Source organism: Blastomyces dermatitidis (assembly GCF_000003525.1).
Source record: "Blastomyces dermatitidis ER-3 genomic scaffold supercont1.3, whole genome shotgun sequence".
Lineage (NCBI taxonomy): Eukaryota > Fungi > Ascomycota > Eurotiomycetes > Onygenales > Ajellomycetaceae > Blastomyces > Blastomyces dermatitidis.
Window position 1 is genome coordinate 5234080 of NW_025544776.1, and position 70040 is coordinate 5304119.

General features: G+C 38.4%; 11 protein-coding genes and 1 non-coding gene across 16 annotated transcripts; 7 read left to right on the forward strand and 5 right to left on the reverse strand.

Moving 5' to 3' along the window:
* The first annotated feature begins 9419 nt into the window (after positions 1-9419).
* Positions 9420-12694, forward strand: BDCG_03318. Of its 2 annotated transcripts, XM_045418914.1 has the most exons (6): positions 9479-9793; positions 9864-10583; positions 10669-11306; positions 11396-11619; positions 11720-11882; positions 12147-12435. In XM_045418914.1, the coding sequence occupies exons 2-6, from the start codon at positions 9869-9871 to the stop codon at positions 12174-12176; spliced, it is 1770 nt and encodes a 589-aa protein (XP_045280386.1). In that variant the 5' UTR covers positions 9479-9793; positions 9864-9868; the 3' UTR covers positions 12177-12435. The 2 variants fall into 2 exon arrangements, with proteins under 2 accessions (XP_045275382.1, XP_045280386.1); XM_045418913.1 differs by having other exon boundaries at positions 9420-10583; positions 11720-12694.
* Positions 12695-13125: 431 nt separating this feature from the next.
* BDCG_03319 (uncharacterized protein) lies at positions 13126-14121 on the reverse strand (the record flags this gene model as incomplete). The annotated part of the gene is made up of 4 exons (XM_045418915.1): positions 13126-13248; positions 13318-13755; positions 13929-13970; positions 14068-14121. 4 exons carry the CDS (start codon positions 14119-14121, stop codon positions 13126-13128), a joined length of 657 nt encoding a protein of 218 aa, XP_045275383.1.
* A 934-nt stretch (positions 14122-15055) lies between these two features.
* Positions 15056-18218, forward strand: BDCG_03320 (uncharacterized protein). The gene is made up of 3 exons (XM_045418916.1): positions 15056-15908; positions 15995-16051; positions 16145-18218. The coding sequence occupies exons 1-3, from the start codon at positions 15870-15872 to the stop codon at positions 17558-17560; spliced, it is 1512 nt and encodes a 503-aa protein (XP_045275384.1). The 5' UTR covers positions 15056-15869; the 3' UTR covers positions 17561-18218.
* On the reverse strand, positions 17690-20495 carry BDCG_03321. 2 transcript variants are annotated; one of them, XM_045418918.1, is made up of 4 exons: positions 20112-20495; positions 19751-20022; positions 19497-19670; positions 17690-19389 (listed from the first exon to the last, which is right to left on the reverse strand). In XM_045418918.1, coding segments are annotated over exons 2-4 (1494 nt in total). In that variant the 5' UTR covers positions 19752-20022; positions 20112-20495; the 3' UTR covers positions 17690-18070. The 2 variants fall into 2 exon arrangements, with proteins under 2 accessions (XP_045280388.1, XP_045280387.1); XM_045418917.1 differs by having other exon boundaries at positions 19747-20022.
* On the forward strand, positions 19990-21843 carry BDCG_03322 (uncharacterized protein). The gene is made up of 4 exons (XM_045418919.1): positions 19990-20428; positions 20572-20631; positions 20747-20857; positions 20984-21843. Exons 1-4 carry the CDS (start codon positions 20395-20397, stop codon positions 21037-21039), a joined length of 261 nt encoding a protein of 86 aa, XP_045275385.1. The 5' UTR covers positions 19990-20394; the 3' UTR covers positions 21040-21843.
* Positions 21844-21904: 61 nt separating this feature from the next.
* BDCG_03323 (ubiquitin thiolesterase) lies at positions 21905-27097 on the reverse strand. The gene is made up of 4 exons (XM_045418920.1): positions 25196-27097; positions 24984-25124; positions 24883-24902; positions 21905-24821 (listed from the first exon to the last, which is right to left on the reverse strand). The coding sequence occupies exons 1-4, from the start codon at positions 25229-25231 to the stop codon at positions 22442-22444; spliced, it is 2577 nt and encodes an 858-aa protein (XP_045275386.1). The 5' UTR covers positions 25232-27097; the 3' UTR covers positions 21905-22441.
* BDCG_03324 lies at positions 25648-27562 on the forward strand. 3 transcript variants are annotated; one of them, XM_045418922.1, is made up of 3 exons: positions 25648-26102; positions 26302-26439; positions 26545-27562. In XM_045418922.1, the coding sequence occupies exons 1-2, from the start codon at positions 25733-25735 to the stop codon at positions 26310-26312; spliced, it is 381 nt and encodes a 126-aa protein (XP_045280390.1). In that variant the 5' UTR covers positions 25648-25732; the 3' UTR covers positions 26313-26439; positions 26545-27562. The 3 variants fall into 3 exon arrangements, with proteins under 3 accessions (XP_045280390.1, XP_045280389.1, XP_045280391.1); XM_045418921.1 differs by having other exon boundaries at positions 25648-26097; XM_045418923.1 differs by having other exon boundaries at positions 25648-26439; positions 26545-27518.
* Positions 27563-27671: 109 nt separating this feature from the next.
* On the forward strand, positions 27672-32294 carry BDCG_03325 (histidyl-tRNA synthetase). Its single transcript, XM_045418924.1, has 2 exons — positions 27672-31357; positions 31452-32294. Exons 1-2 carry the CDS (start codon positions 29882-29884, stop codon positions 31770-31772), a joined length of 1797 nt encoding a protein of 598 aa, XP_045275387.1. The 5' UTR covers positions 27672-29881; the 3' UTR covers positions 31773-32294.
* On the reverse strand, positions 29247-34046 carry BDCG_03326 (ubiquinone biosynthesis monooxygenase Coq6). Its single transcript, XM_045418925.1, has 3 exons — positions 33655-34046; positions 29431-33585; positions 29247-29349 (listed from the first exon to the last, which is right to left on the reverse strand). The coding sequence occupies exons 1-2, from the start codon at positions 33830-33832 to the stop codon at positions 32198-32200; spliced, it is 1566 nt and encodes a 521-aa protein (XP_045275388.1). The 5' UTR covers positions 33833-34046; the 3' UTR covers positions 29247-29349; positions 29431-32197.
* On the forward strand, positions 29516-29587 carry BDCG_16725. The gene has a single exon. It is a non-coding gene; the product is annotated as a tRNA-Glu (tRNA).
* Positions 34047-42369: 8323 nt separating the features above from the next.
* BDCG_16726 (uncharacterized protein) lies at positions 42370-43036 on the forward strand (the record flags this gene model as incomplete). The annotated part of the gene is made up of 3 exons (XM_045425920.1): positions 42370-42456; positions 42532-42848; positions 43000-43036. Coding segments are annotated over 3 exons (440 nt in total), but the record flags the coding sequence as incomplete, so codon positions are not given.
* Positions 43037-65003: 21967 nt separating this feature from the next.
* Positions 65004-66171, reverse strand: BDCG_16727 (uncharacterized protein; the record flags this gene model as incomplete). Its single annotated transcript, XM_045425921.1, has 3 exons — positions 65004-65132; positions 65323-65413; positions 65828-66171. Coding segments are annotated over 3 exons (563 nt in total), but the record flags the coding sequence as incomplete, so codon positions are not given.
* Between the last annotated feature and the right edge of the window lie 3869 nt (positions 66172-70040).

Sequence of the window (70040 nt, forward strand, 5' to 3'; positions counted from 1 at the left end):
AGACAATGAATGTTTTTATCTTTGTTATATAAGACCTATCAATATTATACTGATCTATTCAGTGTAGATCTCTTACATTATAAAAATACTCATTGTCTTCTTATTAGGAAACAATTATCCAGTATTATCTTCTCATTAGAAACAATTATTCATTGAGAGATATTCAAACATGTAATAATGTGTAAGAAAGAGAAACAGTCACACAGTTAAGTAAACACTGAGTTATCAGATAGAAGCTTACTCATCAGTCACTCTGATTCTGCAACAATATCTTATAAAGAGAATAAGATCTTACAAAGAGAATGTCAGTGAAAGATCTGAGAGTTCTGACACTCAGATATATGAGAATATAATTACACTTTCACAGATATTATATATTCAATAATTGATATAATCATATCTAATAATAATATGAAATCCTCAAATATGAGCATAGATGCAGTGTCACAGTGACTTCAAGTAATATTGAAACTATAATAACAATAAATAGCTGATATGCATGTAACTTAATAACATTAATATGAAGAGATTCAACAATTATTATAACAAGAAACTCATACAATTTCAACATTTATAGAATTGAATATAAAAGTGCTGAAAGAATGCTTAGATACTTCTATATATTTCAATACTTCTAATCTCACTCTCTACTTATCATGAAGAATGAAAATGCTCATGAAACTGAGTATAGATGAAGATTTCATCAGTTCATTAATTAATCAAGATTAATATAATAATGAAAGATTGAAGAATTGTGTGAAACAGAAGTTTCATTCATGAATAAAAGCATATAAATCAGTATTATAAACATCTGATAACATCATAAGATATCTTGATATTCTGTTTCAAGACACTGTCATGTAACAGAAAGTATTAAATTGATTACAGAGTGCTTAACAGAGAAATATTTCTCTTACAATATTTATTTCTGACTTTAATATCAAGATCTTAGAAGTAGATAATCAATCTTGAGAGAATTGAATAAAGATTAACATGCTTAAGAAGACATTAACTTTCAAACTCTTACAGACTCTTATAAGTATAAATAAATACTTAACTTATAAAGGTTTCTGCACACAGCTTCAGACATTGAATGATCATCTTATCAAGCTCAAGAGTATACAGAATAGTAATAGAAAATATTACATCTCAGTGATTTATACATTAGTACTGATAGATATCTTAGTCACTTATACATCTGTATCAAAGAACAACAATGATACAGATGCTATAAACTGAATAGATTCAAATATCTATATATAAGCAAGAGTTTTCACTGTTTAAACAGGCTTCTGAGTTTCTGAAATCACTTCTGAAGAAGTCACTGATCAATATTAAGATAAAGTATATGTGGCGGGCTGCGGCTGATCAATCATATAGACTATTCCATTACACTTCATAGATTCTTCCATTCCCGATCGCCGATCCGCGGCCGCTACGAACGCGCGTAGTGTACACTCCGATTCTCAGCCATTCCTGATCGCCGATCCTCGGCCGCTATGAACATGTGTAGCATACACTCTGATTCTCAGCCATTCTCAATCACCGATCCTTGGCTGCTATGAACACACATATATTCTTCTGCCCTGAAGCTCCACCGCGTACATCATCACATACGCGTATAAATATCCACCTCAATCACTGATTCTCACACTTTCTCTTTCTTTCCTTCTCTAATGTTTTTATCTTTGTTATATAAGACCTATCAATATTATACTGATCTATTCAGTGTAGGCCTCTTACACTATAAAAACATTCATTATCTTCTTATTAGGAATGATTATTCATCAAGAGATATTTTGTAAGAATAAGTGCTCGCAGGTGATTATTCAGGTGTTTGCAGCTTGGCGTGATATGTACTGTTAACTACTAGAAGTATTCGCGGTAGGAAGATAAAATGTAGGGGTCAAATGTATAATAGCATTCAAGCTGAGTTGTGAATAGTATTCGTGAACTCCAGTCTATATAGTTGTGTGTAGCCAAGGGCCGCTAGCCCTATTGGTTACGCGAGAGATAGGAATAGGGGTAAAGAATCCGCGAGGAGCGGGATTTCTTACATATTTGAATGCATAATGATGTGTAAGAAATAGAGAAACAGTCACACAGTTAAGTGAACATTAAGTTCTCAGATAGAAGCTTGCTCATCAGTCACTCTGACCCTGCAATAAGATCTTACAAAGAGAATAAGATCTTATAAAAGAGAATATCAGTAAAAGACCTGAGAGTTCTGATACTCAGACATATGAGAATACAATTACACTTCTTCAGATTTCACAGATATCATACATCTGATAATTGATATAATCATGTCTAACAATAATATGAAACCCTTGAACATGAGTATAGACACAGTGTCACAGTGACTTCAAGCAATGTTGAAACTATAATAATAATAAATAGCTGATATGCATGCAACTCAACAATGTTAATATGAAGAGATTTAATGATTATCACAATAAGAAACTCATACAATTTCAATATCTACAGAATTGAATACAAAAGCACTGAAAGAACACTTAGATGCTTCTATATATTTCAATACTTCTGATCTCACTCTCTACTCATCATGAAGAATGAAAATGCTTATAAAACTGAGTGTAGATGAAGATTTCATCAGTTCATTAATCAATCAAGATTGATATATCAATGAATAATTGAAGAATCATGTGAAACAGAAGTTTTATTCATGAATGAAAGCATGTGAATCAGTATTACAAATATCTGATAATATTATGAAATATCTTGATATTCTGTTCTGAGACACTGTTATGTAATAGAAAGTATTAGATTAGTTACAGAGTATCTGACAGAGAAACACTTCTCTTATAACATTTATCTCTGACTTCAACATCAAGATTCTAGAAGCAGGTGATCAGTCTTGAGAGAATTAAATGAAGATTAGCATGCTTAAGAAGACATTGACTTTCAAACTCTTACAGGCTCTTGTAAGTGTAGATGAAGACTTAACTTATGAAGACTTCTGCACACAGCTCTGAACAATGAATGACTGTCTTATCAAGCTCAAGAATATACAGAACAGTGACAGAAGACATTACATCTCAGTAACTCATACACCTGCATCAAGAAATAACAATAATGCAGATATCATGAATTGAGTAGACTTAAATATCTATACATAAGCAAGGATCTTCACTGTCTGAACAGGCTTCTGAGTCCCTGAAATCACTTCTGAAGAAGTCATCAATCAATATTAATGTAGAGTGTGTATCAACTGTAACTGATCAGAATACATTGCTTTCAACTGCTGATCAACCTATATATCTTCTTGTTCAAAGAATGGATCAGCGCCTGTTCACACCAATCACATTACATTAGAGAAAGATTTGAAGAATAACTATGAGAATGTCTCAGTGAAACAGAGAAAAGATTAGCTTCTGTTCAAATTTATAAACAGAAGCTTGAAGAGATCAGATAATAGCAATTTGAAGAGAAGATGACAATGAATGTGATTCTTGTATCTACTTTGATTGATAACATGTATAATATGAAAGTCATGGTAGACAGTGATCTATGTTACTATATAATGATAAAATCTTCAGTTGTAAGACATCATAATCTTCAGTGTATCTCTTTATCAAAACCCTGACTTCTTGCAGAATTTAATGATCTGAAAGATGTTTGTACTCATTACATGATGAAGCTGACCATAGATGTGAGAGAACATCAATGTGAGAATGTCTATGTATATGAAGTTAATAATCTTGATTACAATCTTATATTAGAACTTGTCTGACTATCTGAACAAGGCATTTTATTGAACACTCAAAACAGAAGCTTGATATTTTCTAACAATGATAGAGTTCATGAAGATGATATTCACAAAATCATGAACCTAACACAGATCTCTGTCAATGTGTATGAAATACTCTGAAAAAGAAGTCATTATCAAAATCACTGACAGAGTCACTGACAAGTTCACTGATAGCAGAATTATATATCAATCTATTTCATCAGTCTAGCTGATATTAAAAAGACTCTAGAAAAGTTATTCTGTGTTATAATAACAGATTCTTATACAAAACTCTCTCAATAATATCATGAATATCTAGATATTTTCTGATAAGACAATATTATAAATATATCTCTCTTACAAGATTCTGAAGTGAATCACAGTATCAAGTTAGAAAAAAAGAATGATAAGAACTCTGAATCATCATAGAGCTCTCTTTATAATATATTCTAAGATGAACTTCTTCTTCTTTGAAAGACACTCAATAATCTGTTAAATAAAGAATTCATATATATTAGCAACTCTTTCACTGCAGCCTCTATTCTCTTTGCAAAGAAACTAGATGAAGAACTCTGATTCTGTGTGAACTACTGAGATCTGAACAGACTGACAAAGAAAGATTGATATTTCTTATCTCTCATCAATGAGACTCTAGCACAGATCAGATGAGCTTAATAATTTATAAAACTAGATATTATCACTGCATTTCATAAGATTTATATCACTGAAGAAGATGAATGACTTACAGCATTCTGAACATATTATGATCTTTTTGAATGAATAGTCACACTCTTTGAACTGACTAATGTCTCTAGTACATTTCAGAAGTATATCAACTGAGTGCTCTGAAATTTCCTTGATGAGTTTGTATCTGCTTATCTAGATGACATTCTCATCTTCACTGATGAATTCAGAAAAGAATATCAAGAACATGTGTAAAAGATATTATAACAGCTACAAGAAGCAAAACTATCAATAGATATTGATAAGTGTGATTTTGAAGTCAAGAGTATCAAGTATCTGAGTTTTATTATAGAAGCTGGCAAGAGGATTTGAATGAACTCTGAGAAAGTCTCTGTCATTCTTGAATGAGAAGCTCTGTGTACTGTGAAAGATGTATAAAGCTTCATCAGATTTACTAACTTCTATCAGCAATTTATATGAAACTTCTCAGATATTATGAGATCACTTATAGATCTCACTAAGAAAGACTCAGTATTTCAATGATCAGTAGACACTGAAGCTGCATTTACACAGATGAAGAAGATATTCATTAATATCTCTCTGCTGATAATATTTAATTCTGATTATGAGACAGTTATTGAAGCTGACTTCTCTGACTATGTGATAGAAGAAGTGATATTATAATATAATGATGAAGATGTTCTACAATTATATGTCTTCATGTCTAAGAAACTGAGTTCTGCTGAATACAATTATAAGATCTATGACAAGAAACTTCTTACAATTGTACACTGTTTAGAAGAATGAGACTCTGAACTTCAAAGTATCTCTGAATTTGAGATAGTTACAGATTATAAGAATCTTAAATACTTCATAACTACCTGTAAACTTACTGAATGACAGATACAATAATCTGAGTTTCTAAGCTGCTTTCATTTTACAATACACTACTGTTCTGACAGCCAGAACTCAATGACAGATGCTCTCTTATAATGAGAGCAAGATATATCATCTGATATAACAGATACTCACTGAATGAACTGAGAGCACTAGCTCTTGAATCTGAAGATATTAATTGATCAAGATGAAACAGCTCACAGTATCATATATGCTTCTCTGATTAGAACTGACATTGATATCTTCACTTTCTCTACACTGAATGAACTGTGATATACAGCAGCTCAGACTGATAAACTTCTTCAGATTCTCACTGAAGCAGTATATCCACCATGCACTCTGATTCCCCTCAGAACTATGTATAAGAATCAATATCTCAGAATACTCAATCAATGATAATAACACTCTATGATTTCATGAATAACACTGAGTTTCTCACTCTGAATCCTTACACACTTGAATAATGCAAGAGATGTATGATTTGTATATAATTAGTTATCTGAGCTGTGAACAACTGTATAGAATGATCTTCTGAGAATTCTACTGATCTGAGATATTAAACAGCATTAGATGCTTCATCTGAAACTGCAATTACTATTCTTCTATTATCTCATAAAAGAACTGTAGAAAAGATCTACTGAAATCACTCAATGTCTCTGATAGAATCTGATGAGATGTAGTGATTAACTTCACTATTAATCTATCTGAGAGTAAGAACTGCAGAAACATTCTGATCATTATTAATTAACTAAGTAAGAATGTAATATTGAAATCTTATAACAAGATAAATGCTGAATAAGTCACTGAAGTCTTCTTATGAAGTTCATTCTATCAGATGTATGAATTGCTGAGAGTAATAGTATTGAATTAAGACTGCTAATTTGTGAGTGCTCTCTGAACAAGAATCTGTCAAGTTCTCAAGATTACACACTATCTGTCAACTATCTATCACTCTGAAACTGATAATACATCAGAATGAATAATTCAGACTGTAAAGAATTATCTTTATATAAGTTCTGCAACTACTCACAAGATGATTGATATGATCTTCTCCTACACACAGAGATTACTATTAATAATCAAGATGCTGTTTTAACAGAGATAAGCTCATTCTTTCTTACACACAGATATCACATGAAAGTATTGAATCTTCTAGAGATCACACAGTTCACACTGAACCTCTGCAGTTCAATTCAGATTGCTGATAATATAATAATAAAGCTCTGAGACATTCATAACTGAACAGAGGCCTTTATGACAATCATAAAATAAGATTAAGAAGATTAAATCAATATCTGACAAGATTCTGCAGAGCAGTATAAGATAGAAGACCTTGTGTGATTGAATCTCAAGAACATATGAATCACATATTCATCTTGTATGCTAGACTACCATCACATCAGATATAAAGTGATAGAAGTTCTAGATAGTCATAACTATCACCTTGACACATCATCAGAGATTTATAATGTATTTCACATAAGTTTGCTCTGCTGCACTATCACTGATTCATTCTCTTCTCAGCTGATGTCTGACTGACAGTCACCAGGCATCATAGAAGAAGATAATAAGCTTGAGTGAGAGATTGAAGATATTCTTAATAAGAGATCTCATGGCCATGACTGATAATATCTTGTGAAATGAGTCAGCTATGATCAACTGACCTGAACTCTGAGTTCTGTGTTATCTGAAACAGCAGTTCTTGACTGATGAGAACTGCTTCTGAAAAGAGGGAACTAATGTGACAGGCTGTGCTCAATTAATTATATAGACTATTTCATTACACTTCATAGATTCTTCCATTCTCAATCACTGATTCATGACTGCTATGAACACATGTAGTATATACTCTGATTCTCAGCCATTTCTGATCATCAATTCTCAGCTGCTATGAACATGTGTAGTGTACACTCTGATTCTCAGCCATTTCTGATCACTGATTCTCAGTCACTACAAACACACATATATTCTTCCACCCCGAAGCTCCACTGTGTACACCATCACATACATGTATAAATATTCATCTTGATCACTGATTCTTATACTTTCTCTTTCTTTCCTTCTCTAATGTTTTTATCTTTGTTATATAAGACCTATCAATATTATACCAATCTATTCGGCGTAGGCCTCTTACAGTATATATCAATTATAACTGATTAAGACACATCACTTTCAACTATCAATCAATCTATATGTCTTCACACTCAAGAGAAAGACTGACATTATCTCAATTAAGAGAAAGATCAGTGTCTTCTCATTTAAGAGAAAGATCAGTTTCTTCTTATTTAAAGAATAAATCAGCATCTGTTCATATCAATTACATAGCAGTGAAAGAAGATTTAGAAGATAACTATAAGAATATCTTAATAAAATAGAAAAAAGATTAGCTTCTATTCAAATTCATAAACAGAAGCTTGAAGAGATTAAATGATAATAATTTAAAGAGAAGTCACTATAAAATCTTCAGTTATAAGATATTATAATCTTCAGTGTATTCTCTTATTAAAAACTTTACACTGAACTACTATGCTATTATCAATTCATTCTCTTCTTAACTGACTCAGACTCTGAGTTCTGTGTTATCTGAAACAGTAGCTCTTTATCAATGAGAACTGCTTCTAGAAAGAAAGAACTAATATGATAAGCTATGTCTGATTAATTATATAAACTATTTTATTACACTTCACAGATTTTATATACACTTCAATTCTCAGTTATTCTAGATTGTCAATTCTCAGCTGTTATCTCAATCAATTATATAGACTATTCTATTACACTTCACAGATTCTATATACACTTCAATTCTCAGTCATTTTCAATCATCACTTCAATTCTCAGTCATTCTTGATTACTGACTCTCAGTCATTCTTGATAATTACTACAATTCTCAGCTATTCTCAATCACTGATTCTCAGCTACTATGAACATGTATATATTCTTTCACCTCAAAGCTTCACCATGTACATCATCACATACATGTATAAATATTCATCTTAATTGCTGATTCTCATACTTTCTCTTTCTTTTCTTCTCTAGCGTTTTTATCTTTGTTATATAAGATCTATCAATATTATACTGATCTAATTGGCGTAGGCCTCTTACACAAAGTATTAGAAGATATTAAAATACTGTAATTTATAAAGAGTTTTTATATTCTGAGCTGAAATTTTCTGATTTTATATATCTGAAATTAGTAAATGTATAATAGTTAACTCTATAGATATTAGAAAAACTCTGAGAACTTTTAGTTCTCAGGTAAATATTATAGTCTATGACTATATACATCTATAATTAAACTGACTGCTGAGATCATGAATTTCATGTTTAATCTTATTTGATCTGATCTCATACATTTCTTAGCATGAATTCTGCTAAAACTGGCTATCAAAAAACCATGCAAAGTGACTATATATCAGATTTTAAAATGAAATCATGACATGAAAAAAATGAGAAAGTGATCTCATTTAATCTCATTTAGTCTCATTCTTAGCATAAAGTTACTATTTTTAGACATTTTAAGGTTTCTTTTAGACTATTTTTAATTTTTTAAAAAGTAATGCTTTTTGATAACACTTAAATGAGATTTAAAGTCATTTAAAGCAATAAAAATAATTTAAATTGAGAAGTGAAAATCATGATCTCATTTGAAAAATGTGATAAGAGTAGACAGTAAGTTTCACTGAGACAGTATAAAACTACTATCTAATGTTAAAACTGTGTAATGGGATCAGTTAAATTGATAATGAGACTATCAAAAAATCTGGTCCTGGTCTCAGATATGATCACATGATCAGTCTATCTATAATTGAAGAATAATAATAATAATAATAATAATAAACAATTGACTACAGTGTAATTCTTCTATAAAAATGTGTATAAGAGACCTTATTAAAAGAAAAATCATGAACATCCACGCTATAACCTGTACATGGGAAAGGTTAATCTGTTTTATTTGTGTGGGAAGTGCTAGCTATGTTATATAACATAAGAGATCACGTGCAGGCGGAGCGATCGCTAGGGCAACGCCACCAAGGCGGCCGCCGCTACATAACCATCCCAAGTAATCACCAACACCTACCCTAATCACGTGCCACTCAACTTACCCAACTTATATATAGTTTCACCCTAGATAGATTATAGATGACAACGTTATCCTCTAACACATTTTACTCGGAAAAGTTGGTTTTTCTATAATATATAGAGAGAAATGGGTTGTGATTGGTGGGCCGACGGCGAGCGAGCTGGGAGGATGCGGCGGTGTGATTGGCCTGGGAACGCCGCAGCAAAGCGCTTTGGCTTTCCGGGGCCCGAGAGACAAGACAGCGCGGAGAAAAGAACAATACTACGGTACCGTACCTTGCTGCTTATATATCTGCTGGCCACCACCATCTCCTGTGTACATATGTATATACCCCGCTCGTCTGGCTATATTAATTATTCTATATTCCTGTATATCCTCCTGTATGTCGAGCGCATTCTTCGTCTCTCTCTATCTCTCTCTGTGTCACTAAGCTATTTCCCCCCTATTTAGCCGCCATGGCCGCCCGTCGTGCCGTTGCCCGCTCTCTCCCCACCCTCACCGCTCGCTCCGCCAGCTCTCCCCGCATCCCCATCACATCCGTCTCCGCTCGCAGCATAACCACCACCAGCACCAGCACCAGCAGAATGGCCTCTAAACTCCCCACATCGCACGCTGCCCTCCGCAGATTACACGCCACAGCCCAGCAGCTGAGCCCTGCCTCTGCCGAAGCAGCTGCCCCGTACCCAGCGGAGAACTATCCCATGAGCCACTCCCCGCTCGCCTCCCCCGTCAACACCTGCAACTTCATCGATAACAAATTCCTCCCCTCCAACGCCAGCACCTGGATCGACCTGCACGACCCCGCCACCAACAACCTCGTCACCCGCGTGCCCCAGAGCACCGAAGCGGAGCTGCGTGCCGCCGTCGAGAGTGCTCAAAAAGCCTTCCCCGCATGGCGCGCCACCAGCATCATGGCCAGGCAGCAGATCATCTTCAAGTTCACCAACCTGATCCGTGCGAATTGGGATCGTCTGGCTGCCAGCATCACCCTGGAGCAGGGGAAAACCTTTGCTGATGCCAAGGGTGATGTGCTCAGGGGTCTGCAGGTTGCGGAGACGGCGTGCGGTATCACCACCCAGCTTACGGGCGAGGTGCTGGAGGTCGCTAAGGATATGGAGACCAGGAGCTATAGAGAGCCCTTGGGTGTTGTTGCCGCTATTTGCCCTTTCAGTATGTCATTTTTTAATTTGATTTTTTATTTCTCTCTCTTGAAATACTTTTGGCAAGCCAGGAATGTCAAATTTACTTTTACTAGATTTCCCTGCTATGATTCCCCTCTGGTCCATCCCTACCGCTACTGTAACCGGCAACTGCTTGATCCTCAAGCCATCCGAGCGTGACCCCGGCGCTGCGATGATCCTCGTTGAGCTGGCTAGAGAAGCCGGCTTCCCCGATGGAGTCATCAACGTCGTACACGGCTCTGCCAAAACCGTCGACTTCATCATCGACGAGCCCGCCATCAAGGCCATCAGCTTCGTCGGCAGCAACCGCGCAGGTGAATACATCTTCACCCGCGGCTCGGCCAACGGCAAGCGAGTCCAGGCTAACCTGGGAGCCAAGAACCATGCTGCCGTCCTCCCAGACTGCAACAAGAACCACGCCCTGAACGCCATCACCGGTGCTGCTTTTGGCGCTGCTGGTCAACGATGCATGGCATTGAGCACCCTCGTGATGGTCGGAGAGACCAAGGAGTGGCTCCCGGAGATCGCTGAGCGGGCTAAGGCTCTGAAGGTCGACGGTGGCTTCGAAGAAGGTGCCGACTTGGGCCCCGTCATCAGCCCTCAGAGCAAGAAGCGGATTGAGGACATCATTGCCAGCGCTGAGGAGGAGGGTGCCACGATCCTGCTTGATGGGCGCGGATATAAGCCTGAGAAATATCCTAATGGTAACTGGGTATGTAACATGAGAATTACTTCCCCTACTGCTATTTTTTATCATTCTGTATGTTCATTTTTTGGTGGTTAGCTAACACGGTGCAACAGGTCGGCCCCACCATCATCACCGGCGTAAAGCCACATATGCGCTGCTACACCGAGGAGATCTTCGGCCCCGTCCTCATCTGTCTCGAGGTCGAAACCGTCGACGACGCCATCTCCCTCATCAACGCGAACGAATACGGTAACGGCGCTGCCGTCTTCACCCGCTCCGGTCCCACCGCCACCAAGTTCCAGCGCGAGTTGGAGGCCGGCCAGATCGGTATCAACGTGTAAGTTTCTGCTCCCCGTTTCCGCAAATCAGAATAACCTCATATAACAAAACATGGACGATAACTAACAAATGTACTTTTCTTTTTCTTGATACACCAGACCCATCCCCGTCCCCTTGCCCATGTTCTCCTTCACGGGCAACAAGAAGAGTGTCGCAGGCGGCGGCGCGAGCACGTTCTACGGCAAGCCTGGCTTGCAGTTCTACACGCAGCAGAAGACGGTGACGAGTCTGTGGCGCAGCGAGGATGCGGTTAATACAAAGGCGAGCGTCGTGATGCCTACACAGGGTTAATTTCTTTTATGTTTTGTTACTTTGCACTGGTTTTTTCACTTTCACTTGTATTCTCTTGTTTGTGATAGCATATATATATATATAAAAGATTTTTCTATTTGTGTTTCTATATATATATGCTCTGGCTTCCAGTTCCGCGTTTACTTGATCTTGATAAGACTGCACAGCGCGTAAGTTTTAACGCAGGTTCTGCTGACATTTGTTCTCTCTTGAAACGAGACCGTCTGGTGACAGGCACACGTTTCTATGCCTCGACATACTTAGGTTATGTCTGACGTATACCAACGCACATATATATATATATGGATGACGAGGAGAGGGTGAGGTGAGTATGGAGGGAGGGGGGATTGGGGGGATAAGAGATAAGAGTGAAATGAAAAAAAAAATAAAAAAAAATAAAAAAAAACAACGAAGGAGTGGGAGTGATGTGCGTTTTTCTATATACCCGCGTTAATTCCTTTCTTTATTTTATTTTTTTTTTCTCTTCGTGAAAAGGCTGTCGACTGTTATGCCCCTTTCTTTTGAAAATGGGAGATTTTGTTGGGGGGGCGGGGGGGTGTTGAGCGATATGAAGCGAAAATGGTCAAGGGGTCGTTTTGTCGAGAGCTGTGGTTGTGGTTGTGGAGAGGAGAGAAGAGAAGCCAAGTTCTGGTTTTCCTTACTTGCTGGTCCTCGATTTTATTTTGTGTTCATGGGGTTGGTTTTGTTTTTGATGATTTGGACAGATTGGATCTGCATATTTACACAGTTATATTTATGAATGTACACATTTTACAACAACACTGTAGATACATATGTGTAGTGTAGTGTAGTGTAGTGCAGCGTAGTTTATGCAGGTATATACAGCGCAAGCACACGTAACATAAATAATATGCGTAATAAAAGAAAAGCCGGAAAGGAAATGAAATTAATATTTGGAAGGGAAAAAAAAAAAAAAAAAAAAAAAACAAAGGAAATAAGAATCACCCAAGCTCTTCTCTATCATTAAAAGAAAGACAACAGGGCTCGCTATCTCAATTGGGGGCGTGGGTATGTAGTAGTAGTAATAGTGCAATTGTATCTTGCTTGGTTCATAAAATGATATTCGACAAGACAATACGGAGTACACCGTGCAACAGAAACAAAATGCGAACGAGATTTCATTCCCTGACATATATATTATCCATATATCGGTACCGGCATATAAAACGTCCCATTGTATCCTCCTATCCTCTTACTCAGTACTCTCGCTCACGAAGGTATAGACCAGCCGGACCATCTCGATCTGGTCGCCCTTCGCGACGACGATGCGGCGCGTGTACCGTCTGACGCCATCGACCATCTCGAAGCCCCAGACCTAGATCACGGTGTTAGCATCAGATATAGATAGAGAAAAGAAAGAAAGAAAACAAAGGAAAACCCCCACCTGCTCCCCCGTCCACCCATTCTCCTTACTCCGCACCCAACTCTGCACAAACTCCTCGTTCTCCGCATCAACCACAAACCCGTCCGTCAGATCGCCGTTCGCCAGCATCTCCCCGCGCAGGAACTTAGCCACGGTCACATCCTTGTCTGCATCGCCCGTCTTGGTCTGCACGTCGACGTCCGGCAGTCTCTTGCCTTCGGAGCCGGCCGCGCCCGCTCTGAAGAACCGGCTCTGGCCCGTGAGGTCGCCGAAGATGTGGTCGGTGTGGTCGCGCTCGGACCAGTCGAGGACGCGGTGCTCGGAGGTGCCCTTGACGCCGCCGGTGAGGACCTGGTCGATGGCTAGCTCGGTGACGCCCTGGTCGTTTTTCGTCTGTTTGATTTTTAAGGTTACGGTGGCGAGGCCGATGGCTGTGCGGGTGAGCCACGACATGCCTTGCTGTGAGATGGGGGTTGGTTAGATGTTGTGTTTTTTCTTCATTTTCTCTCTCTCTCTCTCTCTCTCTCTCTCTTTTTCTTTTTTTTTTCTTTTTTTTTTTTTTCTATTTCGGCTTTTTCGTATGTAAAAAATGTTGTATGCTAACGGTGTCAGAGGGGGAGCTATCGGCTCACCAGTTTGAAGATGCCATCGGGGTCGTTGGAGATGGATTTATCCTGGGGTTAATCGTTAGTATTCTTTTATTTTTATTTTTATTTTTATTTTTTATTTTTGATTTAATATAGTATATGGAATAAATAAATAAATGCATACCATAACCCAAGTGCCATTGAGGTTGTGCATGGTGACGGTGGTTGGAGCAGCCATTTTTGTAGAGGTATGTATGCACAGTGTTATGTGTGTGTGGGGGTGTGTATTTGAGAGGGTGGGTGGTTAGTTATAGAGGGGGTAGCTGGAGGGGTTCAAGGTGGAAAATAAGAAGTAATATGTTCGTTTCAATCTGGAAGACGAAAAGAAAAGAAACGAAGAAAAAGCAGACAAGAAGAACACGAGGGGATCAGGAGATTGATATCTTATGTGTAGAAATCGATTCGAGGCGCGGGGGGGAGAGTTTGTTGCTGCGTCTGAGCCTCGGAAGTCGCATCGTTTGCAAGAAGAAGAAGAAGACCCCTTCATGCACCGTACATACATACATAACATTAACTTACATACATACATGTGGGAGAAACCATAGCATAGGGCCGAAAATAATAAAGAGCAAAAAATTGACGACCGTGATTGCCATTTTTCTTGCACATGCTAAAACCAAGGCACCAACCATCCAGCTCCCGATCTCGTAACCACGTAACTAACGTAACAACACCACACCCCCGCCGCCGCCCGTTGGAATTTCAACTGGGCTAAACAAGTGGGATGGGACGGGATGGGGGGTGGAGAGTCTGGTCCTTCTCTTCCCTTCCTCTGCTCTTGGACAAGATGATGCTTGCATGAGACGCCGTTCAGGTTTACGCTCGCCCTAGACGGGGGGTTCGATCGGATGGAGTAGTGTAGTGTAGTGTAGTGTTCTCTGTTCTCTGATTTCTCTGCCTGTGATAATAATACCGATATGATAATAATAATACAGCCTATAACTTAGCTCGTTGTGTTCACTTGCTGCTTTCATGATACATAACTAGTTAGTTACTACTTAAATACTTTACACATGTGCCACCAGCTACCAGCTCTCCCAACCAGGCCAGCCGACTCCTGACTTCTGACTCCTGAGAGTTGATGTTGCACATGCAGGTCTACCTGCTACTACGTTAGTAGCAATTAATGGTGTAACTACTGTACTGCCACGACGACTGCTCGCTCGTAACCCACCGAGATAGGCACTGGGGTTAGTGACGCGATGAATGTTTTGAATATTCAATAATGGACAATCCTCCCCCTCTCTCTATCTCCCCATCATAATATCTTCGTTCTTGAGCATGCAAGACTAGCCATGTGAATCGCGCCTGTTTGTCTCAGGATAGAGAAAAGGGCGTCTGTCCGAAGTCACCAACAGCGAGTAGGCATGTGTTCTTCGTCCGCCAATTGAACGGTGTGTGCAGAGTACGGATGTGAGAGATCACTATAGGAACGATATTGTGAGCATATAATAATAACACATTTATTATTAGGTGAAGCCTGTATTCAACAAGAGATGGCAAAACACTGGACAGACAACTGAGCGCTGATTCTGTCGCTGTTGAGGAGGCATTCAATTCTCAAGCGAGCTATTCTTCTTGATCAAGAGAAATAAAAATAAGTAAATAAATAAATAAATAAATCCATCCATCCATCCATCCATCCAGCTAAATACCCTACTCTATATATCAAACCGGACTGATCGATCGTCTTCCGTTGTGATTGAAATGTTTCCCCATCCATCCCACACCACGTGACAATGATGGCTCTCCTTCCAAGGTTAACTTCAAGCCTGTAAGCGAGAGAGTATTACTATTATGCAGACACATCAAACCAACAACAACAATAGGAGCAGGAGGAGACACAGACTTCAACAGGCTATCTCCAGGACAGACAGACGGAGGAGGGCCCCGACATCGCGCAAACGATAATATCTACATGCCACAATGGCTTTCAACAAGAAATACGCTGGGCTGCCCGATTTGGTGCGATATATATCCTTCCCCCTAGCCATAAGCTTCGGTGCCTCGCCTCTGCTAACCATGGATTCTTTATACTTATCTTCAACCAGGATTTGGCTCCAGATATCTACGAAACCCCTGAGCTCACTGACGGGTCTACTCTGGCTGTAAGATGCCCAATTTACACAAAATGCCTGTATCGGCGGGCGAGCTGCTCTATCCTTGGGTTTTAAAAAAGCCTGGTCTAACCAGTTCTCCAGACTGCCACCGTCCGCTCCCCGTCTCCTTTCCAAGATGAATCAACCAGCCCGGAAATTGACCGTCAGCGTCTTCAGCCAGACCAGGCCCGATCACACTTCCTCTCGTCGCGTTTAGATACTCGCGGGGTCGACTTCTCTGACAGCATTGCGTCCAAAAGGACGTCATACAAGGCGATGAGCCGGCGAAGACAGCGGCGGGAAGATGGGACAGAAATCTTAGGAGACGTCAGCGACGAGGAAGACGAGTCTCTAGAACGGAAATTAGCCAGGTTGCGCAGAGAAGCGGAGGAATTAAAAGAAGAGTTGGCTACTCGGAAGGCCGCCCAACGGGATACGCAGACCACCACTGGTGCTGGAGATTCAGCGGAGGGTGACCACCAACACCAGGACGACCTGGACAATGGCGTGCTGGAGCTAAGTCGGGCGTTGGACAGTCTCCATACCTCTTCACGAGGCGGCGCAGGCCCTATGACTGCGGAGGAGATACTTTCGCAAAAGTTAGGAGGCAGCATCCCGCCCACCGTCCACGCCGCAAAGCAACGAAATGAACTGCTCCATGGGCCTCAATCCAATATCCCTGCTGGTCTCCTATCCAACGCTGCCGCCTTCGACGCTCGTCTTACCTTACTCGAAGCAGCTCTAGGCATCCCAAACACCCCAATCCCTCACTCCGCAGATGACTCCGCGGGTCCCCAGCCAATCCTCCCCGCCCTCAACCACCTCACCGTCCAACTATCCACCCTCTCTAGCACTCTAACCGGGCCCTGCGCTTCCATCCCCAGCCCTCAATCCCACCAGCCCCAACCCACCACCGTAACAACCCCACACCTTGAAGCCCTAACAACACGCATCCGCAAACTAACCGCCGACGCCGACGCCCTCTCTTCCGCCCGCCGGCGCGCAACCGAAGCAGCCCGCGCCGTCATCGCCGCCCGCATCGCCGCCGCCACAGCCGACGACCCCGCAGGAGCCACCATCGCATCAGCAACGGCACACACCCCAGCCACCACCGCCCCAATGACAATAACCGACCACCCCGCCGCCGGCGCCCCCTCCCTCTCCTCCCTCTCCGCCACCGAAACCGACTCCGCCGCCAGCGAACAAGCCGCCAAGATCCAAGCCCTCTACACAACCCTGCCAACCATAACCTCGCTCCACCCCTTACTCCCTAGCGTGCTGGAGCGGCTGCGCTCGCTGCGCGCGATCCATGCGGGCGCGGCGCGGGCGGCTGAGGACCTGGATGCGTTGGAGGACAGGCAGGCGGAGATGAAGAGGGAGATTGAGCAGTGGCGGGAGGGGTTGGCGGTTGTGGAGGGGAAGGTGAGGGAGTGTGAGGGGGTGATGAAGGGGAATATGGAGGTTGTGGGACCGTGGGTGAAGGGCTTGGAGGGGAGGTTAGAGGGGTTGGGGGGGTAAGGGGATAGGGGGTTAGGGTTTTTTCTTTTTTTCTTTTTTCCTTTAATATACATTATCTAAATATCCCTATCCTAGTCATTTGTTCGTGTCTCCTTTTAGGAGTGTGGTATCATTTGGGATGGGGGTTGGATTTTGGGTTGGATTCTTCGTTGTTCTTTTTTTATTGATGTTGCTAGGCATCTATCTCATCTACCTCGTGATATTTCAAAATAATGCATGAGATTCATCTCATAAAGGCGACCTTGCGTTACTCGTTTTCGTCACACTCTATATGTTTATTATCCCTTTTTGTTTCTTTTCTTTGCTCAATATACCCTAGACAATCCCCCAGAGCGAAGAGCTTAACTTCCTCCCATTAGAGGGTCATTATTAAATCACCCCCCCCAAATGAAAAGAACAAACAACCAAGTTAGTCCCAGCATAGAATAGCATGAATACCCCAGGTATATAAACCAGAGAAACAAATCTAATCCCGAAAATCCTAAAACTAAAAGAAAACAAAATATCGAATCACAAAACACGCCTCAAAACCCTAATCTTCGGCACGATGCGCACCTCCACCCACCAGCCCCTTGTAACATACTTCCTCCCGAACCCCTTAACCCACCTCCAACCATCTACAGCCTTCCCACCAAACACCTTCCCTAAAATCTCCTCCTCAAACCCTCCACTAACCTCCCCTTCACCAGGCCTCAAAATCCTCACCCCTCCAAACCCAGTAATCTCATCAACAACCTCCCATCGACCAGGTCTATCACGATCACTCTCACCATCACCATCACCATCCCCAACCTCGACAAGCAAATAATCAAAACTTGCCCAAAACCTCTCCACCCTCGCCTTCTCCATTTCTATAACACTGCCCGCACTTGTCTTATCATACACCCACCTCTGCTCCCCGCTCCGGAGCTCCGGATACCTCCCATCAGGGGACCCGGGGAGGATGATGAGCGGTGATTTCGGCGGGGGTTTCTGTAGGAAGCGGGTTACGCCTGTTTGACAGGCGAGGTTATCTAGGTGGACGGAGATGGTTTGTTGGTCTGCGAGGCGGGTGGAATTATTCTTAATATTGTTATAAGGGTGGTTATTATGTAGAGCCTTCAGGGCGTATGCGCCCGGGTAATTTGCGGCGGAGATGGGGAGGAGGAGGAAGGTGGAGAGAACGAATGTGGTTAGGGTGGATAGGCAGAGGAGGGTTGCGAGAAGGGGGTAGAGGATGTGGGTTTTTGTGCGGTGGGTCCAGATGTAGGAGGCGCCGAGGGCGGCGGCGGTAGTTATGGGCGGGATTGTATAGAGGATGAAGCGCCATTCTTTGTGCGGTTGGAGGCTGTAGAGGAATATGTAGGATATGGCGGGCAAGAGTAGGGAGGTTGCTGTACGGCGGGTGGCAGGCTGGAGGATGGAGAGCGGGATGCAGAGAGCGTAGGTTATGGGGTTGAGGAAGAGACGGGGGAGGGCGTTTGTGAGGTAGAAGTGCCAGGGGGAGGTGCCCCAGGCGGAAGCGTGGCCGGAGACGACGTTGTATTTGAAGGCGGCGAGTTCAGGCCAGAGGGGGAACTTTTGCCAGAAGATAGAGTCGGTGGTGATTGTGGTGAGGAGGCCGATTGTTAGGCCGGATATGGCGGCGGGGAGAATCTCGCTGCGGAATGATATGCGATTTTTGGCCCAGAGGTGGATTGTTGTGGTTGCGAGGAGGAGGGCGATTTCTGAGCGGAAAATGATGCCTGTGATGGTGAGGAGGTAGAGGGAGAGACGGCACCTCTTGCGGGATTGGACGTCTTGTACTGTTGAGGCGGGCTCGGGGAGGAGATATCGGAATGCAAACGTGGCTTTGAATTGAATAAGTTTAGCATCATCCATCATGGCTGGTAAGGGCTAGATATAGGGGGGAAAAAAAGGGGGGGGAGGGGGGCGGCGGGCGAAGATTGGGACATACTGATACCGAAAGCAAACATGTTCGGAAGGGTTCGAGAGGCATAATACATGACATGGAACTGACTGGCTTGGAATAAAATATACCAGACCGCAACATTCTTGCCGAATGCCCGCCGAACTCCCCTGGCGTAAGAGATAAGTACAAGCGCATTAAAGCATCCCACCACGCCGCGCACTTGAAGTCAGAAGTTAGCGGTTAAGCAGTACTCAAAGAGCAATTTTCCACATAGCGGTTTTCTGTAACTTCGTACCTACTAATTGTCTATCAAGCTGCGAATTGACCCATAGAATTGGCTTTGCTGTGCCCGCGACAGCCAACGCCCCGACAAAGGTGCGCGGGACGGCGCCGGGGAAGGAGAAATGATCGTATTGTGCGCGGAGCCTGTTGGCCACATTCTTGGACGGAATCCCGTAAGTTAGGATGTCGTGGATCGCTTGGATATTGAAGGATTCCTCGACCTTTGTATAGGGGGAAACGTAGAGGTGGAGGAGGACGAGCGCCGGAAAGAGTGAGAGCAGAAACCAGTCTGCAGCTGATGGTCAGCAATTATTTATTGATGATAGTTTTGGATATGTTAATTATGCCTATATGATACGCAGAATATACACCACTCACCTGTCAGTCTCGCCATTGTCTGTTCCTGTGGTGGTTATCTCTATCCCAACGAGGAGCTGAGGTTTGTTGTTGGCGGCAGAAAACAAAAGGAGTGTCGTCACCACATGTTCAATTTCCTGTTGTCAACTTTTCCCCGTTCACACCGCATTCCTCACTTCTTCACTCAACCACGCCCTCCCACACGCCGCTACACCCTCGCATCAGACGCGAGAGCGGTCGCCTTACTCCAGACAACTCCCCATCCATGCGCAGATAACCCACCGCCGGCCGCTAAAAGGACACCATGTTTCTCTTCGGTCTGGGGAAGCTCATTTACGGTACGTGGATTGATAGCTAGCTGTCCGCGGACAAATTTCCCAGGCGTAGCATACATACATAGCACGCAGCAGTGCATATACATGTATCTATCTTTTACAACAGGGGAACCCTAAGCTAACGCGAAAACTACTTCTTTCCACAGTCATCGTCCTAACCATAAACGCCATCGCTATCCTCTCAGAAGACCGCTTTTTGGCCCGCAGTAAGCATCCCATCTCCGCGCGCGCTGCTCCCGAGAAAAATACACGTGGTGCACACACGTATCTGGATAAATATATAGATACAAAAAGCTCAGACTGACACGCCGTAATACATAGTTGGTTGGGGCCGTACACAGTACGATCCCGGCTTTGGCGCGGCCCCCGATAACACAAGCATCAAAGCGAAATCTGTCAATCTAATAGCAAGTGTGCGGACGGTTATGAGAAGTACGTTTCAACAAGAGTGTTTTATTTATTTATTCCTTATCTTACCCCAGTTCCCTTCCTTCTCATTCCCATTCTCAGATTGCGGATATTGGGTGGATCATCTGCTGACACAGGAGGCCTTCCTAGTTCCCCTGATCGTAATTAACCTAATAATCATAACTTACGAAATTATCTTGGGATAGAAAGGGAGAAAAGCAAGCTGGGAAAGAGAAGGGAGGGGGATATAGGGCAACAACGGGATTTTTTACTTTTTCATTTTTACAGAGCGGGACATTTCAAAGAACCTTTTAATCAGATCGTATATACGAATTTTCTTTCTTATCCTGATATCCCCTTACCAATTTCCTCCGACTTTCATAACATCTACCTACCCTCCTCCGCCAATTTATATTCCTTCAAACCTTTTTCACGACATCTGCTGAGGGAGCATGAAACAACTCACCCACCTGCCACACACTTCACCCACCAAAGTGTAGGCGGTGTCTGTATGGCATGCGGCTAGCTAACCTTAAATACCTCACTAAGCATACCCTTATCAATTGTTGGAGGGATGCGCGCGACGAAGAGCACCAGCGCCTTTTTACTTCCAGAAGTATTAACTAAAAGCACGTAGAAGGATAGTGATAGATAGGAGGCATTGGCATGAATTTTTCGTATTCTGACAGGGGGGAACATCCACTGCAATATAGGAATTAGATCATGGAGACATTTCCCCACCCGCCAGCGCTCGTGGTTAGTTATTTGATATGAAACGAGAGTTGGGTATAGAATTGAGGATCATCTTCCTCCGCCTCCTCCATTTAGCCAAGCAAGCATAGGTAAAAGCGACTAAATATAAAGCAGGATGGTTGAAATTGAGCAGAATTAAGGTAGGAACAGAACTGCTCACTTAAAAAAGAAAATAAACGAAAAAAGGGGCAAAAAACCCAAAAAACCAAACCGTTCACTAGAAATAAATAGCCTACCTAACCAAAGACAAAGCCAAACTAGCCCAAAGTCAAGTTATAGAAGAAATATCAAAGAAGACAAGATATAGGAAATAAACAAAAATGTGGAAAAAAAAAAAAAAAACAAAAACAAGTTCTACACGGAACAGAAAGGAATGAAAAAAGACAGCTAGCTAACCTGATAGATGTTTATGTACAGCAGAGACCAGGCAGAAAAATAAATAAAAAAAAGAGTAAGAGGAGACAAGAAAGAAGATTTAAAGCTATATGCAAAAAATAGATTTAAGGGAGTAGAAGGGAACAATGCTGGACATTAGGACATAAAAAACAAATGCCACGTCCCTCCTTTGGCCGCCTTGTTCAATTCCTACCCCTCTTTTTTTTCCAATGACAGGTGACGTTAGATGGCGCATGCGATCATATACATATACATATATGCAAGAAACTGAAGCAGAAGAAGAAAAATTGAGGGAGGGCACATGAGAGAGGCAGGAGGAAGGATTTAGGAGCGCGGAGAAATGTGAGGACAGAGCCGACTTTAAGAAATATCACTAGCTAGATAAAAGGAGGGGTCGTGGACGTGAAATGCATCCTATCCTGCCCAAGCCCAGAGCGATGTAATGTAGACTACAAAGAATTATATCACGCTGAACGATTTCTTTCGTAAACTGAACCGGCTGCGCTTTGATGTTGCATACTGCAGCGGCTTCCCGTTATTTTTATTGACGCTGCCGGTGCCATTGTAGGTTGGATTCTGATTTTGACTTTGAGCGTGGTCGTAGCTGTGAGTGTGAGCATGGTGGCTATGGCTGTGATCGTTGATGTTATTGGTATTGGTATGGTCACTGGTACGGTTGCTGTTGTTTGGGACCTCTCGCTGCCGAATCTTCATATTATTGAAGAAGCTTGATGCGTTTGGTCGTATTTTTGGGGTTGCGCTGCCATCATCTTTGTTACGGGTGGTGGAGTCCGTTGGCACGGGGGAGGATACTTCTTCCTTCAAAGGCCAATTGTTAGCTAGGCTACTTTCCGCAGCTAGACTTCTAGGACCTAGATCGGGCGATGGGAGGGCCGGGGACGTTGGAAGTGCGGGCACTGGCGGCGTGTCTGTCGATGATTTTGCGCCCTTTTCTTTTTCCCTGTAATATAATCTACCTTGGCTCAAGCTCCTACTGCCCAGTTTGAATCGACCAAGTCCTCCACCCAATCCTCCAGATTGGCCGTTCTCTTTACCGTTCCGAGCAGCTGCGATGCGTCGGTCCTCCTCAGTCTTAGAAGCTTTACTAAGCTCCAACGCCGCCTTGAGGTCGGCGTCTTGCCGCTTAATTTCTTCCTTCAATCTAGCCTCTAGTTCCTTTCGTTTTTGTTTCTGTGCCTTTTCCTTCTCTTTCTCTGCGGCTTTCCGTTCCCTTTCTTCCTTTGCTCGCTCTTTTTTGAAGGCAGCGTCACTCTTTTTAGAATTAAGGGGGGCCGAGGGGGGCGTCACAGGAATTTGTGGGGGGTGTGGGAGGGGTGCGAAACCAGAGGTCGAATTCTCGGGTTGTGCAGATGGCTGCGGTGCAGTTGGTATTTTTTTCAGGGGCGACGTTACTGCGGAGTCAGTAGCGGGGATTACTGTATGTACGCGATTTATTTCGTCGGAGCCAGTAGCGGAGCCATTCATTCTGGATTGCGAGGCGGAAACTAAATCCTTGGTGTCCACGGATGCTCGATTTTCCGGAGTCATGCCTTCTTTTTCCTGCTCTTTTTGCATCGCTTCGAAAGTTGTTTCTTGGTAGAAGAGCACGTATGCACAGGCTAATCCAGGCCGGTCCCCAAAGAAGTTGCGGACGTAATTCTTGTCAACTGGCTCCACCATCTCGTCGTCGAAAAGCAGCCACCCCCTGTCTTCTGTTTTGATGATGGCAACATAGTGGCCGTGATAAGGCCCACCACCAATGTGGACAACGACAGCATAAAGCTCATAGAGACGATCCGGGTCTTCTGCATCGTCGGTAGTGTTAAATAATCGAAGGTAATACGGGTACACCACTCTATGGAATAGCTTTTGGAGTCTTTGTAAATCCTCGGTGTATTTGAAGCGCTTTAGGTGAAGTGCTAAAATGCGCGGTAATCGTTTAATCTTCATTCGTTTTTCAGCCTCTTGCAGTCCTCCGCAATTGTCGCAATGGAATTTATTCCGTTCACAGAGCATCTCCTCCTCTGAAAACTTTCGTAAGCATGAAGTTACTGACGAATGCTGATCAAGATCGACAGATAGATCTAGAAAAACTTCATCTCTCTGCGATATATTCTCACATGTAAGGCACTGGGTTTCTGAGGTCAAAGTCCCTTCAAAAAGCTCATGCACCCATCGTGTGGTATTCGGTGATTTAGAGGTGTTGGAGGTCGCCAGCGTCGTAGCTACAGACCCTGTGGTTGTGGTATTCACTGACATCTCACCATTCTCCGACTGCTGGTCCAGCTCTGGAGGTGGTGAACGTTTGGCTTCTGCTTCCACATTAGCTACCACTTCGTTTAGCAGTAAATTAAGGAATTCATGTGCGTCCTGATGCATCGCTGTTCTAAACATTTCATGCTCTCGTCGCAAAACTTCGAGAAAGGTGTAAGGCCGAATGACACCCATCCTCTCTTGACTAGCAACTATAGCTTCGAAAATATCTTTCAGTGATGTAAAAAGTGATTCTTGCATCCCATAGCTTGTGGCATTATCTGTTGTTTCTAGAATTGGAAGCCTGTGCATCGCAACTTTTTTCTTATATTCTGGAGAGTCTTTATCCTCTGGCTTTGGCGGTTGTTGCGCCGGAGGAGTTGCTCCACCCTTGGCCGAAGAGTTAGCAGCCGCTTTTTGTTTAGCTTCCTGTTTATCCTCCATTGGCGCATTTGGGTCTGGGTAACGTAAATTTTTTGCGAGGCATTCGTTGAGGCTTTCTATGGGGGAGCGTCTAGGGTAGTTTATAACGGATTCTCGAAAGGGCACTGAATAGTAAAGACATTGGAGGATCGAATTGCAGTAACTATAGCCATCAGCACACGGATGTTACAAGCCGTTGTATGAACGAGCACAATGGGACTAACCATGTATTTCCATACTGAGCCTACATAGTGAAACGAACAAATTTTAGCAACCTTCCGTCTCCCAAAATCAAAAGAAGAGGGGGGAATTCCAGAGCACTCACGTTTTCCATTCCGAAAAATTTATCACTGCCGTCATTCCGCAACGGGCCTGCGTCTTGCAACATCTTCTCAAGCGGCGTCATAGGTAGAGGAAGGATGTCCTTCTTGACCGGAGTGGCCGGAGAGGCTGGAGTACCAGCTCCCTAGAAACACCAAAACATTTTCCAGAGTCAGATACAATAAACAAGGAATAAAATTCCAGGGAAGAGCGTACCGCATTGCCTCTTAACTTGCCAAAGAAGGGCGCCATATCGACAGAGAGCACACGACAACAATGCGACCCAACCCGTCACTCACGGCCGCCGCAGTGCGGCAGACCTTGATCGTCTAGCCCGCGAGAGGGTCTCTAGCAGTTTGCTTTCCACCTGATTGTAAAAAAGGGTTGGGGCTCGATTGAACACGATGCGGGAAGGGAGAAGTAGGGATCGTTGGATATTTCAGGATACCGGAGACTGGGCAATGCTATAAATCGGGGTAGTGGACGGGACACAGAATACCAAGCCCAATTCGCCAGAGAACAAAGCCGTAGTAGGGATCGTATTCAGACCTGCAACGGCGGGGACGGCAAAGGGCTGATTTAGGGTGGGTGAATACGGGGTGGGAGAGTTGTCCGGAGGGACACAAGGAGTGACCGGGAGCGGATTAACCTAGGCTGACAACCAAGAAGGGGGACTACAGCGAGAGACAGATAGATAGCAGCAGGTAGGCGGCACAGGAGGGTGAAAGGAGAGACGAGACAAAGGAGAGACAAATGTCAAGACAGATGTCAAGACAGAGAGGAAGCGGAGCGACGGAGGAGGGAGGGAGAGGAGCGAGACAGACACGGGGAGAGTGGAAGAGAGAGGAGAGGAGATTGGGGGGGGAGGAGAGAGGAGAGAGGAGAGAGCCGCAGTGGGACGGGGGTTACAGGGGAGGAGGTACCTGGCCCGCGGATTTCTGTGGAGGAGGCACTTGCTGGTACCTGCCCCCAGGCGCAAGTTCCCTAGCGGGTGGCTACCAGCCCCCATCCAAGCCTGCCTTAGGCAAAGCGTGGGAAGACGCCGCCACGAGAAACCGACAGCCACCAATGCGTTATCTGCGCACAGAGGCCAGTTCGTTCCCTTACGCCGCATTTAGGTATGGTATGTAAACCCTTTTGTACTGTGCTTAGACTGTCTAGCGCCTATAAGTGATAGGCATCGAATCGCGTGGCTCCCGCGAATAACTACTAAGTTTGCCTAGCCTGTAGCTTGAACGGGAATAGGCATGGAAGCAGTCCTATCCAAGGTCATATTATTTCGTCTTCCTCTGTGTCGCTATGAGTCTAACGGTTGTCTACAGAGTCCAGATGAGGCATCAATCGGTTCATGACTCTGCTTGTATGGCTGTCTTGTGCTTTGGGAGTCAAAATATCGCCTACTTCCACTATCAACACCAACCAGAACCTTGCAACCCGCCAGGGAAGGACTCTTTTAGGCTGTATGGACAATTTCAACCCCCCCCCCCCCCCCCCCCCGGTCGTATGGAGGACTTATATTGGCCACTCAGCATTGGCTAGCCCCCTATTAATATCGCTTCATATAGGCATGGACATACATGGCATTCCATCCACTTTTGCTCGCCCATCGCCATTGTGGTCGGCTGCTCTCAAACCGAGGAGGATCTTAAGATCGCTTTCAAAACAACGAAGGGGTCGAACACATATCAACTCGCGTGTGCAGCCCCAGATGAACAGTTTTAAACTATTCTGGACAGTTTGAACGTGGCCTGTACGAATGTTCCACAAGCTTTATTCACGCAGGTTAACCGCAAACACTTGGCGTTTCTAGGGCTACCCGCAGACGACTGCGCTTGGCTGGAGGAGAATATTCAAGCCTGGTTTACCTCATTGGCCGTGAACTTATCTCGAATCATATCATCATTCTTTTGATAACGAGGTAATTTACAACTGTTGTGCAAAAAGCTAAGGGTTTACAGCTTAGTTTAAACCTGCGATTTATTAAACCAAAGAATCCCTCACAAATCCGTCTTTAATGACAAACGCCTCGTAAGATAGGCTATCAATAAGGCTGGCTTGGCTAACGGGATGACCATCAACGGTTGGATGTGGCGGTTGATTTACAAAAGCGAAGAAAATCCTCACTTTTTGTGGCTGCTCCGGTTCTCCATTTTATTTATATCCTGCTTTTAACAGGTTTCGTGCAGCGCGCATTGTTGGGTGTGGCAGAGTTTTCAAAAGCTTCAAATAATACCTTCGAACGACCTCCACGGGCCACGCTCTAGAGATTCACTAAAACTTAGCCTCTACGACTAACTTGCTCCAACTTCCAAGCTAGTAAAAGTTTAATTCCACAATACTCGTTATATAGACACGCACCACTTATACTAGTCCCTAATGTAATTAGTATATTATTAGATGGGGTTTAGTTAAGTCATATCCCACAGACCTCTCAACAATTCTCAGGGCCTCAGCTATGTATCTATGAAATTCCCCCGGGTATACGGAGTAGAGTATATGTATATAGATAGATATAGATATCCCCCCAGGTATAGAAACCACCAGGTATGGGACTTCCCTCTCAATGTCTCAATATGCGTCTCTATTTCATACAACCAAGATCTTGATTACTAATACAATTAGTTATCATCACTGCGTGCTCATTGTAGCGCTAGTATAAAATACCTATTTGACGTACAAGCCAAGCCACCGCTTTGACTTGGGCCATTTCAGACCAACGCTTCAAAATACCTCCGCTTCTGAGTTTCTGTCTTAAGATGCAGGTCATGCCGCTAGGGCCAAAAGGCGCGATTGAAAGTTGATGGGTGCAGGTTGCATTCTCGTTACTTTAGGTTACGCTCCAGGTTGGTGGGTTGTGACTCTTTCCGCACCTATGTCCAATTGGCGGTGGGCATGCTTCGACAGCTCGCCCAGCATGTTGGCAAGAATACATTAAAATTGGAGTCCTTGTGCTGGGCTGATCGTTGCCTTTGTGTATCTCATGACGTCTCTCAAACTGCCAGTCCCCGTTAACCAATAATCATCTCACCATCTCTCGCGATGTTGGAAAAATGCCGTCCATGGGTGTTGTTGTATCACTCAAAGAATCCCTACTACCAATATCAGCAGATTCCCAACGCTCTCTCATTTTCGCTTTTTCAACCATCTATCAAGTCCCAGTTTTTCCTTGTCAGATATCAGATGCAGAGCTATGTTAACTAGCCTCTCCCTCAGCGGGGCATTTCGACCCTACAATTTTTGCTCCGGTTGAACGGGAAACGATAGTCGAATCCCGAGGTTGAGATAACCCCTCTTTTCTCTCCATTCATGGATGCGAAGACCTTTCCCACGTTCGCGTATTACCTTGAGTATTCGTCAGAGTCTGGGTCGGGCCTAGGTTCAGAGATGTTTTGTTTCCTGCCTTGAGTTTTTACAATACAAGCCTGTGGCGGTTGACCCGTCATCGAAGTAGAAAGGGCCAGGGATTTTATGTAGGATTCATTCTCTTGGCCCTTTCTTTCCTTAACCCAAACCCCCCCACAAGCATTCCCTGGAAGATAAATATCCCGCCGGATGGGATGTTGTGTCATATTATTTCCATTATTCGTCAATCAGAATGCTCTGACTTGAGACCTTTCCCCCTCCAAGGCAACAAAGACAGAAATGTCACTCACTTTCGTTGGGACCCTTGTGATTCTTGTGATCTCTTTTCGCACATAGGCTATAGCCCAGTTCTCCGCGCATTTGATGTTAGAGGGATATAGAGACCGGATAGGATAGAATGCTTGTTTGGGCGGCGGGTGGCGCGCGGAGTACCTGGAATGTAACTCTCTTATGATAGCAATTAAGGATGCCCCTCGTTGCTAATAATAAACTAGAGCAAATACATGGACAATGCATATAGCATGCGCCGGGCAGAGACGGACGAATATTTGTCATATTTACATTTGCCGCCAAAGAACGTTCTCGTTGCTTCTGTGAAGTCGGCGAGTGTTCAGCACATATGGCGAGAGTTTAGTGACTCTAATAATGTATGTTTCGCCGTCGATGGTCTCAAGGAATGTGGGGTAGGGTATCTTTCGGCTGGAGGGCCCTCGGAGAATTTATATCGAGAGATGAGCATGATAAACTGGGTCTTGTCCCTGTCTGTTGGGTAGTTAAACTCAAGGACCCCTCCCAGCCGATAGCCCGTCTAACTCCACCCATCTTGTAAAGTGAATATTTCCGGTTGGGTTTTGGTAGGAGAGCTATAGATAGTCTAGTTCATGCTAAATGCCAATATCAACGTCACCATTTCTCAAAAACAAGCAACATCACTCATTAACCGTATTTTGAAATTTACCCTAGATGCAGACGCAGCCCTCGATTCCTGACCTCGTCTAAGATGTCCTCTGTGATATAATTAGTATGCGTCCCGCCTTCGCCTTTCGGAGCGTGAAGGGATATGTATATCAGATAGGCAAAAAGCTCACGTCAACCAGTGGGTCTCCTTTTGGATTTCATATCCGGCGAATCCAGTAGTAACCATCTCTGCTTAATCGATTATTTATCAATCAGTCCCTAGTGGTGTAGTGGCTAACATCGCTGTCTTTCACACAGCAGCCCAGGGTTCGATTCCCTGCTAGGGAGATGAAATCGTGTTTCTTTTTAATGTTTTCTCTATTTTCTTTTTTCAATATTCTCCTTTTTTTTATTTATTTGCCCAAAGGTTTCCCGTGCCCTCGTCGTTATGTCCCTCTTAACTAAAATTGGGCTCTAATGGGATGAAGGAATCGGCATTCGGATTATCTATATTCCAGCCCTGGATCCTGACTCGGCGGAAGTGTCAAAAAAAAAAGTATGAAGCAAGTACGGAGACGAGACATGAGTTTATTTCTTATTATTGTTTTTCAGAAATTCTTGTTTAATTCCGGACCATCTTGAATGAGGGCCTCCCGAGCTTCGGGTCTTCTGCACACTGGTCGACTTGCATTCTCAAGCCCCCAACAACACTTCCGCAGCCTGACCCGCTTCTCTCGTTGCCCAACGCGCATTGCCTTTTCTGCCAACCCCGCCATCCCTCCATCCCCCCACACTCACCAACAGTGCCTCTATCACGGTAATAACAATAATTCCACAGACGCAATGGGCAAGGAAAAAGTATCTTTCAACCTGAAAACCCCCAAGGGCACCAAGGACTGGTTTGGCTCCGACGGCCTCCTCCGCGATCGGATCTTCAGCACCATCACCGAAGTTTTCAAGCGCCACGGCGCAACCTCCCTTGATACCCCCGTCTTCGAGCTGCGCGATATCCTCGCGGGCAAATATGGCGAAGACTCAAAACTCATATACGACCTGCAAGACCAGGGTGGAGAGCTGTGCTCACTCCGCTACGATCTGACAGTCCCCTTCGCCAGATGGCTCGCCATGAACCCCAATGTGCGCAACATAAAACGCTACCATATCGCCAAGGTATACCGACGTGACCAGCCGGCTATGTCCAAGGGCCGCATGCGCGAGTTTTATCAGTGTGATATCGACTTTGCAGGTGCCAATTATGATCCCATGGTGCCCGACGCGGAGATCCTGAGGATTGCGACTGAGGTGTTTGAGGAGTTGGGATGGAAGGGGAGGTACACTATCAAGATTAACCATCGCAAGATTCTGGATGGGCTCTTCGAGGTCTGCGGTGTGCCGAAGGAGAAGATACGGACTATCTCCAGCGCCGTTGATAAGCTTGACAAGATGCCATGGGCGGACGTGCGGCGGGAAATGGTCGAGGAGAAGGGACTCGATAGCGCCGTTGCGGATAAGATAGAAACATATGTGGTCCAGAAAGGCGGGCGGGAGTTGGTAGAGTCACTACTGTCAGACGAAGCGCTCCTCGCAAACCTATCTGCCAAGACTGGGTTGGAGGAAATGGCCCTCCTGATGGACTATCTCGAAGCATTCGATATTCTGGACAAAATATCTTTCGACATGAGTCTAGCCCGTGGCCTGGATTACTATACAGGTGTTATCTACGAAGTCGTCACAGAAGGATCAGCACCCCCTGCCGCCCCCTCAGCAGGCGAGGAAGCTCAAAAGATACAGAAGAAGAGTAAAGGCAAAGCCAAGAATGATGATGACGATGACCGATCGAATGACCCCTCGATAGGAGTTGGGAGCATTGCTGCTGGTGGCCGATATGACGAGCTTGTTGGTATGTTCTCAAGCAGGGCACAGATTCCCTGCGTAGGCATTTCGTTTGGAGTCGACAGAATTTTTTCAATCACCAAGGCGCGAATGGGAGAGAATAACCGCCCCAACAAGCTCTGCGACGTTGACGTTTACGTTATGGCGTTTGGCGGGAAGGGCTTCACCGGCCTACTCAAGGAGAGAATGGAAGTCGCCAGGAGTCTATGGGATGCTGGCCTTAAGGTAAGGGAAAACAACGGCGCTCGTTAAACTTTTGCATTTGCATATATATGTGCATGTATTACGCTCCCGCTAACACATAACCCCCCGAATCCAGGTCGAATTCTCCTACAAGCGCAAGCCAAAACCCATCCAACAATTCGACGCTGCCGAAGCCAACGCGGTGCCCTTCGCTGTCATTCTTGGCGAGGACGAGCTAGCCGCTGGCCAGGTACGTGTCAAGGAGATGGGACTGGACAAGGGACACCCGGAAAAGGATGGCGTATTGGTTAATCTATCGACGTTAGCGGAGGAAGTAAAGGAGCGATTGGAGCGGAAGAAGACTGCTGCTGCAGCCGCCGCTGCAGCCTCGGCAATTGATGCTGATGAGGCGGGGATTGTGAAGAAGATAGAAGATTTAGATGTTAAGGGGCAATAGAGGGGGTTTGTGCTTCTGCCTGTCCGTAGATGTGGAATTTGGGAGGGAAGACAGGGAGAAAGCAGATCGCTCTACGGTGTCACCCCCGCCCCCTGCACCGTTATTATTTGCGAGATAAATGCATTTTTGCCTTTCGTTCCCGCTGTGTTTTACTATTTCGGATACGTTAAGGTATAGATATGGCCGTAGGTAGTTTTGTCGCCTCTAAGTAGAACTTTAGAATCGTAGATCGATTTCCACAAAGAGATTGTAATGTGCCGTATAATAAATATATATACTATACAAAGGAGATAAATCGTTCTAACAGACCGAGAAAACTATCTTGCCGTTTAGGTTTTAAAACTAAAAATAAAATACAATATGGTATATATATCATTAGGGCTTATTACCTAGCGAGAGAGTAGAGAAATAACCCGCAAGAGCATCTACGCTCCAGCAGCAATCTTCATAATAAAGCCCTTTAGTGAGGGCAAGCGGTCAACCATGTTCAGCCCGAAGCTCCTACCCCATGCAACCGGCCCGTTACCAGCTACATTATACGCTTTATGTAGCAGATCACCCGCCCCACCTATCTTAGCATTGACAAGGTATCGCTCGGCAGCGTACCGTTCCAAACTAAGAAGGTCGCCAATGTCCATACCGTGACGGACCGAGTATTCAATTGCGCGGAAGAGAGAGGCTACATCACCTATGCCGAGATTTAGACCCTGCCCGCCTAGTGGATGAATTACGTGCGCGGCGTCCCCGACTAGGGCGATGCGGGGAGAGATATAGGTTGACGCGTGACGGTGACGGAGGGGGAAAGAGGCTACCGTTCCAGGTTGGACGGAGGTAACGGTTGGTGGGACATAGGATGGGGTTGGGGTGTGTTGAAGTCGCCAGGCCAGTTCATCGGCGTGTTCAGTTGATGGGGCTGCTGAAGCGGGGTCCGTGAAGTCCGTGGGCGACTCTGGTGATGATGAGGAGGGGAGAGTGAACATGTACTTTAAGTCTACCATGGACAATCTGAAAGCAGCGTTCACCATAGCTATAAACGCATCTGCAGGGAGAGATTTGAGATACGCTGCATTCCTTACGGTAGTGGACCAGACTAGGGTAGCGTGGTTGTTGGGGAGTGGGAGGAAAGCGACAGGGCCTCCCAGACCAGGGAGAAAGCGTTGATACGCAGCTCTAATAGGTGGGCCGGTGGTATGCCCCTGTGGGGAAATGTTCAAAGTGGCCACCACGCCGTGGCGGTCGTAGTCCCAGCCATCTGTCGATATGGCCGCGTATGATCGGACGGGGCTGTTTATGCCGTCTGCCCCTACAAGCAGACGAGTGGCAATGGTGGGTGGCGGGGGCAGGTTTGATGTCGGTGAGGTATGTTTAAGGGTCAAAACAGGCCAGGAGGAAAGGTCTGGGCCATCAGTGTAATCCTCCCCATTGTTGATTTCAGACACTGAGGTATTGGAGAAGATGGACACGTCATTCCCCGACGACTCTATACTTGCGATCATACCGCGGGTCAGGTTCAGGTTCTCCGTCATCGTCGCGATAGTTTGCGCGTGTGTTGACCGCGATTCGAGGGACCAGTCAAATGAGATGCTTGCGCCCGTCTCTCCATCCCAAACGTGCATCTCGTGGTATGGCTGCACTCGGGAAATATCCACATGGGCCCATACTCCAATGTCTTTGAGGAATGACACAGAGGAGGGCGTGAGGCTGCTTACGCGATTGGAGAATTGCGTTGCATCTAAATTCCAAGCCCTGGTTTTCGAGAGATCCTGGCTTTCAATCAAGGCAATTCTAAGTTTCGAGGTTACTGGAGAGGACCCTAAAGGACAAAGTCAATTAGTTTCGGGTCCCTGTGAACAAACAAGAAAGACACAAGACATATCCGTACGCAAAGCAGCCACGAGACCCAGGCCTGCGGGTCCTCCGCCGACGCAGACAATATCATAGATGTCTGGGGGTTGACGAGGTCTCGAAGAGGAAGCAAATGCCCGCCTCCCAGGTTGTAGGTGGTGTCTACATGACGGGCAGACGTATAACCGCAGCGCGGAGCGAGACAGTGGTCGCATCTTTAGCACCTCAGCGTCCTCGCCGCCAATTTGCAGGTGTTCAACGGTGATATCAGACCCATCGTCGACGGGGTCGGATATTGACGGGTGCAAACAGGGCAAACTGCGCTAGGAATTGCTTCCATACCGGAAAAACGTAGGCTTATTATACGACCGGGTTATGGTTGTTCCGCTGTGCCAGTCAGTGACACTGTCACTGAACCATAAATCTTAATATAATAATGAATAAGCTGTGAAATCATTGTAAATAAGTTATGAACAGGAAAAAATTATTATTATATTAATAATATCACTGATTTCTATCTATATAATTACTAATTCTAAAAAACATCTTATTTACTGAAATTATTCTCTATTGAAAATCTATTATATTATTATTTAATTTCTCTTAGATTTACTGAATTATATCTATTTTCTTATTATTATTTTCTATTATATTTATATCAGTATTAACATTTATTTCTATGAACTTGTAAATTAATATTAAAGTTTTTAAAGAATTAATATTAATAATTATTAGACTGACTGTGTAATTATATCTGAGATCAGAATTAAACTTTATAGTTATTATATTATCTAAAAGTATTACTTCTGATCATGATTTGTATGTCAGATCACGTGATCTGGCTTACTAATCCTTTCATCATATAACTTTTCACAAGCTAGTAATCTTTCAATTATATAAGCTTTACATCTTTCACAGGTTATGAGACTTGTTTTGTGTAAAATTGCTGTTAATTCAGAATTTCTTGTCAATATACTCATTATTTGAACTACTGCTTCATTTGATACACTCATCAGAAGTTAAAATCATCTTATTCTATCAGTATTGATATGCTTGAGATCTTGATGATTAATAATACTACTGCTCACTTAAAAAAGAGGCTTGCAGAAAATGTATTATATTTGTAAAAAAGTAAGAAAAGAGAATAATATTGACAAGGATTTAATAAACAAATATCAAGATAATGAATTCAATACAATCTTATTCACATACACATTCACAATCTTACATTCTTTTCACTGAATCAGTTGCAGTTGATAATGATGATAATTCTTTACACTTATACTCTGTCAGTGAATATTCTTCTGAAGTCTTTAAAAGCTTCATTGATAAATACTCTGAAACACTCTCTCAATTCAAAGCTGGTTTGAATACAGCTTCTGACACAGTCAGACCAGTCTCTCAATCTACTTGACAGCTTAATAAAGCTGATTCTCATGAAGTCAACAGTTCAGATAAGATAATATCAGATCAACAGATGAAACATCTCAAGATAATACTTAAGATAAACAGGAGAAAGTAAAGAGTCTTAGAACTTGAACTACAACTGAAAAAACTCTGTTAACAGAGATTCTTTACAGATTAATCACAGAATATTAACAATTATTCTGTCATCACATCAACAGTCTGTACAGTCATATGAAATTCTAATCTCAGTGAAAGATTGAAATTCAATCTTTATAAACTGAATAGCTGTGTTGACAAGACAATCTCTCAATTCAAGAAAGATGTCAAGAATACTGTGAGATCAAACAGTCTAACTGATATATTTAATTACATCATATAAAGCATCTTCATGAAATTGAAACTGGTTGATACACAGTGTTAATATATGATAGAGAAACAACAGACTCAGAACTCTCTACAAAGAGATGATAAATGAGTATTATTCTGAGACATCAGAAACTGATGACTCTATACATTCATCTCAAACTTCTTGAGTGCAGGTGTCAGACCATGTTTCTTCAAATATGATGAAAATTGAATCACTTATACTCTATGAAATGTGATTGAACAGAAATACTCTGTTCTCAAAACACAGTTACACTGTGAGACAGTTCTGAAATTCATGTCTCTTGATGACACACAGGTTATTAATCTACACACATTCTTTGATAAGTTCCAATCTGTCATCACAAAATTGAAGATGTTGAATACTTCTCTCTCAGATGCATGAATATTTGATACCTTCTACTCAGTTTCACTCAACAATTGAAGAAATTATGTTCAGAAGAAGATAGAGAAGATACAGGATTTTAAATCCACAGCTGTGATATTGAATGTTGATCTTCTCATGAAGGAAATCTGTTCATAACTTGATTCTTCAAAAGATAAAAAGAATCTACAGAATACAGATTCTGCAGTCAACTCTGCTACAACAGCTACAACAGTAACTACAGCTATAACAATCACTACATCTATCAATTCTAACAACAATACATCGAATTCGGCCCGTGAAGACCGTATCAGACATGATTGTGACAGTTCACAAGAGAGCTTCTGAAATCATCAGAGATTGAGAAATTCATCTATATATTCTGATTGTGAGAGATCTCACTTTAACATCTGTTAATTGATCAATTCAGACAGTGCTCTGAACAATTGAAGAATAAACAATACTGTGAGAATAAAGAAATTCAAGAAAAAGAAGAAAAAGAACAACAGTGAGAGTAGAACTCAACTATTCATTACAGATGAATCAGAGACCTATCAGATGATAAACCTCACAGAGATTATCAATATGCCAGCCTGTTTCATGAAATCACATAAGAATTCTCTCACTATATGAAATAGTGGCACTGGATGCCACATAGCAAGTGATAGATTACAATTTTCAGAACTTATAGTAATTAATGATTCAACAGTTCAAGTGATTAATAAGGCTATTATAAAGATTCAGAGTATCAGCACTAGACTGGCCGCTGAGACCATGAATTTCACGTTTGATCTCATTTGATCTGGTCTCATACATTTCTTGGCGTGAATCCCGCTGGGACTGGCTATCAAAAAAACAGGTAAAGTGACTATATATCAGATCTTAAAATGGAACCATGACTTGAAAAAAATGAGAAAGTGATCTCATTTGGTCCCATTTAGTCCCATTCTTGGCATAAAGTTACTATTTTTAGACATTTTAAGGTTTTTTTTAGACTATTTTTAATTTTTTAAAAAGTAATGCTTTTTGATAATGCTCAAATGAGATTTAAAGTCATTTAAAGCAATAAAAATAATTTAAATTGAGAAGTGGAAATCATGATCTCATTTGAAAAATGTGACAAGAGTAGACAGTAAGTTTCACTGGGACAGTATGAAACTACTATCTAATGTTAAAACCGTGTAATGGGATCAGTCAAATTGATAATGAGACTATCAAAAAATCTGGTTCTGGTCCCAGACACGGTCACACAGTCAGTCTAATCAGCACTATATTCATCTCAGTGAGTGAAAGATTGATAGAATTCAATTATATATACTACATATCAGAACTATCTGCAAATCTAATCTCTGCTAATCTTATAAAATATCAGAGCTATATTCACTGTGATATATAAGTTAATACTGAGAACTACTTTGAGTTTCTATCATCTATCAACAGTAATATCTTCTATATTAATCTGTCTCACAATAATATTTACATTCTATCAGACAGCTCATCAACATTTCATGAAATTATGAATGACTCAATGTATAAAGCAGTGATATATGTGGCTGTTCTAAAATCAAAGACAATCTCAACAGATTACAATTCAAATGCAGAATCTTTGAGATCTTTCAGCTATGAGAAGATTGAACAGTTAATCAATTCTAAGAATTCAGATACTGATTTCTTTATTATCTTATCTTTATCTCAATTATCTGCAGTTCTTCTGAAACAGCTTCTGATAGATGAGTGATATCATTGACTTGATCATATCAGTGAAAATAGTATATTAAAAATGATCAGAGACTTACAATTTGATATTATTATTATCAGTCTGAAGAAATTATTATTCTGTGTCACATGTGTTAAGTCTAAACAGAAACACACTTTCTATAAGAATTTCACACCATGTCATGTCATCTGCAAGGCCTTGAAGATTTGAGTGAATATATTCAGTGATGATGAGACTCTTGAAACTGAGAATAATATATCATCTTACACTGATAAGAAACTTGCAATGATGATAATAGATAATGCTATCTGTATGAGGTGAATATTTCTATTGAAATACAAGGATGAGACATTGAGATATCTACAGATCTTCAATCAATTCATCAAGAATCTGCTGAGATGTGACATTGCAATCATTCACTCAGATCATGAAGAATTGAATTCAAATACAGCCACAGCATATATACTCAGTAAAGATATAAAATGAAAGCTGACTTTCTCTCATACTTCACAGCAAGATGAAGTATCTGAACAATCAATTAATTTAATTATTGAGAAGTTCTGATTACTATTAATAGACTCTTCAGCTCTGAAAAAGATGTGAGATGAGACAGTTATTACAGTCACAGAGCTGCTTAATCTTATATCAATCTCAACAATATTGTATGAGAGTTCTGAAAATACAAAGTTAATTACATCATATAAGGCCTGACTTGAAGCTCTATTCTCTGCACATGAAATTCACTGATGAGCTTGCAAAGCATTCTTAAAGATAGTCTTCAAGCTCATCAATAAGATGACTTCTCATTTCAAAGAGTTGATTTTTGTGAAATATAATGATTTTATTAATTATAGATTGATGAACCCCTTCAACAGGCATTTATACATATTAAAAGACATCATCTTTCAGAAGAATCTTCATCTTGCTGATTTATTAATATTAACTGCAACACACAATCTGAAGGTTCTACTCAATGCAGTCTGTAAAGCAGCTGTGATAATTTCTTCAGTGACATTAGACCTACTCACTATGATCTGTTAAGAGATTGCAGTGATTTCTAATTCATCAATAGATGATCTATTCATTGATGAGAAAATTCAATCTGAGTGTTCATTATTTCTTATACTCACTAATAATTGATGAATTGACTATGATATCTCTGTGAGAATATCTACCTTTTTAGTACAGAATATACTAAACTTCTCAGAATTCACAGTTGAATCTGATAATTCTCTGACATCTACAAGAAATATCACTATAGTGAGAGAATCAACAGTGAGAGAATCTTCAGTGAGAAACAGTCTTGAAGATCTACTCATCAATTCTGAGATTGCTGTACTTTCAATTCTGAAAAATCTCACACATGTCAAAGCTTTCATGAAATGAAAGTATTATTACAAGGCCTGTGTTAAAGAGATTAATCATTTGAAACAGATAGAAGAAGTCTGATAACTGATTAAGAGAACATCACAAATGAGTGTTCTTCACAGTCAATGAGTATTTGATAAAAAGTTCAATAATATGAGTAATGTTATTCACTATAAGACTCACTGAGTTATCTGTGAAAATCTTTAACAGAAGAGAGTCAATTACTCAAGAATCTTTACATCTGTCATCTCTGCATTTATCTCATGAGCTCTTATAATGATCTCAGCATTCTGAAGATGATATATTCTACAGATTGATATGATAATTACTTTTTTAAATACTCAACTGCCTGCTGATGAATGAATATATATGAATCAATTCACAGAATTCTGCAAAGACTGTGATAATCTTATGTGTGAGTTGATGCAGAGACTCTACAGTCTTAAGCAAGCAGTACTCTTATAGTATGAGAAGCTGTGAAAGATGCTATTACACTCAGACTTTCATATCAGTCTCTATAATACTGAACTATTTATTCATGATGAAAGATAAATCTATATAATTATCTATGTGAATGATGTCTGTCTCTACAGTCTGAAAATCAAAGATCTGAACTGGGTCAAAGCTGAAATCACTGCTAATTATAAGATCAAGAATGTAGAGGATTTCAATCACTATCTAGAAATGAAGATTGATAGAGATTCAACTTCATTAACATTATCTCAATCTCTCTTTATAAGAAATCTTCTGAAGAAGTTCTTAATAAATGACTATCATTCTACATTCACTTCTATGAAGAAGAACATCAATTTTATAAATGATAATGAGAAACTGATTGCATACACAGCAGAATTTACTCTACAGTTCTATCAATTCAGTATCAGATCTCTGTAATATCTGACATTCAATACATGTTCTGATATAAGCTTCATCACAGAATTCCTTGAATGATTCAGCTCTCAGCCTATATCAAAGAACTGAGCTGTATATAAGCACACACTCTGATATCTACAGAGTTCAATCAATGAGAGTATAATCTATCACAGAGGTGCTGAAATTGAACCTATAGTATACACAGATGCTGATTGAGTCAGTAGAGATTCAGAATTCCATTCAACCACCAGTTATATCATCTACATGGCAGGTGGTCCCGTTGCATGGCGGAGCTGCCGGCAAACAGAGGTCTTTAAGTCATCAACAGAGGCCGAATACATTGCATTCTTTGAGATCATATATGAGCTAGTCTGTCTTCAAGAGCTTCTAGAAGATACTAAATTCATCTCATTCTGTCTCAACAATCTGAATGCTGATGATCATCTCATTCTCATCACAGTCAATGATCTGACTTATATAATTCATGCTGATAATAAGTTCATCATAGAGCTATTCTCTTTCAAAGCAATTTCACATTACTCAAAGTATATAGAGATCTGTTTTCACATTCTTCAGAATCTTGTCTGTAAGAATAAGATATCTATCTGATATATTTCATCTGCTGAGAACACAGCAGATGAGCTTACTAAATCACTTGAAACATTGAAATATACATATTGACAGGAGATTATAAAGATGAGGAAATAAGAGAATAAAAAATGATGTATATCATGACTGATTTTTCATTATTTCATGTTTTTCAGTCATTTTTTATATCTGTACTTGATTTGAAGGTGAATTTTATATATAGTATTGTATATAGTTACTCTGATAAGTGAGAATGTCAGGTCATGTGATCTGGCTTACTAATTCTTTTATCATATAACTTTTCACAAGCTAGTAATCTTTCAATTATACAAGCTTTATATCTTTCACATTGTATTCATTACATTAATTTCAAATCATATTATTTTAAATATTAAAGATCTCAGATTCACTTTTCAAATAAAAATCTAGTCTTAGATAAAGAATATATTTAAATTCTTAGTTATATTTTCATTCTGATCTTATTATTGAGAATAGTATTAAATAAGATTATAAAATCATTTCTCACTTACATAATATTATAATATAGTGCTTATTTATTGAAAATTCAATAGAGAGTATTATTAAATATTATTACTTTTCTAAACACAGATTATAATTTATATAATTTTAATTATGAAAAAAATAAAAAATATAAAAAAAATAAAAAATAAAAAATAAAACAAAAATAAGAAAAAATCACAATAAAAAAAGAAAAAAAAAGAAAAAGAAAAAAAAAGAAAAGAAAAAGAAAAAAATAAAAAATAAAAATAAAAAAAAATCAAGATCACAGAGCTGCAGTATTCTTAAAATACTAACTTCTCAGAGTCTTTATAATATTTATTATCAATTATATATTTCTCACAGTGAGAGTAATATGACTGTAATAAGTTATTATCTTAATATTATCTAATAAATAATTAGTATATATCTGTATAAATATGAATAATTAGAAAATATATACTTAAAAAGTGTGATCAGAGTGAACTCTGCTGTTATTTGAATAATATCAAGAGTAAAATACTGAAATCAATGATTCTTCTCATTAATTTCATAAATAAGACATGTGAAGATAATCTTAAGAAATATAAGATTTCTCAACTTCTGATAAAAACAGATCTCACAGAGAGACTCTATTTTCATAATATCAGAGACTGAGTGTTATTAAAAAGCATTACTTTTATACAATATATATACACTTACTGCAGTGATTCACTCTCTGTGTATATAGCTGAGAGTTATAACTTTCTCATACTACATAGCTCTCTCTGAGATGCTGCTGTCAGTTTGTAATTCACACAGTCTCTCAGTTCAGCATGCACTGTATATATACATGTCACACCCCTGGCCGCGCCAAGGCCCCGTTGCGGTTCCACACGGCCCATCGCTTTCATGCGGATGATTCCATCCCTCCCGCAGGCCGACCGAACCGGTTTCCAACCACTCTATTGTGATTCAAAGGTTGCTTAAGCCAGCGTACGATTACAGGCGTACGCCGGCTTCTTATATATTGAATCTCGTACGCTAAATTAATTAGTGGCCGCTAGGGCCTTCTTTACATTTGTACACTAGTAGTTCAGAAGCGGCTGTGTTATTATTTAACAGTTGTACATTCTTCCAAATCACATCCTCTCTCACCAGATTCAGTCACGCCCATGTGATCATGTTGTACACTCTAGCTTCATGCAGATTAGCTTGTCACTAGTGTTTCATGATTATGTGATCTATCTCTGATTCAGCTAGTATTCTACATACATTCTTACAAAGAAACTTTCACTATATTACATCACTCATTCACTAACTTTTCTCATTCTTCAATTATCATCTTCATCATTGTCATCATCAAATATTATCATCTTATTCAAGATTTCTATTTCTTCTTCTATTCAACTCTTTTCATTTATTTATCTATCACATTATATGTGTTTCTGATAATGATCTTCTATTCTCATAATAAATGTTCTTATAGTGCTCATACCAGGCAGTTTGTTAGCAGTAAGTGTAACACATTGTGAAATATGATCAGAACTTGTTTATCTTCTAACAATTATCAGAATATACTATCATGAATAACATATCTTCTTCATCTTCTCATATACTCTCTTCATCTTCTTATATATTCTTGACTGTTTCTCTTCTCAGTGAGTTTCTGATTGTGTTTTCTAGCATAATTTTGCATAAACACAGATGCTGATATATTGTTTTTATTCATGTAGAATCTTCATATGTTGACAGATTCATATTCATTAATAATAGTGAACTCAATGTTGAATCATTGATTGAGAATCTGAAGAACATGATAATAAAGAAATTATTCATATCATATGTGACTGAGTCTTCTATATTTCTTCTTATCTCTTCTGCCACTTCTCAATCTTCTATACTTGCCTCTGTGTCTGGTTCTCTCGCTCTCACTACCTTCATTCTCATGATCTCTACTCTCACTACTTCTGATTTTACTGTCTCTATCTTTCTTACTAGCTCTCTCTGTTTTAAGAAGATGTTGTATAGACTCAGTGAATCATGTTTCTCAGTGTATACACTTCTATTCTTCTTGCTGATTCCTAGAATGATTTATTGTATAAAGATGATGTATGATATGATTATCTGAAATTCAGTCACAGACACTGATTATTACATTCATTTTAAATATTTATAATGAAACAATTATTCATTTATCTCAGAGAATCATTCTCTCTCTCAACAGTGTTAAAATTGTAAGTCTTTTTCTTTTTCATCTTTTCTTTCTGATACTGATTTTTCTGTTCTTAGGAAAAATTGTTATAAGTTTTACTGTGTATGAAGTCATAGCATTCACAGATATCAAGAAGCTTTTCACAACTGTAAAGTTTAATATCATAGAGATATCTGCTCTAATGAATTTCTTTGAGATGATAGATCTGTATCAGTCTATTCTCTGATATCTGTCATCTGACTTCATGATACAGATGAAAGATATCTGTGTTTTCAGAAATAGAAACATGAATGTTGTACTCTTTTACATCTGTGAGTGTGAGACTTGTACACCTTATCTAAGATATCATTGTGAGAATAAGTCATTTGCATACTGTATTCTGCTTTCTGTATTTCTCTGTGTTTCTCTCTCTCTTTCTGAGAAGTCTCATGTGTGTTGTAATTGTGTGTACAATTCTAAGATCAGCAGATGTTCATTCAGTAATTATTATCTCTGTTTTTACAGTTTTGTATACTAATAATAGTTCTTAGTTACTTCAGTGTCAGAGATCATTTTAATCAAAGATGATAACACTGCTGAGATTACTCTCTCTTACTCTTAAGCTTCTCTTATTACTTTTTCTTTCTTCTCTGCAGAAAAGATTGTATATACACTGAATTGTAAGTGTTTAGCTCTGAATGACTTCTGTCATTTGTTCAGTTCTGTGTCTTCTTCTTCTTCTGTTTCTTCTGTCTCTACTCTCTCTGCTCTGACTTCTGATTCTATAAGTTCTGCACTCTTCTTCAATTTCTCTATACATATATATGTGCATTTCTATATTGGCATTCCAGTCAATCTTGTGATAAATGACATTAATGTTATACACAGAGTGATAGAGAAATCAGAGATATGTATGATGTTATTGTAAGAGTAGCTTGTGACTCTCAAATTTCTTATAGATCTCAAGTTTTGAGATTTTCTTTGTTTTTGATGTTTTTCAGATGATATTGAAAATAGATTAAATATGTGATGTATGAAAATGAATGAGATGTGTATGATAACATTTATCTTTTACAGCTGACTCTTACAGTTAATGATCAATCTATTATTTCTTTTCTCTTCTTACACTTTTTCTTTATCTGCTAGTCACTACTCTTACATGATCTCTATATAGTACAGTGTTCAGTGACTAGGTTTGACAGCTTTCATCTTTTATAATTCTGTCTCACACATTATACTGTTCCTCTTCACCCGCTCAGATCACTACAGTGAATAGCTCATTGAAACTAATCTTATCTAATCTCTGAGTATTCTCAGAGATTGAGATGACTTGGTCTCATGTATCTGTGAATGTTTCAGATAGTTTATTCTCTGTGATCTCTGCAATTGAACTGATGTAAACAGTTAAATTCAACTCTGAATTTCTTTTTCTTCTGCAATCTGACTTATATACAAGTCTGCTGCTTTGAGATTACTCTTTGCTGTGTTATGTCTGCTGTCTATGATGTATTATTATATGATTAGCTACAGTCTCATAATTTATTGAAGTGTGATGTTTATCTGATTTCTTCATTTCTTCTCATTCTTTTCTTATAATTGTGAAAAGATTGGAATAAGTGAGATCATCTGATTTGTAAGTGTCTATGATTTCTCTTACTTCACAAGGCTTTTCAATTATAAGTCTCTTCTTTTTCAACACTGATGATAGTGCTGTAAATAATCATAATCTGCTCAGATCTTACATCTTTGCTTTCACAAGTTATGAATCATTTATTAAGTTGTGTAAGACTTGTTTCTCTGATTCTTTCAATGTATACATTCTCAGAGAATGTGATTTAAGTATCTTATATAGCTCAAATCACCTAGATTGAAACTTCTCAGAACTCTCATTATGTACAATAACTCATGTTCTCATCTTGAGACTTGATTTCTTAACAAGTGAGTCTTGTATTCTTTTCAATTGAATTGCTCAGTTCAGAAGTAACTCATTAGCTTTTGTATGTGCATGACTAATCTCTTTCAATCTTGATTTCACATCTGTGACTGTTGTGTCTGCAACTGCTACTACTGTGTTTGTAACTGCTGTTTCTGCTGTGTCTGTAACTGCTCTCTCTCTCATCTTTTTCAAAGCATTCTCTGAAATGTGCGGATGCAATTCATACAACAGGTAGAATGATGAATGCTTAAAGACTGCATACTGCTGAATTTGTGTGACTAATAGCATCTATCTGAGATATTCATCTCATAGTCTCATAGGCTTGCTCACTAGATATTTTATCAGCATGTTGCTCAAGATTTCATTCAAGTGTTTCATCTTCCTGTTCATCTGCAGATGATATGATGTTGTTCTACAATGTCTTATCTGTAACTGACTCATAAAATGCCTCATCACTTCTTCTATAAGGTTCACACTGTTATCAGTTAGAATCTCGTGCAGTATTTCATAGTTGATATAGATCTTATCATGTAGAAACTTTGTTATCATCTTCTCTGTTCTCTCTGAAACTGCTTTCACAACTGACCAGTCAGTAGCATAATCAATAGCAGTGATTATTCATTGATTTTCATTTGATGTTTGCAGTAATATGTCTATGAGATTCATCTCTTATTATTTAAATGATTGTATTATACACTTCATCTGATGTTATGCTTCTTTGCATTCTAATTCTTTCTTAGATTCTTTCATGACCTGGTAATTCAGACACTTGTGAGCATACATCTGAATGTTCTTAGTCATGCTTGGCCAGTATACTCTTGATTCAAGTATATTTATGAGTTCAGAACTTTCTAAGTGACTGAATTCCTTGTGTATATAAGTCACTAAGTTGTGTCTAAATAAAGGTTCTAGATAGGGAGCTTCTGTGTATTCTAGATCACAGTAAAGTACAATATCATTTTTCAATTTTCTCAGCTTGAAGTTTGAAAGCATCTCTTTTACTACTTTCATGAGACACTTGTCATCTGACATCTTGTCATTCTCTAAGTGAGAGATCATGATATTCACTCATTCTGATTTCTTGTATTCTCTCAGCATGTTTAACACAAATGTCTCTTATACCTGATTTGCAGAACTCTCATTCATGAAATTGAGTCTGTAACTGATTGTATCTGACATCACTACATTCAATCTCTTCTGATATTTGATATGAAGATTGTATGCTTGAAACTCTGAGATTCAATATACTAAGTATTTGAAAGGTTTTATTATTGATTGTAGATAGATGAGACTTTTGTAATCTGTGATCACTGTTATTATATGCCTGTTATTGATATATCTATCTCACAATACTAGTATGTGCTTGATTACTAGTAATTTCTTTTTATACACTGAATAATTAAGCTCAGTATCTGATAGTTTTCTATCATCATATATCACTGAGTACAGCTTGCTATTCTTACTCATCTGTAGAAGAGTATCTCTGATAGCTCATTCAGATGCATCTGTCTTAATATAGAAAGGTTTATCACAATCTGATTGAATAAGCACTGAGAATGTTATTATATGTTCTCTCAGTGTAAGAAAAGCCTCTTTGCATATAGTATTTCAGATGATTGAATGAAACTTCTTCTTTCACAGATTTGCATCTATTTCTCTTAAGAGATCTGAGAGTGATGCAGATATTCATGTGAAATTCTTGATAAACCTGTGATAGTATGAGATCAACTCAAGAAACTGTTGTATATAATGTACATTTCTCAGCTACAGTCAATTCACTATAACATTCAATTTCTTCAGAATGAGATGTATACAGTCATCACTCACTACATATCTTATAAACTCTAACTCTTTCATTTCAAACACACACTTGATTGATTTGATATAGAGCTTATACTCTGTCAGAGTTATAAGCACTTCATTGAGATGCTTCAGATGTTCATTGTATGAGTTTGAAAAGACTAGAATGTTATCAAGATATATAAGATATGAGGTTTCATTTTGTTTATAAAGAATCATATTCATCATCATTTGAAAGATGATGAGCACATTTATCAGACTGAATAGCATTGCTAGAAATTTGAACTTCTCTCATTATGTATTAAACACAGTTCATGAGACTGACAGTTTGTCTATGCAGATCTGTCAGTATTCTGAGAGAAGATTGATCTTTGATAGATATCAGATGTTTTCAACTGTATTCAACTGTTATTGAATTCATGACAGTGAATATTCATTCTTGATTGTAAGCTTGTTGAGTGTTTAATAATTGATACATATTCATCACTCTTCATCTGTCTTTTTCACAAATAGAACTGGAAAGCCTCACGCGCTTGATGAGAATTGTATGAGATCACATTCTAGAAGGTCTGTGATCTGACACTTCTGTTCTTCAAGGTGTGTTTGTGACAGAGAGTACACATTCTGATTGACTGGTTTTGTGTCCCTCATATCAATCTCATGTATAAATCCTCATTTCAGCAGCAATTTCAGTGAAAGATCTGTTCAGAAGATCTTTTCATACTTCTTCAGAAGCTTCTTCATATGCTTATTCTTCTGTATATTCTTTATCTTGATTTTCTCTGCTTTCAGGTTCTGTATGATATACAGAATACTTTCAGATAAGATCTTATAAATCATTCTCTTTGCTTGTTAATGTGTAAGCAGATTTAATTGTTCTATATCAGAGATATGAAATGTTCTTCTCATATCAGTTAGTAGAATTATATGAATCATTTTCTTTCTATCAGTCAACTGCATATGACATGTACATCATTGAATCTGCAGATTGAACCTTTGAAATCAATTGAGTCTGAGAATAAGGTCATATTTCACATTCTGCAGCTCTCACACTCAAATATAGCAAGATCATTCTTCAAAGTACAAGAGAACTCTTACTTTTACAGGTGATATCAGATATTAGTTATCAGATAATCTTATATATTGAGAATTCTTCACTCAGTGAACTTCTTTCAATCTTCAGATTATATAATCACTAATATATTATATAGAAGCTTCTGTGTTCACTAACACTTTTGCAGCCATCTCTCAATTCTTATTCAAGTGCTCTCTATACATTAACATTTCAGGTCTCAAGGCATTGAGATGAGTGTTCACTTCATTCTCACCTGTACTCTATTTGAGAGTCTGCTTCTTCTTTGCATTTACAGGATTCAGAGAGTCATCTAATGCAGGCATCTCTTTCACTTTGAAGACTTTTCATAGAATATCAGTGAGTGTCTCTGAGCTCACTGATTCTGCTAGTTTTTTGACTTTCTTACTTCTCTTAACTGCACATGCTGAGTGCAATCTTTTATATCATGATTTTAGTATCTGCAGTTGAAGCAAGCTCAATACTCATGATATCAAGATTTTCACTCAGAGAATCTCTTTTTCAGAGAATTCAGTGCTTTAGTAATAACATTCAGATCTAGATTCATTATATCTGAGTGTATAACTTATGTTGTAGAAGTCTGATTATCTGTTCTTCACTGAGATATACTCAATTGCAGTATTTTCTGTTACAATTGACTCACTTGTTCTCATATGATGAGAATGTTATATGCTTTTTTCACTATGTCTGATTGTGAGATTAAGCATTTTCATTTCACTCTCAACTCAGGTGTAAGATTATAAATGAAGATCTGTAAACAGAAAGATGTTGAAAGCTCTTCATTCAACACAAGATAGTGTAAGCTGAAGTGTGTAAAGTATGATGTAAGATCACTCACTTATCTACACTCAGTGAAGTATTCATAACACTTATCTTATACATTCACTTTCTCAAAGTTGTGTAAGATTCACTTGAAAAACTCATTTCATATTTATGAGAATAAATATTACTTCAGATCTGTGAGATTTATCTTTTCATCAGTTATTTATAATAACTTCACTTTTCTGTATAGAAATACAGCAGATCTTAAGACTTGTTGAAATTCTGTTAACTATCTGTCTGTGAGTTCATGTTCAATCTGATAATATAATCATATCTGACTTAGTCAGCTGATTGCAGCATTATTTTTTCAGTTGTTATTAAAGCTTGATAACTTCAGCAGATCTCTCAGCTTGATATATCTCATACTCAGATTCTCATTCTGCACAGTGATCTCTGATGATGTGTATACTTCTGAAGAGATCATGAATAATCATGATAAGATCTTCAGGTTTAATGTAGTCATTTATCTATGTAAACATTCAATCTTCTGCTGTAGGTCTAAGATCTGGTTTTCTCTATTCTTATTAATAATGATGATTGTGTCAGTGAAGCTCTTCATAGTGAATACTTGATTCACAGTGAATGCTAATTGTTATTTGACTTCTGTCTCAGTCTGTCACTGTGTATGCAAGGCCTTGATCTTGTTTAGAATTCTTATACATGTATGAAGCTTTGATTTCAGTTCAGTGATCTCAGCTGCTTTTCTTACTGTTTTAAGTAAATTCTCTGAGAGATTCTGCATATCTTTCAGTTCAGATAGCAGAGAAGAGTGTTGTTTATATCAGCTAGAGAAGATATTTATTTTAATAATTTCTGATTAATTGTACAATGTCTATCATTATATCACTTTTCTATTATCATTATACAACTTCAGTGATGATCATCTCTTCTTTTATTCTTCTTTTGAGTAGAGAGTGAACTTCTTTGAATCTGGTTTATCACTCTCATTTTCTTTCTCACATCTCATCTGTTCACATCTCATACATGGCATTTGTCTGAGCATGAAGTTTTTCCTTAATAAGTAAAGTAATATCAATTGAATGCTCTTCTGCTCACTGCTCTTCATATACTATCTTTTGAGATATTTCTAGAATCACTCTGACATGATAACTATGAATCACTTCATAGATAGAATTATCACACTCTGAAGAAGTCTACACTTCTCACCAGTTTTTAGACATGCTATCAGATGTGATTCAAAGGTTGCTTAAGCCAGTGTATGATTACAGGCGTACGCCGGCTTCTTATATATTGAATCTCGTATGCTAAATTAATTAGTAGCCGCTAGGGCTCTCTTTACATTCGTACGCTAGTAGTTTGGAAGCGGCCGCGTTATTATCCGACGGTCGTACGTTCTTCCGAACCACACTATGACATCATTCGGATATATTATGAGAAGATCCGATTGATGAATATAAGAACCCCGTGTAAGAAATCCCGCTCCTCGCGGATCCTTTACCCCTATTCCTATCTCTCGCGTAACCAATAGGGCTAGCGGCCCTTGGCTACACACAACTATATAGACTGGAGTTCGCGAATACTATTCATAACTCAGCTTGAATGCTATTATACATTTGATCTCTACATTTATCTTTCTACTGTGAACACTTCTAGTAGTTAACAGTACATATCATATCAAGCTGCAAACACCTGAATAATCACCTGTAAGCACTTATTCTTACATTTCAAGCTCAGTCAGTCAGCAACTGTCTGTTATAACTGAAAGAACTAGAAACTTGTATACTTCAATCCCTGTGAACTCTACTGCAGATACTCAGAAGCAGCCACCTGAATCATGAATAACTCTCATAAAAGAAGTCTCAGAGAACTTATTAATCACTCATGAGATATCATTCTCTGCATCTGTGACAGAGGAACTCTCTGAACTCATGAATAAATCAATCTTAGTGAAGAACATTCTTGAGCATCTTTCACAGAATCAAGCTATTTTTCTATAAGAAATGCTTACTGTCTGCAAACACTCTTGAACTGAGTCTCTAGACATGATCTTCAGAGACACTTATAAACTGAAAAGAAACTTTCTCAAGTTACAATCACTTAAGATCATCTATTGAATCACAATCTATAAAAGCTTTTACAAGTTTGTATTTGAAATTGACTTGCAAGCCTGACTGTGTGATATGAAAGATGAAGAAGCTGTTATCTATATAATGACAGACCTCTATTACACTGAAGCCAAGAACTGACTGAATTATCTAGAGAATAATCATGAGAGATTCTGATAATCTGTTCTCAAGATCTATCTAGAGAATAAGTTAAGAAACTCTGTGAGTTGAACAGAAAATACCTGAGCTGTAATCATTAATATTAGAAAAAGAGATAAGAAATCTGATGAAGACTACTCACAGTGCTTTATGAAATTATGATACAAATTGAGACCTGTGAAAACAGGGCTCTGAAACAAGATCTGAATGATGATGTTTATAAAGAGACTGAATAAAGATATGCAGAACAAGCTCATTGAGCAAGACTCTAAGCTCTTGACTCTGAAGAAACTGATGACTCTTATTCATCACTTACAGATCACTGTGAGAGTCACAGATCTGTAGAGAGTGAATCATTAACTGACTCTGTGAGAGTCAGAATAACAGAGAACAGGTTTGTCAGAAAAAGATAATAAGACACAGAGAGATTCATGTCTGACTGCTGAGTAGAAAGAGAGAGCTTCATAAGCTTCTGTGAACAGAGTATATAACAGAGAGATCAAGGAAAAGAGACTCTGCTTTATCTGTTCTAAATCAGAATATCTCTGTATAAACTGTTCAGACAAATCAAAATAGAAATTTGAGAAGTCATGAACAGAGTCAGCAACAGCCTTCTTAAGAGTCTTGAAGCTGACATCTGAATCTGTTACTCTCTCAATGAAAATGCTTACTCATGAGAAGAGACTGTACTGCAGTACTGCTGCTCTGCAAGTATGAAAAGTATTGATAGACTCAGAATCTCAGATCACTGTAATATCTCTAAAGCTCATGAAGTGAATGAGCTGAAAGATGAAGACTGAGAATCTGCTCTTACAATAAGTAGAACATGAGAACTCAGATCTGAGAACTGAGAGACTTACAAGAGTTATCTTTGAATTGCAAGATCTCTCTGAAATCTGAAGAAGATTTATGAAAACTGTGATTATCACAGACATCACAGATGATATGTATTTGAGACTTACATGACTTCAAAGACACAATCTGCACATAGCTGTTTATAAGTCAGGTTTATACTTTCAATTAGTGTTGACAGACTCACTTACAGAGATAGAAGCAGTTGATACTGCAGAGTTAGTTAGAGAAGACAAGCTCATCTATATAATAGCTTTGTAAGTGTCTGAGAATCTCACAGTTATGAAAACTGAGCTTCAGATATTAGAGAAATACTAAGATCTCACAGAGATGTTCAGCTCAGCTAAAGCAGCTGAGCTTTCTTCTCACTGTAAGAAGAATCTGATAATAGATTTGATAGAAGAGCAGAAACCCTTCTGAGAATCAATCTATAAGCTCTCTCATTATAAGACAGAGGTCTTGCAAATCTATATAAAGAAGAATCTGAAGAATGACTTTATCTGATCTTCACAGGCCTTCATGAGAGCCTCTGTGATGTTTGTAAAGAAGAAGAATAAAGATCTCAGATTGTGTATAGACTACTGTGACCTGAACTTCAAGATAATAAAGAGCTGCTATTCTCTGTCTCTGATTGAGAATGTGATCAACTGTCTCATGAGAGCTGTCATATTCACACAACTAAATGTGATCAATGTATATACATGGCTGTGAATACAGTCTGAGAATGAATGAAAGACTGTCTTTAGAACTGCACTGAAATTATTTAAATATCTAGTAATATCTTTTAATCTGACTAATATCTCTGCAGCATTTCAGTCTTTCATTAATAAAACACTTTATATATATCTGAATGTCTTCATGATAATATATCTGAATGATGTGATGATGTACTTCATGAAGAAGAAAGAACACACTGAGCATGTGCAAAGTATATTGAAGATCTTAGATGAGACAGAACTGTATATTAAGCTTGTAAAGTGCAACTTCAGTGTCTGCTGAATTAATTTCCTAGAATATGTAATTATCACAGATGATATTCAGATGAAATCTTCACAGATTGAGACTATTCTATCATGATCAGAGCTAACTAGTATTCATGAGATTCAGATCTTTCTGAGCTTTGTGAATTTCTATAAATAATTTATCTTTGTATTTATAAGAATCTCCTTGACTCTTACAGACATGCTGAAGAGTGAAAATAAGAAGAAGTTATTTCATGAATAGAGAATGAAAAGATTGTTGAGAAGAAAGAACTGTAAGAACTTTCTTACTTCAGAAGCTCATGAGATCTTTGTAAGATTGAAACAGATATTCACAGATACAGTGATACTGTTTCACTTTGATTTCTTACTCTTAACTAGATTGAAGATAGATATCTTCTTCTTTGCAATTTCAGAAATAGTCTCACAACTACAGTTAAATGAGAACTGAGTTTCAGTGATCTTTTTCTTGTGAAAGATGCAATCTGTGAAGATTAACTATAGCATTTATAATCAGAAGCTTCTCACAATAGTGGAATTCTTCTGTCACTGATATCACTACTTCAAGAGTCTTGTGACAGTGATTACTGTTAGAACTAATCATAACAGCTTATAACAGTTTGCTTCAATCAAGAAACTCTCACAGCAGCAGGTTCACTGAGCTCAGAGACTGAGTGAGTTCTGATTCAAGATAGAACATATCAAGAAAACTAAGAACTCAGTGAACAGACTCTCTCACAGATCAGACTATATTAAGAAGACCAGAACAACAGACACAGAGAGACTAGAGAAGATAGAAAAGCTTCACAGAATGCTCAGACTGAGTATTGTGAAGAGATTAACTGAAGAGTCTCTCAATTCTCTGTGAGAGAAGAGAAAGAAGAGAGAAAAGAAGCCTGTGCAACTACTCTCTATAACACTGAGAGTCAACACTCTGAGAATCTCTGTAAGAATTCTTGAAGAGAGTATCTATAACCTGAAGAGTTTACAGGCTTTGAGAAGTATTATGAAAGACCTGGTGTAAGAGAAAACAGAGCATAAGTCTTTACAAGATCTTCTATTCAGATTGTCTGAACTGTAACTGAAGAATGAATATACTCAGTATATTTAGAAACTGCTTACAGCAGGGATCAATCCTGCAGAAATAAAGAATTAAAGAGACTTAAATAGTCTCTTGTAAAGAGAGAACTGAATTTATATGCCTGTAAATGAGTTTCTATATATAGAACTTATTAAAAGATATCATAACTCTTCTCTAACAGATCATTTTACAGATACTAGAACTCATGAGTTGCTCATAAGAAAATACTTCTGACTAAAGATGCAAGAACTTGTGAAGAAGATAGTGAATTCTTGTGCTATTTATCAGGATTCACAGGTAGTGCAGTTCAGGTCATATAAAGAACTTACTTCTCTACTCATTCTGCAGGAACCTTGGGAACAGCTAGAAATGAATACTCTTATAAGTCTCTCTGAAAGCAAGAACATATATGATGCCTGCTTTGACAGTGTACTGGTGATAGTGAATCACTTCACTAAGATAACACACTTTATACTCACTTATAAGGACTTGAAGTCAAAGAATTTGACTCATATCTTCATCTGCAATGTGATTCAGTTACATGAATTATCTGTGAATATTGTCTCAGATAGAGAATTAATCTTCACAGAAGAGTTCTAATCTGATCTGATAACTATACTGAAGATCTTGCAAGATCTAAGCACAGCTTTTCATCAACAGATAGATGATCAGACAGAATGCCTGATAAGTATATTAAAACAGTATCTGTGATGCTTTGTCAATTACAATCAGAATAACTGAGTGCATTGATTATCACTTATAAAGTTTATATACAACAACTTAAAGCATGTCAGCATAGATAAAACCCTTTTTGAGATACTCACTGAGACTTATTCACAGATGACCTTGATAAACCTGTGAGAGTACACTATAGAGTGTGATAATATCTGTGAACAGGCTGAGAGAATTCAGGAGATTCAGGAGAAAGTCTGTGAATTCTTGAGAAAGGCTCAAGAGTATCAGAAGAGATACTATGACTTTAAGCATATTATAAAGAGTTTCAAGAAAGATGATAGAGTCTGACTAAGTCTAGAAAACATTATCACATGAAGATCTAGTAAGAAGCTGAATCTTTTATGAACAGAGTCTTGTAAGATTATGAAGAAAGTTAGCTCACAGTTCTATAGATTAAAACTGTCATCTGAGTTATAGATGTATAATGTTTTTCATATCTCTTTACTCTGTGAATATAAGGAATTCTCAGAAGAGAACTCTGTGACTCATTACTCTATCTATAAAACACTAGAGAGTGAAAGAGAATATCAGATCAAAGAGATTATTGACTCAGAGAAGTAAGATTGTGAGCTCTGATTCAAGGTTCAGTGATAAAAGTATTCTGATAAGATGAATAAGTTCACTTAAGAATCATCTGAACAGATAAGATATCTGCAGAAGCTGAGACATGACTTTTATACTGTAAATTCTGACAAGTCAGAATGATGCAGTCTTCATTAAGAACCTGATTATAATAAAGACATTAACACTGTTATTTATGAATTCTAGTCTACAAGATAATGAGTTTCTACTGAGATGAACAGTCTATGATGTATATAAGAGAAGAAGAAAACATACTCTTATTAAAGCTAAAAAACAAGAAAATAAACAGGACTGTGAATACAATTTAGAGATCAATAAAGAAAAAACAAAGAAAACTCACACTCACATCATTAATACTTGTGACACTCAATTCTCTCACAACTATTAATTTCTCTCTTTAAAGAAGTAGAAAGTATTATATCTGTGATACAGATAATTATTGCATTTGATGTGAAGACTGTCAGAAATGCACAGACTTCAGAGAAGTCAGATACCAGAGTGTGTGCAGTTGTAGCAGGGCCTTGAAGACTGATCATCTGTGTGTGTGATTAGATATTCCTCACAAAGCTGTGTCTGCTCTCTCAGTTATGCTGAAGTATTCAGCCTGAAAACAATGAGAATACAGAGAGAGAGCTCATCTGCCCAGATCAACTTCTGTTATGAATTCATGACATTTACATTGCCTTAATTACCCAGATTTTGCAGGTACCTGAGAACTCATCTCTCATTGACAATGAGATTGCAGAAATGCGCCGCGGTGTGAGAATCATTGATAGAGAACCTAGGCATATTCACATATACCTGATCAGAGATTGTGCAGGCAGAGAAGAAATGATTGTAGGCCTGCAGAGCTGCAGGAGACACTGACAACACTGAGAGCTTCACAAGAACTATTAGCTAGAATCTGTAAGAAATTACTTATGAGAAGACTTACAGTAAAGAAAGAGACTATGCTGCTTGAAGCCAGAGACTGACCTGGGAAAGAGATGAGATGAGCTGTTGGCCTGAAGATCAGGTGCAGTGGTGAGGCTGAGAGAGATGAAGACACAGTCATGGGCAGCAGCACTCCTGCTTCATCAGCTGATAAAAAGTGATCAGAGAAGTCACAGAGACACTCACAAGAAGCTCAGTAACAGCCAGACATTGTTTATAAAGATATTGAAATTGAAAAAATTTTTATTCTTGAGAAGTTCTTGAATCAATACATGAACATTGTCAGAAACACTCTCTCTCTGTCATCTGAGTGAAAACACTTTATAAATGAATGAGAATACTCACAGTTTGTAAGAATGAAAGCTGTTACAGAAAAAGAGAAAAGAAGATAAGATTTTATGAACAGATCTGGGATATTTATACTACTCTAGAGAGGTTTGCTTACACTGTGAGTGATTCTACAGAACAGTCAGATCACTCTAGTAAATAAGAGTGATTGTGAATCACAGGCCTGAATCTTTCTATATGACTACAAAGAGTGATTACAGACTGTGAACATCTTGATTCTATAATTCTACAGAGTTGATAAAAGAATGAAAAATTCCTCACAATTCTACAGTGTCAAAGAGCAATGATTTGCAAGAATGAATGAAAAATCAACTTGTGAATGTTTCTCTTTGATGAGAGTGATCTCACAGAGAGTGATTCATCTATGAGATGAATCTGTGTAATAATCACACAAGAATCTTGTGAAAATGATTGAGAGTCAACCAGAACTCTTCTATATGAAAGATGTGAGATGAATCTGTGTGATAGTCAGAGAAGAATCTGTAGGTTACAAAGAATCTCACAGAACAAGGAACTGAGTGACAGACTCTTTTCTCTTCACAGTAACAAGGAATTTTTCCTCACTGAGATTTTTTATAGATGTGAAGAATTTTTAGTGAGTATCACTGTAGTGCTGAGCTGACTATGAAGTCACTCAGTGAAAGACTTCACAGACAAAGTCTTAGAGAGAGAGAGATATGTAAGAAATTCTGCTTCTCATGAATTCTTTATCTCTATTTCTATCTCTCATGTAATCAATAGGGCTAGCGGCCCTTGACTACACATAACTATATAGACTGGAGTTTGTGAATACTATTTACAACTCAGCTTGAATGCTATTATACATTTGATCTCTATATTTATCTTTCTACTGTGAACACTTCTAGTAGTTAACAGTACATATCACGCCAAGCTGCAAACACCCGAATAATCGCCTGCGAGCACTTATTCTTACACCCCGCTTCTATACAAGGTCAGCAGATTACTCTTTCTTGACAATGAGATGCTGCTGAGGTATCACTTCAGTTATTCTTACTCATGAAATGAGAGAAGAGTATCTGTTCATTATCTATATAGAATAGCTAGATGCTGGCTTCTTATCAAAGAAGTCAGCAATTCATTTTACTTCTACTGAAATATACACAAGAGTTACTGTGTGTCTTATACAATCTTCTTAGTATACTAAGTATTATATCTGTGATATTCTTGCAATAACTCTGTAGCATACAAGCTCACTATTTAAACAAGATAGTCAAGCTCACTTATACAGCTTCTTAAACAACTATCTCTATATATTGTCACTGACTAGTCATCACTTTAATTCTATTATATTACAATTCAAATCACTTTATCTGATTACATATTTGAATCAGTCAAGCTCTAACAGACTGATATGATCTCATATATCTGCACTGAGACTAACTCAATCTCACTCTCTGAAGGAAATACTACATCATTCTCTAGAGTGCATACATCTCTATCTCAGCAGAAATCTGAGATTTCTGAACTTACTGTATATTTTAATATAAGCTCTTTAACTGCTCTATCACTGCTGCAGCCTCTACACATCTACATCTATCATAGAGATAGAGAGATTAAAATCAGAGATTTACTAAGATATAAGAAAAATATCTTGTCTGAATTTCACAGCTTTATCTGTACTCTTGAACAGAAATTCTGCCTTAATCTGAGTCAGTATAATACTCATGAGATATGAGTAATATATATTATCAACCTTCTTGAAGGCATCTCTGCAACTACTTGAGTTATTAAAAAGAGAGAGCTTGAGTATATCAATACTATTATAACTTGAAAAGAATTCAAGAACTTTCTACTGAATTAAATTGAAGATCACTGCAATCACAGCTTCACAGCAGCACAGTAATTCAACTCATTATATCAATGAGATGATGAGAATTCTTTCAATTTCAATATAAGATTTGAAGAATATTGAGAGGAACTGACTGATGATTTGAATTAATTAAAAATGCAGCTTTATCTTATAAAGCTGACTCATAAGATGCAGACAATGATATTATAATATCAGAGTCTATTAATCAATTACACTGAGCTTATCAACCTGGCTTTCTGAATCTATTAGAATAATCAATTCTCTGAGAAAAAGGCTAATAAGATCTCTTCTAAGTAATTAATAACAGAATCTAAACAGTGCTATAATAGCTTCAGTGCAGAGAAAGTAAAGAAGAATTTCAAGTATTCTAATTCTTCACTCACTGTGAAGAAATATTAAAAAAGATTTGACAAAGATCTCTGTTTCAACTGCAGAGCTGTGGTTCGGAAGAACGTACAACCGTCGGATAATAACGCGGCCGCTTCCGAACTACTAGCGTACGCGTACGAATGTAAAGGGGCCCTAGCGGCCGCTAATTAATTTAGTGTATGAGATTCAATATATAAGAAGCCAGTGTACGCCTGTAATTGTACACTGGCTTAAGCAACCTTTGAATCACATCTGGTAGCATGTCTAAAAACTGGTGAGAAGCGCAGGCTTCTTCAGAGTGTGATAATTCCATCTATAAAGTGATTTATAGTTATCATGTCAGTGTGGTCCTAGAATGCCTCAAAAGATAGTGTATAAAGAGTGATGAGTGAAAGAGTATTCAATTGATGCTGCTTCACTTGTTGAGGGAAAACTTCACATTCAGGCAAATGCCATGTATGAGACGCGAACAGATGAGATGTGAGAAAGAGAATGAAAGTGATGAATCAGATTCAAAGAAGTCTGCTCTCTACTCAGAAGAAGGATAAAAAGAAGGAAGTGATCATCATCAGAGTCATATAATAATAACAGAAATCATATAACAATATAATGATACAGTGATATAATAATAGACATTGTACAATTAATGAGAAAATCACTGAAATGAATATCTTCTCTAGCTAATATAAACAACACTCTTCTCTGCTATCTGAACTGGAAGGTATGCAGAACCTCTTAGAGAAATTACTTAAAACAGTAAGAAAAGCAGCTGAGACAGCTGAACTGGAATTGAAGCTCTGTACATATACAAGAATTCTAAATGAAATCAAGGCCTTGCATATACAGTGGCAGGCTGAGGCAGAAGTCAAACAACAATTGACATTCACTGCAGATTAAGCATTCACTATGAAGAGCTTCACTGACACAATCATCATCATTAATAAGAATAGAGAAAACCAGATCTTAGGCCTGCAGCAGAAGATCAAATGTTTATACAGACAGATAACTACACTGAATCTGAAGATTTCATCATGATTGTTCACAACCTCTTCAGAAGTATACACATTATTGAAGATCACTGCACAGAATGAGAATCTGAGCATGAAATACATCAAGTCAGAAGATCTGTTGAAGCTATCAAGCTTTAATAGTGACTGAAAAAATGATGCTGCAATCAGCTGACTAAGTCAGATGTGATTATATTATCAGATTGAATGTGAACTCACAGACAGACAGTCAATGAAATTTCAACAAGTCTTAAGATCTGTCACATTTCTACACAGAAAAGTAAAGTTATTATAAATGACTGATAAAAAGATAAATTTCACAGATCTGAAGTGATATTCATTCTCATAAATATGAAATGAGTTTTTCAAATGAATCTTGCATAACTTTGAGAAAGTGAACATATGAGATAAGTGTTATAAATACTTCACTGAGTGTAGATAAGTGAGTGATCTTACATTATACTTTACATACTTCAGTTTATACTATCTTATGTTGAATAAAGAGCTTTTAACATCTTTCTGTTTACAGATCTTCATTCATAGTCTTACATCTGAGTTGAGAGTGAAATGAAAATGCTTAATCTTGCAATCAGACATGATGAAAGAAGCATATAACATTCTCATTGTATGAGAATAAGCAAGTCAATTGTGACAGAAAATACTGTAATTGAGTATATCTCAGTGAAGAACAGATAATCAGACTTCTATGACACAAGTTATACACTCAGACACAATGAATCTAGATCTGAATGTTATCACTAAAGCACTGAATTCTCTGAAAAAGAGATTCTCTGAGTGAAAATCTTGATGTTATGAGTATCAAGCTTGCTTTAACTGCAGATGCTAAAATCATGATGTAAAAGATTACACTCAGCATGCACAGTCAAGAGAAGCAAGAGAGTCAAAAAACTAGCAGAATTAGTGAGCTCAGAGACACTTACTGATATTCTATGAAAAGTCTTCAAAGTGAAAGAGATGTCTGTGTTAGATGACTCTCTGAATTCTACAAATACAAAGAAGAAGCAGGCTTCTGAATGAGATGTGAATAAGAATGATGAAGTGAACACTCATCTCAATGCCTTGAGACCTGAAATGTTAATGTATAGAGAGTACTTGAGTAAGAATTGAGAGATGGCTGTAAAAGTGTTAGTGAATACAGAAGCTTCTATGTAATATATTGATGATTATATGATCTGAAGATTGAAAGAGGTCTGCTGAGTGAAGAATCCCTGACACATAAAATTATCTGATAACTGATATTTGATATCACCTGTAAGAGTAAGAGTTCTCTTACACTTCAGAGAATGATCTTGCTATATTTGAGTGTGAGAGCTGCAGAATGTGAAATATAATCTTATTCTTGAACTCAATTGATTTTAAAGGTTCAATCTGCAGATTCAATGATGTACATGTTATATACAGTTGACTGATAGAAAGAAAATGATTCATACAATTCTATCAACTGATATGAGAAGAACATTTCACATCTCTGATATAGAAGGATTAAATCTGCTTACACATTAATAAGCAAAGAGAATGATTTGTAAGACCTTATCTGAAAGCATTCTGTATGTTATATGAGACCTGAAAGCAGAGGAAACCAAGATAAAGAATATGTAGAAGAACAAGTGTATGAAGAAGCTTCTGAAGAAGTATAGAAAGGTCTTTCAAACAGATCTTTCACTGGAATTGCTGCTGGAATGAGGATTCATACATGAGATTGACATGAGGAATGCAAAACTAGTCAATCAGAATGTGTATTCTCTGTCACAAACACATCTCAAAGAACAGAAGTGTCAGATTACCAACCTTCTAGAACATGATCTCATATGACTCTCATCAAGCATGTGAGGCTTTCCAGTTCTATTCATGAAAAAGATGAGTGAAGAGTGACAAATGTGTATTGATTATCAAGCACTCAACAAGCTTACAATCAAGAATGAATATTCACTGTCATGAATTCAACAACAGTTGAATACAGTTGAAAACACCTGATATCTATCAAAGATTGATCTTCTCTCAGAATACTGACAGATCTGTGTAGATGAACTGTCAGTCTCATAAATCATATTTAATATATAATGAGAGAAGTTCAAATTCCTAGCAATGCTATTCAGTCTGACAAATGCACTCATCATCTTTTAAATAATAATGAATATGATTCTTCATAAACAGAATAAAACCTCATGTCTCATATATCTTGATAATATTCTAGTCTTTTCAAACTCATACAATGAACATTTGAAGCATCTCAATGAAGTGCTTATAACTCTGACAGAGCATAAGCTCTACATCAAATCAATCAAGTGTGTGTTTGAAATGAAAGAGTTGAAGTTTGTGAGACATGTAGTGAGTGATAACTGTATACACCTCATCTCAGAGAAATTGAATGTCATAGCAAATTGACCGCAGCCGAGGAATGTACATCATATATAACAGTTTCTTGAGTTGATCTCATATTACTGCAGATTCATCAAGGATTTTGCATGAATATCTGCATCACTCTCAGATCTCTTAAGAGAAATGAATGCAAATCTGTGAAAGAAGAAGTTTTGTTCAATCATCTGAAATACTGTGTGTGAAGAGGCTTTTCTCACACTGAGAGAATATGTAATAACATTCTCAGTACTTATTCAATCAGATTGTAATAAACCTTTCTACATTGAAACAGACACATTCAAATGAGCTATCAGAGGTGCTCTTCTACAGATGAGCAAGAACAGCAAGCTGCACTCAGTGGCATACAATGATAGAAAACTATTGAACACTGAGCTCAATTATTCAGTGCATGAAAAGGAATTGCTAGCAATCAAGCATGTACTGATGTTGTGAAATAGATATATCAATAACAAGTATACAATAACAGTGATCACAGATTATAAAAGCCTTGTCTATCTACAATCAATGATAAAACCTTTCAAATGCTTAGCATGTTGAATCTCAGAGTTTCAAGTATACAATCTTCATATTAAATACTGAAAAGAATTGAACACAGTGATGCCTGATACAATCAGTCACAGACTCAATTTCATGAGTGAGAGTTCTGTGAATCAGATACAAGAGATATTCACATTAAACACACTGAGAAGATGCAAGGAATCAGAATAAGTGAACATTATGATCTCTCACTTAAAGAATGACAAGGTGTCAGATGATAAGTGTCTTATGAAAGTAGTAGAAGAGATGCTTCTGAACTTTAAGCTGAGAAAATTGAAAAATGATATTATGCTTTACTGCAATCTAGAATATGCAGAAGCTCTCTATCTAGAATCTTCATTTCAATATGATTTAATAGCTCACATGCACAAGGAATTCAGTCACTTAGAAAGCTCTGAACTCATAAGTATACTTGAATCAAGAGTGTACTAGTCAAGTATGACTGAGAATATTCAGGTATATGCTCATGAGTGTCTGAATTATCAGGTTGTGAAAGAATTGAAGAAAGGATTAGAATACAAGAAAGTGCAATATCAGATGAAGTGTATGATACAACTGTTCAAATGATGAAGAGTGAACCTCATAGACATATTACTGTGAACACTAAATGAAAATCAATAAATAATCACTGCTATTGATTATGCTACTGACTGGTCAGTCATGAAAGCAGTTTCAGAGATGACAGAGAAGGTGATGACAAAGTTTCTATATAATAAGATCTATGTTAACTATGAAATGCTGTGCAAGATTCTAACTGATAATGATATGAACCTTGTAGAAGAAGCAGTGAGACATTTTGTGAGCCAGTTACAGACAAGATATTGTAGAACAATGCTATATCATCTGTGAATGAATGAAAAGGTGAAACACTTGAATGAAATCTTAGACAATATGCTGATGAAATATCTAGTGAACAAGTCTACAAGACTATGAAATGAATATCTCAGACAGGTGCTATTGATCACACAGATTTGACAGCATGCAGTCTTCAAGTGTTCATCATTCTATCTGTTGTATGAATTGCATCCGCGCATCCCGGAGAATGCTTTGAAAAAGGTAAGAGAGAAAGTAGTTGCAGATGCAGCAGAAACAGCAGTTGTGAATGCAACAGTTGCAGACATGAAATCAAGATTGAAAGAGATCAGCCACACACATGCAAAAGCTAATAAGTTACTTCTGAACTGAGCAATTCAATTGAAAAGAATATGAGACTCACTTATTAAGAAATTGAGTCTCAAGATGAAAATGTGAGTTTTTGTACATAATAAGAGTTCTGAGAAGTTTCAATCTAGATAATTTGAGTCATATAAAATACTCAAATCACATTCTCTGAGAATGTATATATTGAAAGAATCAGAGAAACAGATCTTACACAACTTAATCAATAATTCATAACTTATAAAAGTAAGAATGCAAGATCTGAGTGAATTATGATTATTCACAGCACTATTATCAGTATTGAAAAAGAAGAGACTTACAATTGAAAAGTCTCATGAAGTAAGAGAAATCATAGACACTTACAAATCAGATAATCTCACTTATTTCAATCTTTTCATGATTATAAGAAAAGAATGAGAAGAAATGAAGAAATCAGATAAACATCACACTTCAATAAGTGATGAGACTGTAGCCAGTCATACAATAATGTACTGCAGATAGCAGGTGTAACATGATAAAGAGCAGTCTTAAAGTGACGGACTTGCACATGAATCAGATTACAGAAGAAAAAGAAATTCAGAGTTGAATTTAACTGTTTACATCAGTTCAATTGCAGAGATCACAGAGGATGAACTATCTGAAACATCTATGAATGCATGAGACCAAGTCATCTCAACCTCTGAAAATACTCAGAGATTGAGTGAGATTAGTTTCAATGAGCTGTTCACTGTAGTGATCTGAGCAGGTGAAGAGAGACAGTATAATGTGTGAGACAGAATTATAAAGATGAAAGCTGCTGAACCTAGTCACTGAATGCTGTATTATATAGAGATCATATAAGAGTAGTAACTAGCAGATAAAGAAAAAGTGTAAGAAAAAGAAAAGAGATAATGAATTAATCATTAACTGTAAGAGTTAGCTGTAAAAAGATAAATGTTATCATACACACTTCATTCATTTTTATATGTCACATGTTTAATCTATTTCCAATACCATATTATCTGAAAAATGCTAAAAACAAAGGAAATCTCAAAACTCGAGATCTGCAAGAGATTTGAGAGTTGCAAGCTGCTCTTGTAATAATATCATGCATGTCTCTGATTTCTCTACTGCTCTGTGTATGACATTAATGTCATTTATCACAATATTGACTGGAATGCCAATATAGAAATGTGTACATGTATGTGTAGAGAAATTGAAGAAGAGTGCAGAACTCACAGAATCAGAAGCTGAGACAGAGAGAATGAAGATGAAAGAAACAGAAGAAGAAGAAGATGCAGAATCAGATGAATAATGATGAAAGTCATCTGAAGCTGAATGCTTACAACTCAGTGTATGCACAACCTTTCTCACAGAGAAGAGAGAGAAAGTGATGAGAGAAGCTTGAGAGTGAGAGAAGATAGTCTCAGTGATGTTGTCATCTTTGATGAGAATGATCTCTGACACTGAAGTAACTAAGAATCATTATTAGTATACAAAAATTGCAAAATCAGAGATGAGAACAGTTACTGAATGAACATCTGCTGATCTTAGAGTTGTACATGCAATTACAACATGCACAAGGCTTCTCAGAAAGAGAGAGAGAGACATGAGAGAATGCAGAAAGCAGAACACAGCATGTGAACAGCTCATTTTCATAATGACATTTCAGACAAGATATACAAGTCTCACATCTGTGAGTGTAAAAGAGTACAACATCTGTATTTTCATTTCTGAAAACATGAATATCTTTTGTCTGTATCATGAAGTCAGATGACAGATATCAGAGAATAGACTGATACAGATCTATCATTTCAAAGAAATTTATCAGAGTGAATATCTCTGTAATATTGAACTTTACAGTTATAAAAAGCTTCTTGATATCTGTGAACATTATAACTTTGTGTATAGTAAAACCTATAACAATTTCTTCTAAGAACAGAAAAATCAGCATCAGATTGAAAAGATGAAAAGAAAAAGACTTATGATTTTAATACTGTTGAGAGAGAGAATGATTCTCTGATATAAATAAATAATTATCTTATTATGAATATTTAAAATGAATGTAATAATCAGTGTCTGTGACTGAGCTTCAGATAGTTGTGTTGTATATTATCTTTATACAATAAATTGTTCTGAGAGTTGACAAGAAGAGTGAGAGTGTACACACTGAGAGATGTGATTCATTAAGCCTATACAACATCTTCTTGAAACAGGGAGAGCTAGTAACAAAAGCAGAGGCAGTAAAACCAGGGGTCATGAGAACAGGAGTAGTGAGAGCAGGAGAACCAGACACAGGGGCAAGTGTAGAAGATTGAGAAGTGACAGAGAAAGAGACAGAGAGAGAAGCAGCAGAGGAAGAAGCAGCAGAAGAAGTAAGAGAGAATGCAGGAGACCTGGCCACACATGATACAGACAATTTCTTCATTATTGCATTCTTTAAGTTCTCAATCAAGAATGTAACATCAGGTTCACTATTATCAGTGAATGTGAATCTGTCAACATGTAAAGATTCTATATGAATAAAAATAAATATATCAGCATCTGCATTCATGCAAAATCATGTCAGAAAACATGATCAGAAATCTGCTGAGAAGAGAAATAGTCAAGAGTGTATGAGAAAGTGAAGAGAGTGTATGAGAAGATGAAGAAGATGTGTCATTTATGATAGTATGTTCTGACAATTGTTAGAAGATAAACAAGTTCTGATCATGTACATTTCACAATGTGTTACACTTACTGCTAACAAACTGCCTGATATGAACACTACAATGACACTTGTTGTGAGAACAGAGAGTCATTGTCAGAAATGTGTACAATGTGATAGATGAACAGATGGAAAGAGTTGAATAGAAGAAGAGGCAGAAATCTTGAATGGAATAGTGGCATTCAATGATGATGATGATGAAGAAGATGATTGAAGAATGAGAAAAGTTAGTGAATAAGTGATGTAATATAGTGGAAGTTTCTTTGTGAGGGTGTATGCAGGACACTAGCCGGATCAGGAATAGGTCACACAATTGTGAAATGCTAGTGGCGAGCTAATCCGCATGAAGCTAGGGTGTACAATATGGTCATGTGGGTGTGACCGAATCTGGTGGGAGAGAATGTGGTTCGGAAGAACATACAACTGTTGGATAATAATGCGGCCGCTTCCAAACTACTAGCATACATGTACAAATGTAAAGGGGCCCTAGCGGCCGCTAATTAATTTAGTGTACGAGATTCAATATATAAGAAGCCGGCGTACGCCTGTAATCGTACGCTGGCTTAAGCAACCTTTGAATCACAGAGCTGATGATCACTATATCAGTGATTGTAAGAAGCTGAAGAAGAGAAGAAACTGAGAAGATATCTTTTCAAAATTAACTTCTCTTCTGATAAATGTATCTGTGAAAGATAAAGAAGAGAAAGAAAAGAATTGATAATTCTCACATCTCTGAGTTTATATTACAATCACAATGTATATCTCAAATGAGAAGATATCAGTGAGATGTCTACTTGACTTCAGAACAGATATCAACTTCATATTCTATTTCTTTTCTTTAATGAAGAATTGAAAGAAGATAGATCTGTCAGATTATGCAAAATTTATAGATGAAACAAAATACTATTATTTTAGCATAATTCAAGCAAAGTGTGTAGTCACAGACTTAGAAGAAATCTTCAAGAAAAGCAGTCTGCTTCTTCACACAGTTAATATCATAGATGAGAACATCATTCTAGATCTTCTGTGATTGAGAGAAAACAATTCTCTCATTGACTGAGTCACTCAGATGTGGCAGTATCACCTCACTGATGAAGAGACAGTGATAGAGAAATCTGAAGAGTTTCATCAGAAGAATCTTGAGAAAAAGATTGAGTTGATATACTGCATAGCAGATGATTGAGACTTGAAAACAGGTGAAGAAGTCATCATTCTCACTGCAAGATTAGCAGCAGTATCTGTCATTGAAGACAGATGTATACAACATCTTTTTACAGATTTTAAGAATGTCTTTTCAGAAAGAAAAGCAGTGAAGTTTCCTGACATCAAGATATAATATAAGATTTATCTTGAAGACAGTGTAACAGTGCTGTACAGGCCTCTTTACAACTTGTCTGTAAAGGAGTTGAATGTTCTGTGCAAATATCTTGAAGAAGTGCAATCAAAGAACTGAATATATTTATCAAAGAGTTCAGCAGAGATGTTTATACTCTTTGTATTCAAGAAGAATGATAGACTACATCTATACATAGACTACAGAGATCTCAATATGATGATGATTAAGAATCACTATTCATTACTACTAATTGATGAGATGATTGATCAATTATCTGAAGCAAAGATATTCTCAAAGATTGATATACAGAATGTCTATCATAGAATCAGAGTTAACAAAGACAACATTTGAAAAATGACTTTTCATATTAAGTATGATAATTTTGAATATCTTGTTTTATCTTTTGATCTTTGTAATGCTTCAGCCATCTTTCAGATCTATATAAATAAGACACTGCAGGGCCTTGTTAATGTCTTCTGCATAGTATATCTGAATGACATTTTAATCTTCTCAAAATCAGAGAAAGAACATGATACCCATGTTCAAGAAGTGTTGAGTCACTTGAGACAGTATCAACTCTATATAAACACTGAAAAATACTCATTCTACATGCAGAAGATTGATTTCTTAGATTATATTGTTGAGATAAATGATATTTCAATGAACAGAAGCCAGGTCTTCATCATTGAGAACTGACCAGCACCGCGGATATACCATGAGATGCAGGTATTTCTAGAATTTGTGAATTTCTACAGATGATTCATCTATGCATATTCACAGATTACTGCCCTTCTTACAGATCTGTTAAAGAGAAGTGTGAAAGACAGAAAAACAGAACTGTTTACTCTCACTCAAGACACTGTACAGATGTTTGCAGAATTGAAACAAGCTTTCACAGATGTTATAATACTGAATCATTTTAACTCTGACTTACTCAGTCAGTGTGAGACTGATATATCTGAGAATGAGATCTGTGAAATCTTTTCACAGTTGACACTGAAGATCTTTCAACATTGAAAGAATCAGAAGATAATTATCTCTGAGAAATCAGACAATGAATTGTCTGTGAAAGAAGACTTTTTCACAGAGTCTATAAGACACTGCAAATGAAGATCAGTGATCTTCTTCTTCAAGAAGTTATCACTCATACAGAGAAGGTATGATACTCATGATCAGAAGATGTTAGCAATTATTGAATTCTTTAAAATCTGATAACATTATCTTCAGAATAGTAAGTACTCAGTGCAAGTTCTCACTGATCATGTAAATCTGTGTTACTTCTTGATAACAAAGAGCTTGACAGAATATCAAGTCAGGTGAGCAGAGCTGCTTTCAGAGTATAATTTCTATATTTAATACTGTTCAGATCAGCTTAATCTCACTGACATACTATCTAAACAGCTCAATTATAATATCATTGATATAGAGAAGAATTCTATAAAAGAATCTCTGTTATCACTGCAGAAGAAGCTAGCTGCAGAGGGTTGAAGTTCTCTAAAGCTCAGAAACAGCGCTGAAGAGACAGCTGTGTGACTCAGTATAGAAGATGAAAGAGAACTCAGGTTCTTACAGAGAACTAACACTGAAGATCATGAGCTTCTTATATCATATCTTACAATCATTGAATTGACAAAGAATGAAATAATCTACAATCTTTCAACTCAATTACTTTTGAAATTCATTGATAAGTTATAGAAGAGAGACATCTCTACTACAGCTCAAATTCAGAAGTTGAAGAAGAAAGAATTCAGTTTGAACTTGAAAGAGACAGGCTCTGAGTGAGACAGTGCTGCTAAGAAATCAAGTCACTGATAACTAGAAGAATGTGAACTTCTACTGTTGAATAATTCAGTCTTTGTCTCTTATAGCAGAGCAGTGTGTCAGAAGTTATTGAGAATTCATTATAATAATCCTCATGCAGAGCACTTCAGATTAGAGAAGACTGAGAAGCTTCTAAAATATAAATATACTTAAGACAAGCTTCAGACAGATGTCAAAGAGTATATTGAAACTTGTGATATCTGTCAAAGAATAAAGATCTCATAGTATAAGTAATACAGTGAGTTAATATCACTATCTGTTTTAAAGAGCTTATAATAGAATCTATTGATGAATTTCATAGTTGACCTGCTGAAGTCAACAAGAGTCAAAGAATATAACTTAATTTTAGTTATTATTAACTGCTTTATGAAGATGATCAGATATATTTCTACTTATAAAAAGATTAAAGTCTCTGAACTGACTGACCTGTTTTTAGATATCATTATTTATAATCATAATGCTCTGAAATCATTGATAACAGATCAAGAATTTCTCTTTATCAGTAAATACTGATCAGCT

Bases quoted from the DNA above. Each gene is read 5' to 3' on its own strand.
- BDCG_03318 (XM_045418913.1), top strand. From the start codon at position 9,869: ATGGCCGCCCGTCGTGCCGTTGCCCGCTCTCTCCCCACCCTCACCGCT. The intron at 11,307-11,395 runs GTATGTAACATG...ACGGTGCAACAG, and splicing joins AATATCCTAATGGTAACTGG to GTCGGCCCCACCATCATCAC. The intron at 11,620-11,719 runs GTAAGTTTCTGC...TTGATACACCAG, and splicing joins GGCCAGATCGGTATCAACGT to ACCCATCCCCGTCCCCTTGC.
- BDCG_03320 (XM_045418916.1), top strand. From the start codon at position 15,870: ATGGCTTTCAACAAGAAATACGCTGGGCTGCCCGATTTG. The intron at 15,909-15,994 runs GTGCGATATATA...ATCTTCAACCAG, and splicing joins ACGCTGGGCTGCCCGATTTG to GATTTGGCTCCAGATATCTA. The intron at 16,052-16,144 runs GTAAGATGCCCA...CCAGTTCTCCAG, and splicing joins CTGACGGGTCTACTCTGGCT to ACTGCCACCGTCCGCTCCCC.
- BDCG_03321 (XM_045418917.1), bottom strand. The intron at 19,671-19,746 runs GTACGAAGTTAC...TCTGACTTCAAG, and splicing joins GCTTGATAGACAATTAGTAG to TGCGCGGCGTGGTGGGATGC. The intron at 19,390-19,496 runs GTATGTCCCAAT...TTCAATTCAAAG, and splicing joins CATGTTTGCTTTCGGTATCA to CCACGTTTGCATTCCGATAT.
- BDCG_03322 (XM_045418919.1), top strand. From the start codon at position 20,395: ATGTTTCTCTTCGGTCTGGGGAAGCTCATTTACG. The intron at 20,632-20,746 runs GTAAGCATCCCA...CGTAATACATAG, and splicing joins AGACCGCTTTTTGGCCCGCA to TTGGTTGGGGCCGTACACAG. The intron at 20,858-20,983 runs GTACGTTTCAAC...AGGCCTTCCTAG, and splicing joins TGTGCGGACGGTTATGAGAA to TTCCCCTGATCGTAATTAAC.
- BDCG_03323 (XM_045418920.1), bottom strand. From the start codon at position 25,231: ATGGCGCCCTTCTTTGGCAAGTTAAGAGGCAATGCG. The intron at 25,125-25,195 runs GTACGCTCTTCC...TGGTGTTTCTAG, and splicing joins GCAAGTTAAGAGGCAATGCG to GGAGCTGGTACTCCAGCCTC. The intron at 24,903-24,983 runs GTGAGTGCTCTG...TTCACTATGTAG, and splicing joins AATTTTTCGGAATGGAAAAC to GCTCAGTATGGAAATACATG.
- BDCG_03324 (XM_045418921.1), top strand. From the start codon at position 25,733: ATGTCAAGACAGATGTCAAGACAGAGAGGAAGCGGAGCGACGGAGGAG. The intron at 26,098-26,301 runs GTATGGTATGTA...GGTTGTCTACAG, and splicing joins TTCCCTTACGCCGCATTTAG to AGTCCAGATGAGGCATCAAT. The intron at 26,440-26,544 runs GTATGGACAATT...CGCTTCATATAG, and splicing joins GGGAAGGACTCTTTTAGGCT to GCATGGACATACATGGCATT.
- BDCG_03325 (XM_045418924.1), top strand. From the start codon at position 29,882: ATGAGGGCCTCCCGAGCTTCGGGTCTTCTGCACACTGGTCGACTTGCA. The intron at 31,358-31,451 runs GTAAGGGAAAAC...CCCCGAATCCAG, and splicing joins TATGGGATGCTGGCCTTAAG to GTCGAATTCTCCTACAAGCG.
- BDCG_03326 (XM_045418925.1), bottom strand. From the start codon at position 33,832: ATGCGACCACTGTCTCGCTCCGCGCTGCGGTTATACGTCTGCCCGTCA. The intron at 33,586-33,654 runs GTACGGATATGT...TTTGTCCTTTAG, and splicing joins GGGTCTCGTGGCTGCTTTGC to GGTCCTCTCCAGTAACCTCG.